This window comes from Sesamum indicum, linkage group LG8 (assembly GCF_026168435.1).
Source record: "Sesamum indicum cultivar Baizhima isolate 11 linkage group LG8, ASM2616843v1, whole genome shotgun sequence".
Classification (NCBI taxonomy): domain Eukaryota; kingdom Viridiplantae; phylum Streptophyta; class Magnoliopsida; order Lamiales; family Pedaliaceae; genus Sesamum; species Sesamum indicum.
Window position 1 is genome coordinate 21,341,837 of NC_142664.1, and position 60,948 is coordinate 21,402,784.

At 31.4% G+C, this 60,948-nt stretch overlaps 2 protein-coding genes across 5 annotated transcripts; both read right to left on the minus strand.

The window, feature by feature from the left end:
• Positions 1-42,138: 42,138 nt before the first annotated feature.
• On the minus strand, positions 42,139-43,049 carry LOC105168319 (RING/U-box superfamily protein). The gene has a single exon (XM_011088350.3). It carries the CDS (start codon positions 42,852-42,854, stop codon positions 42,369-42,371), a length of 486 nt encoding a protein of 161 aa, XP_011086652.1. The 5' UTR covers positions 42,855-43,049; the 3' UTR covers positions 42,139-42,368.
• Positions 43,050-46,683: 3,634 nt separating this feature from the next.
• On the minus strand, positions 46,684-51,868 carry LOC105168320 (uncharacterized). 4 transcript variants are annotated; one of them, XM_020695583.2, is made up of 16 exons: positions 51,823-51,868; positions 51,491-51,585; positions 50,493-50,632; positions 50,284-50,395; positions 50,050-50,172; positions 49,297-49,401; positions 48,856-48,939; positions 48,665-48,780; positions 48,474-48,575; positions 48,273-48,386; positions 48,136-48,192; positions 47,981-48,047; positions 47,820-47,873; positions 47,654-47,728; positions 47,524-47,559; positions 46,684-47,055 (listed from the first exon to the last, which is right to left on the minus strand). In XM_020695583.2, exons 3-16 carry the CDS (start codon positions 50,534-50,536, stop codon positions 46,942-46,944), a joined length of 1,203 nt encoding a protein of 400 aa, XP_020551242.1. In that variant the 5' UTR covers positions 50,537-50,632; positions 51,491-51,585; positions 51,823-51,868; the 3' UTR covers positions 46,684-46,941. The 4 variants fall into 4 exon arrangements, with proteins under 4 accessions (XP_020551242.1, XP_011086653.1, XP_011086656.1 ...); XM_011088351.3 differs by lacking the exon at positions 51,823-51,868 and having other exon boundaries at positions 51,491-51,787; XM_011088354.3 differs by lacking the exon at positions 51,823-51,868 and having other exon boundaries at positions 50,493-50,650; positions 51,491-51,787.
• Positions 51,869-60,948: the final 9,080 nt, after the last annotated feature.

A 60,948-nucleotide genomic window follows, 5' to 3' on the forward strand; every position in this document is an offset into this window, starting at 1 on the left:
TGTCATATTCTTCTACAAATTACGTGCTGTTTATCCATGTCAGTATGTCCGTATCTGTACATCTATTTTGACGTGTCTGTATCTGTGCATCGTAGAATCGACCCCAACCTACGTTCCATTTTGCAAGAATATAAGCAACAGTTAAAATTCTCTCTTTAGTCCACAAAGTAGATGCAAATAATTTTGGTGAGATCAAAATGGTTAGGGCGCAAAGCAGGACCAGCAAGACAGATTCTCCCACCCACAACGCAAGTTGGAGAATAATATCTGGCATTGGGACTTTTTGGCATCCAGACCGTCCACACACATGAGAATTGATTCTTCTCATGCCACTGCAATGCCTCTCAAACTGTATATATAAGCAGCAATCTTAAAACCTTAATCATATAGCAGCAGTCTTAAAAACTTCAATCAACTGCAATTAGCACCAAAAACAGCCTCAAGAAAGATGCAGATGTATCCCCGCGGTGGCTATGCTCAGCACTACTTTGCGGAAGTAGAGGAGGACTACTTCGCGGAAGACGACTACCACTACAACAATGAGTTTTCCCATCAAAGCATGCAGATGAAGCCCAATCATCATGTCACCCCGGGAACCATGGACTACTACAAGAACGACTATCGCTACAAAAGTGGCGCAGCCGTGCAGATGAAGAAGCCGGATCAGTGGACTCCTGGCCCACAAAATCATAACTACAATCAGATGCATGGCTACGGAGGGTATGATCAGAGGGCTGACAGTTTCAAGCATGCTGATCAATGGAAGCCCAGCCCAGCGAGGCATAACTACAATCAGATGCATGGTTATGGAGGCTATGATCACAACACAGACAGTTTCAAGTGCGGGCCTGAAGATTTTAATGTGCAGTATTCAGAAGAATGGTACGAGCAGGAACAGCATTACGATGCCTGGAACAGCCAGAACAGTTATGCAGGCCATGGTAATCACTACACGGTTGAAAAGGGCTGTGGGAATGGGGCTCATCAAGGGCCTCATATGCCCCTGGGCCAGCACCGTCCCGTTTGGACTGCCAAGGCCATCAAAGACTGAGGATCAGCCATCTTTCAGACGTCATTCATATTATATGCATATCAAATAGGTTAGGACAAGGTAAATAAACCTCTTCCAATAAATACTGAGATGAACTAGTTTGAACAATGTGGAAATGCTATAGCAGGAATGAGTTACTGAAAACTATTATACTGCTATGTATCTCTACTATCTTGGCAAGTTAATTCATGACTTCTATGACCGAAAGCTTTTCCTTGGCACAATGTTAAGACATTATAACCGCCTCAGTCAATCTGATAACCCGAAATTCCTCTGGTTACAAATGTCTTTTAGAATGATAATTGTTCTATTCAATTCTCACAAAATCGAGCTCTAAGATCAAACACCAAGTGCACATCATTGTAGTTCATCATTGCTCTGTTAGCAATAAAATAGAATTGGAAAGCAGCAAAAACAAAACTAACAATGCAACTTAACATAAAACTCCCAGACAGTCATATGAGATCCTATCGTCTTTGGGAAGACTGTAAAAGAGGTCGAGTCTGCAGGATCAGTTACAATCAGAGATGTTGTTAGGAGATGAGCTTGTAAGTTAAGATTAGGCAACTTCATCGATTCTCCATCTAACCTTGTTGCGTCTCACAGGCTATTTTCTGCACATGAGTTTCTCTTCCGAGTATTTCAGCAAATATAAAACGATACTCTTGATATGTATCAAGAACGGCCCCAAATATCGTTGCCAACTCTCCTAATTGAGATGATCCACTGTTACTAACTTGCTATTACAACTTTTCTTGTTCAAAGCTGTTGTAGTTGAAACATGAAATTGCTGTACCGTTCTAACCAAAGCATCATAGCATCTGTTAAAAGATTATCATCCTTGGTTCTATTAGCCCGGTTGGAACCTCAACTGATCACTAGCTCTCCTCATGATCAGCAGTATGCTACGTTTTGATCCGTTCCTTATATTACATCTCTCGATCAGCATTTTTCTCTTCTTATAATGCTCAATCAAGCTATTAACACGGTGAAATATACCTCCTCACATGCATTTATAGCATGTGAACATGTATAAGACAGTTCAATCAGAAAAAAATTGTTTTTATTTCTGATAAATTTGCAATAAGTTAATAGAGGTAAATACAGATTTTCATTCAACATCTTCTTGGTAATATGATCAAATTCTGGAAATTATATATCGACGAGCCAAACGCCTAATAAATAGCATGTTTTATCCTAAGACAAACGAAGTAAAAGAAGAGGCCAATCATGTCCCATCCCATGGATGCCAATTGATTCTCTTTCATCATATGTAACTAAGAAAAAAATTCTGATAAGTTTGAAATGATACTAATTATGGTTTTATACATGCAATTAAGAATAGCATTATTACAAAACAAATTTTAATAAATTCAAAATGATAGCTGCTTAAGACATTTACTTTCTTATATTCCAGCTGGTTTATTTTCGGTTCCTTGCATTCAGAAGAAAATAATCCAAATTAATCTATGTATATATTAATATACATTTCTTGACATAATTATTTTTCATAATTAATGACAGTTGATGACGGAACTAATTAACATGTTTTACCCCAATCTATAAGCCCTAGATTACCAAAAAAAACAGATGAGATATATTCGCGCTATAAAATTGATTAATATATTTAAGAACTCGTTCATCAATCTTTGAACAAAACTCAAGATCAAGAACTGATACATCAATCTTTTGAACAAAATTCAAGATCAAGAACCGATACATGAATCATTGAACAAAATTCAAGATTACATTACTCGTCAATGGGCAACTCATAGCGACACAAAGGACAAACATGATTTTCCCGCAGCCACCTCAATATGCAATTTTCATGGAACATATGACTGCAAGGCAGCCTCGTCGCGCGCCCCCCATTGAAAAACCCTTCCAAACATATGGAACATGACTCTTTCGCCAACATCGACGCACCATCGTCATCTTTTCCGCCATTCACAGCCACAATTTGTAGTTCCCCATTGATTATCTTTGCCGGACGCCTCGCCATTAACGATTCCGCTTCTTGGTGAACCTCGCTCATGTCACGCGGTCTTCTGATGGCTTTACTGTATTCAGACTCAAATGTGGGGTCAATCCGTTTCTGCTCATCAAACCAAGAAATCCACGACGCGAATTCCTCCACAGGCACCTTCACAATTTTCCGGATCTCCAAGCGCACCCATGCCATCATGTCCTTGTTCTTTGGTTTACTGTGCACCAGATGAAGGAAATCAGAGATTTTCTCAACGAGCTCATCTTCGTTGGTAAGTAGAAGCAACTGCCACTGACGGCTGTGGAGTTGGAGTTTCGTCCAATCCGTCCAAAAGCAGTTGAGCAATTCGAAGGGGATGAGATCTTCGTCCTGGATGAGATCCCACAATGACTCTTCCAGGGCTTCGTGATTTTTCATGTTGATTGGTCTGCGCTGAGTGATGAAAAAGCCTGGAAACGCCAACTTCAGGCCGACATCCTTCTCCGAGTAGAAATCGACGTGGACGTGAAGCTCGATCATTAACTTGACGTCTCCAATTCTTGGTCTGGCATAGGATTCATGCATGTCAACATTTATGAAGGATTCTTGGTGGGAATTCAAGGGTGGAAGCCATGCCGGTGGAGCCATAGTGCATGCACTACACTACACAGATGGAGAGGAATGAAGGACAAGAAGTTCGTACGTAGAATGATTTTTGGTGGAGGTATATATGTACAATGATTTCGTAAAAATCATTGGATGTATATATATATATATATAGTGAGAGTCCACTATACACATCAGAGTCCATCTTCTTGTCAGCTTTAACCTTCCTATATAACTGGCAGTAACCGTTTTCTTGAAAAACAGCAAGAAAAAATAAAATAATAATATCCTAGCTAGTTTTGGTGGGTTTCGGATCCAATAACAGACATATAAAGTATACCAAATTACATGTTCTTTTTCCTTGTAACAATCTGTCAGGAAATTCTTTTGTAGGTTGATCGCATCAGAGTATTAATTATATTAATATAATTCATCATAATTGTTTGTATAATATTACATACTTATGAAATCACTGAATAAAAAATATAATTTATAATTATAAGACCAAAAATATAATTTTGTTAATTATATTTCGTGAAAAGTAAACAAACGTTCATTGCCCAGGCTAAATATTCTTACAACTCTGGGCCCAACTCGGTTTTAGGGTCCATTTCTATCAATTGGTTAGCCATAGGACATTTCCCCTTTCTTTCCTTTTTTGTTCTTTTAAAAAAATAATATCAATCAATTATACCAAAATATGAAAAATTAATCAATTAAATTAATAATTTCACACTAAAACTTGTATAAAAAAATAGTAAATTAAAAATGATCATAAATTTAGACAAACATACATATAAATTACAACTTTGGGCCTAACTTGGATTCACTTTAGTACGACATTTTTTATTATTTTCTAGTTCATTTAATATATCCTGTATACCTCTTTTACATATTGTATTAGATATGATATCACAAATTATCAGATCCAATATTTTGTTTAGTTTCAAAATGCTTGACCCGTTATAAGAGCATAGGGCTCGAAATTGTTGAGGATTGTGTTGTCATATTGAACCTGCGATGTTGCTGGTATTAGAATTAGCACGGGTCATATATGGTGATATAAAATCTTGAAGGGTCAAACTGTCCTCGTCAACTTATTTATTGTTTTGAAAATACCCTTATATTTCAGCATATTTACCAAACATTCTTGTCAGGTGAATTATTTTAGGATAGAGTTTTTGACAAAACAAACACCCAAATCTCAAGGTCCCAATCTTTACAAAGGAGACAACAATCGCATCCTAACTTATCCTTTAATTATAACCACCACAAAAATAAATACATCATTAAATTATCACATAATAATCACCCAATATTTCATACAAAATAATTTTTTTAAATTATCATCTAATCAAATATTCCCATACTAATCATGAAATTATCTAACCCCATTTATCCCATCCAAAAAAGTAAAAAGGACCTTAAAATAAAAGTAATCCATTTATTATATACATGTTAAATATATAAAAATTATGAAATCTATTTTATTCAGGGTAAGTTACATCGGACCCCTCTTCGTTTGAAAAATTATTTATAGTCCTTAGTAATAAAGTTCGTCCAATAATTGACTAATTCCGTTAGTTTCTGTTGGAGTTTTATCTAGATCTTGTATTGAATGGTCCGAAATGTCCTTCGGACCCTGAATTATAATTTTATATCTTTTTAAAGTTTTTGTAATTTTTTTATAATAATATTTGTCCAACATTAGATTTATTATATATATATTTTTTGTAATAACTTCCACCAACATCAATTTTTTTTTATATTTGCTTTAAAAAAAAAAGTAATGTACTTGACGTTTCCATTTTAATTGTCTTCCAAAGATTATAAAATTATGTCAAATATTAAAAGATATTTATAATTTTTTAAATAAGAAGAAGTATTTGTAATTATATTAAACATCAAGAGAGCTCGATCCAATTTACTTTTTTATTTTTAAAAAGCATAATGTATATATATATATATTTATATATATTACATGAAACAAAATATAGAATGAAATTGGATGTAGGAAATTCAACCCATTAAAGGATGAATGTTTACGTTTTCTCTCCCTCAAGAGCATTACTTGTTGGGAAATTTGCATAAATAATTATAATTTCGTTTTTGAAATTGAAAATTGGATATGTTAAATCAATTTTGAAATCAAAATACAAATTATGCATGTTGAAATAAAACTATACGGAAAATAATTAGATATGCTATTTTTTATGACAAATTAAAGGATAATTTATAACAAGAGTTGTATTGTAACAACTCTCGGTCCAATGGATATTGAACTCTAACCGAATCGCAAAAAAACAGTTTGCCTTGAAAAAATTATACATTATGTTCAAAAATGTATCCGGTTCTACGTAATTTCTTTCAGGATAAGATGGTTACCGTTTGTTCAGTATTACATTTATATTGACAAACACATCGACCAATATCCAGTAGCCTTTTACCGAAACTAAAGCTCAAACCTTGGAATAGTAGAGAGAAATTGAGAGCAAAAGAGGAGAGGAGACTGCTCGGTTGAGAGGTGTGTTTGAGAATGAAGGAGTGACAGCCATATATAGGCACTCCAAAACTAATCATTTAACACAACCATTTAAGACGAACATAAATACCCAGGTGAAACGGCCGGAAACAACCAGTAACGTTGACAGCTTTAAAACAGCCGGTCAAACATTTCAAATGCTATTTTAAAAATGATTTGACTGGAAAACTATTAATTTTTTGTCATGTCTAGTTAAATTCAAATGTTATACAGTAAAAAAAAATATTCCTAAAACTAAGATATTCGCCCTAACGCTAATGCCCACACCCAAGTCAAGATGGGAAACGCTAATGCATGTGTGGGGCAATCCCCTGTTCACTCTAGTCTCCATAACATTTCAAATACAACTAGGACTTGAATTTAATATAAGAAATTTATTTTAGATATAAATTTTGAATGTGGGATGAACTTTGAGTGTAAAAACACTCACATCCACATCCAGCTTATGTACACATCAATGCCCTATATTTCCCATCATATTCCTATGTGGGATATGTACCTCTCTCAATTTCTTACCTCTTAATTTATGAATTTTAACATGTAATTTAATTTTAAATTACAACATTATTGTAGTTCCATTGAGGTCGAGGACCTAAGCAGATGGTGCTAGCTTTCTAGTTTGCTCTATAAATTTATCTATAAATATTATTTTGTAAATGTATTGACCCTTCAAATATTTTAGCTACATGTACAATATGTGGCTATTAGTCTATTTTAATAATAATCGTTGGTCTATTATAATTGTAGTTATATTGATTATGATATGTACAAGTTTAGCCACACCATAATGATCCAAAGAGCTTCATAGGATTTGTAATACTAAAGGAGGACTGATCTACAAATAGGAGCTAACATTCTAATATTTAAGTCAATAATGAATTTATTAGAAGAATAATTGAGAAATTAAAAATAACGTATGAATAATGGTGGAATAATCAAAGTGATTTGATGAAATATCAAGATAGAGTAACAGTAACCGTGTGGAGTAAAAAATTGAATTTTCACTTGCTGAAAAATCGAGAGAAAATGAAAGTAAGAGTGAGTAAACTTGGTTATGTTATGGTTGCATAGTGACCTCTATTTATAGTTGATGGAGAGTGAATCTCGAAAGTTATTGCAGTTTGTGATATGTCGTTAAAAAGTTGCTTAGGTTAGCTAAATAATATTAACAACAACAACAATAATAATAATAATAATAATAATAATAATAAGAAGAAATTCTGATTTAGACTTATCTTGAAGAACTTATGACTATTTTAATGAGTCATGCATGTTAAATCGAATTTTTTAGATTCCGTTTTACTTGCTGCAACCAGGTTAGCTGTAATCGATCTATGAAGAGTTTATTGGAAATATTTGTATATAATGTCTCATGATGTTAGAAGTAAGTATGACATGTTGTCTTTGCAATCTGTTGAGTTGTCATTTGCTAGATTGGGCTTCTTTTTGGGCCTGCTACATTAGTATAAATAGATGGGTTATGAGCTAAATACCTTATTCACGGGCCAATAGGGTCACGCCTGCGGGGCTAATTGGTGGGCTTAGTCAAAGGAATGGGCTAAGGCAGTTTACTAGGCTGAGCCATCTAGGAATGAGGTCTGGGGTGGATTTGGGCCATGAGCCATATTTTATAACGTTTCTCACCTTGGACCATGGATCCTAAAGAGAGACCAGGTTCGGATCTGGATCTGGCTTCATTATCGCCATTCACCAGGGCACCAAAAGATTCCTGCAAAATAGATAGAGATACTTGTATATATAAGTTAGAAAGTGCAAAGAATATTGCAGAAAATTACTTATACTAAGCTCAAGATTTTGAGGCAAGTTTTAAATTTCTCTATTGGTAAACACTTAGTTCCCACATTTGTAGGATTAGATTCAGAATCGATCTTTTCTAAATTAATATTTTTCTTTCTAACAATGTCTCTAATAAAATGATACCTTAAATCAATATGTTTAGTTCTATCATAAAGGACATGATTTTTGCAAAGTTGAATTCCAGATTGACTATAGAAAATACTGTTACCTTTTTTTTAGAAAATTAATTTATTTTAACACTCCTTCTAGCCAAATTGCTTCTTTAAAAGTTTTCGTGGTTGCAATATGTTCAGCTTCAGTTGTAGACAAAGCAACAATGTGCTGAAGTTGTAATTTTCAGCTTATGGACCACACCAATATAAATACATATGATGTAGTTAATTTTCTACTATCTCTATCATTTGCATAGTTGGAATCCACATATCCAATTAAATTTGCACCATCAGCACACTTAGAAAATTTTATGCCAATACTTATAGAATCTTTTAAATACCTATGTAATCATTTAAGAACATCCCAATGAGGTAGTCCAATATTAGATATATATCTACTAAGGCAACTAACAACATAAGCTATATCTATGCGGGTGCGTATAGATCCTATTGCACTAGCATAAGGAACTCCATCTGTTCTTTTTCAAATTTAGTTTTAGGACTTTGATCTTTACTTAACTAGAAATGTGCATCCAAAGGAAGAAAGGAGGGTTTTGGATCAAACATTGAGAATTTTTCCAACACAGATTTAACATAGGATTTTTTATTTAGAAAAATTGTTGAATTACTTCTAACTTTTTTTTTATCAATAGACATTTCTAATATTTTTTTAGCATCACCCAAATCTTTTATTCCAAATTTTCCGCTCAAGTTATTTTGCAATTCTTTATCAATTTTATACTAGGGCTAGCAATTAACATATCATCAACATATAACAAAAGAAACACAGGAATAGAATGGTCATATTTAAGATACAAGTAATGATCATAGGCACTTCTTTTAAAATTTAAAGAATTCATGAACATATCAAATTTTTGTTCTATTGCCTAGGTGATTGCTTTAATCCATACAAGGATTTCTCTAGCAAACAACATAATCAGATTTTTGTTTATCAATAAAACCACTAGGTTGTTGCATGTGAATCTGTTTTTCTAAGTCACCATGAAAGAAAGCAGTTTTAACATTCATTTGTTTCAATGCATAGTCATAATGAGCAATAAGAGCAAGCGTAATTATAACAGAAGTATAATTCACAACAGGAGAAAAAATTTCTGTACAACCAATTCCTCTTTTTGAGTAAAATCTTTCACAACTAATCTTGGTTTAAAACAATTTGAATCATTTTGTTTTATTTTGAAAACACAGTTGCAATTAACAACAGAACAGTTACTAGTTGTTGGAGCAAGAACCCAGGTTTTATTAGCATATAAAGATTTTATTTCTTCATTCATAGCTTCCAACCAACTTTTTGAATCAGCATATTTTAAAGCTTCTTCATTAGAACAAAGTTCACAATTTTCAGCATTTAGCACAAGAGAAATAAGATGAAAATCTTTAAATCTAAAGGGAAGCCTGAATTCTCTTCTATTCCTATCTCTAGCTAGCTGATAATGTTGTAAACTCCTTTTAAGTTCATCATTTTCTATATTCCCATCATTAGATTGTTGATTTTCTTTCCCAGTCTCTTCCCCTTGTTGGTTATTTTATGAAGGTTCCTCCACCTTTTTAAAGGTGCATACGATATCTACATCTTCAATTTTCCTAGGTGTATGAGTAAGACAAGGCATCTCAAATCATTGAAAGTAACATTCCTACTTATTACTACTTTAAAACCTGGTTGGCCTCTAAGCCAAAGCCTATGACCTTTAATACATTTAGGATAACCAATAAACAGACATTTTTGGGAACGGAGAACAAGTTTATCCCTATTTTGTAATACAAAACCAAAATAGCCAAAAATGCATAAGGAAGAAATACAATATGTTTTTTAGACCATACAGACTCAGGTATTTTTTATAATAAATGAACAGAGGGTGATCTATTTATCAAATATGCAATAGTTAAAACAGTTTCGCCCCAAAATAATTTTGACAAACCTGAACTTACAGGCATATATCTAACCTTATTTAAAAGGTTCTATTCATTCTTTCAGCTACTCCATTTTGTTGGGGGTTATAGAGAGTAGTTTTATGCCTTTTTATTCCAAACTCATTGCAAATAAGACATTATAAATTCTAAGCCATTATCAATTCTTAAGGCTTTTAATTTCTTACCAGTCTGATTTTTCATTAAGGTTTTCCAGTTTTTAAATTTTTCAAAAAATTCAGATTTTTGTTTCATCAAGAACACAAAAACTTTTCTAAAGTAATTATCAATTATAAATTAAAAAAAATACTATTTCCACCATGAATTGTAGTATTAGCAGGACCCTATAATCAACATGAACTAGACAAGTATACAAGACGATAATGAGGGATTTAGGTGAGGTGAAGCAGAAAAATGTACCTTGTGTTGTCCTCCTAGTATACAATTATTACAGAAATCTATTTTACTTACTTTATTAGTTAAGATACCTTCTTTATGTAATAATTTTAGGCCTCTTATATTGATGTGGCCTAATCTCTTATGCCATAAACTAGTTTTATCATCTTTCAAAGCAATTGCAACAAGAATATCATGTATTTCACAAAACAAACATATAAATTTCTTTTTCTTTCAATCTTGAAAGTCATAGATCCCTTCATTATTTTCATAATTCCTTTACCCCATCTACCCTCAAGCCTTTGTTTTTCCAGGACAACACAAGAAATTAAATTATGGCATAATTCAGGAACACGCCTTATATTTTTCATGATTAACTTATAACAATTTTCAAAAGTTAAGCATATGTCACCAAGACCTTTTATTTCACAAAGCTTTCTTTTAGCCATGGACACAGCTAAAATTTTCAGGTTCATAATTTGTCAACGTTTTTAAAAAGGATTCATATGAAAAGTACAGCCAGAATCAATTAATCATTCATTCATATTTAAAGAAGATTGAACAGAATTAACATCACATACCATATAGACTTCTCCAGAATTTTCTTCAGTGATTACATTTGCATCTTTGTTTTTATCTTCTTTTGACTTTTTACAGTCTTTTATATATAATGACCTTTACTACCACAATTATAACATCTTTTTATATAATGACCTTTACTATCACAATTATAACATCTTCTTTCTCTAGGTCTTTCATCCCTAGTTCTAGACTTTGACCTACTTCTACTTCTACTTCTATTCTACCTTTACTATGTCTTCTTTATTTATATTCAGAGTTTCTATTATTTGTTCTTCCCCTAACATGATTTACCTTATTTTAGACCTGACTAGATTTATTTGTTTTAAGATCCATTTCTTTATAATCACAGTATCTAAATTTAACATTATCTCTATTATACTTGATAGCAACTTTAACATCAATATAGACTTCAAGAAGAGCATTTAATAAAACAATAGAAGAATAATCATCAATATTTTTTTATCTCCAATTAGTTTAATATCTTGATTTAGTTTTGTAAAATCATCCAAATTTTCTTCAACGCTTTGGATAAAGCCATTTGATAACGGAAATTTTTATTAAGTAAACACAACTTATTAGGTAAAATAATCTTAGTATATAATTCTTTTGATTTATTCCATAAGTCTTTAGTTGTATCTTATTTTCCTACTTTTCTTAAAAAGGTTTAAAATTATAGAAAGCATATTCATCTTTTTAGTTTTTTTTTTCTTCAGAAATATTTTTAGAATATTTACCAACAATGACTTTGAGAACGTTTTGTTGAACTAAAATTCTTTTCATTTTTTGTTACCAAATTGAAAATTTGTTTTTCCATAAAAAGGTTGCAAGTTTTAACCAGCCATAACAAAATAATAGTAACAGAGTTAACAACAACAATAAATATTAACAAATACAGAAATAATAACAGAAGACAAATATTATTACATATAAGATGAAACTTAGCTTAACCTTAGCTAGATACCTGACAGCCCTCAAGGGCTCGACCAAGTGAGGGATAAGTAAGGTAAATGGTCTTGGTCGAAGAAAAAGTAAACACTAAGCAGTAAAAGAGATTGCACTAAGCAGATAAAGTATTTCAGACCCACAAAGCAGAAAAGATTTTTGCACACAACGATAATCACAAAGCCAAAATATCATATTTTAGAAAATAACCACACTAAGCTATTTTTCAGACAAAGCATAATCAGAATGACAGTTCGCAAAAGGATAATAAAATAAGAACGATCTTATCGACACAAAGAAAGAACCCAATGCTCTGATACCACTGTTGGATGAATCCACCAGTAGTGAGCCCAATAAAAAATATGAATCCTAGTTAACTATTACAGAAGATTGTGGGTTTAGAAAACCCTTATTTATACTAATATTACAATAGGCAGAAATTAACAATAAATAAAACAGTAAGAACAAAAAGAATTATTAGCTTAGGGGCCAAATCCGGTATAGGAGAGCCCAAACACCACCTAACGGCCGGCAACCTCTCACAGTTGAAAAGACCAAAAAAAAAAAAAAAATCAAGGTTCAGTCCACTAAGAACCACCCGAAACCACTTAGATTTTCACTAAAAAATTTGTCCACGAAAAATTTTTAATTGGAAGAAAGAAAGAGATAGAAGTTTTCTGGTTATTAACAACATCAGAAACCACGAAAGGTATATATAGGGGGAATACATTGATTTTAGAGAGAGAGAAAAATAGTGGAGAGAGAGAGAGAGAGAGAGAGAGAGAGAGAGAAGGAGAAGAAAAAGAAGAAGAAGTAAAAGAGACGAGGAGACGGGCAAATTAGGGCTAGGGATTTCCACCAGCTAAAGAAGGAGGTATATAAAAAAAGAGAAACTGGGTCGAGGAGTGGGCCTGGTGACTGAAGTGGGCTGAGCCAAATGAATAGGCCAAGACAATTACTAGACTGAGCCATCCAGGTGTGAGGTTTGAGAATTAGAACCCGGAGAGTCGAAGATCTAAAAAAAATATTCATTTTACTTAACATACACACATAATAATTCAAATTGAACATAATATGAAAATTTGTCTTTATCATGTTATTTGTTAAATTAGAAATCATTCAATTATGTAAATTAAAAATATTAAAATAATATTTTAATAATATTTCAAATTTTCACTTCAGCATCCGTGCCGTTGTGAAGAACAGCAGTTGAGAAAATTCCTAGGAAACAAACAGTAGCCATTCAATGTTTTTGACACTCTAATGATTATTATGTTGGGCTTTGCGTATAGCATTTTAGTTCAGAATGATGAATATACATATGCACTATATCATGCTTTGTTAACTTAGACCATTGACAAGTATAAATATTCTAGTCTACTGCGTATGTTCTTATCATATGCTTTAGTAACCATGGAATAATATGAAACTAGACTATGGAAATATTCATGTGGAACTTGTATGTTCTAAAAAGTGATAATTTATAGAAGTCGAGTATATTTGAAAAGTTGTTCTAGAAAAGAAAATGACTGATGAGTTTTTAGTCATAAAAAATTTGTTTCACTTGCAATAAGTTAATAATAAGTCGATCGAGAGTAAATATTTATTTTCATTCTGTTTTTTGGTTAATATAAAAAAGTTCAGTAAATTTTGATTAATGGACGGATCTTTTTGTTAAATTGAAGCAAATATCAGGGATACCAAATGCGATTTTTCAAGCCATAAAGAATCTATGCGTACGTGTAATTACATCAAATATCAAGAAAGGACAATATAATTATTCCTTATATATATTAGCAATAAAGAAAATATTGAACGACAAGAAATCAAGCGACAATCTTAACATATTATATAGTGATCACAAGAAATTTTGTTTTGTCATAAGAATTCCTTTTCATATTTTTGCACCAATAATTATTGTGTAAAAGTTGACATTGATAATACAACGTGGGGGATAAATATAATTTTGGTTATCAAAACAGAACCACTTATTCAGTTTTGTATCTAAATAATTTAAAATTGCAATTTTAGTTTTCAAATTATTATTTTTTTCTGGCATTTTAGTTTAACAAAATTGTTAAAGTTAACGAAAGTTTCATTTTTGAATGGAAAAAATATTCTTTTTTATCTCATTTTATGGTGTTTTTCAATCTTTGGTCCAATGTACCCATTTTTGAATGGAAAAAAATGGTCTAAAATGCACCTTGACAGTTCGAAACAGATCATCTACCTTTTGCTCTTAGCTCGTGCAATTTGCAACTGATTGTCATGCTTGTCAGAAAATTATCTAATTTGTCCTAATTTATACAAACACTTTTACTTTGTCCAAATTACAGAGTACACCTATTAAGAGGTTGTTAGTGTAATGTACCTTTCGAGTTGTTCATAAATTTTTGTCACTCTATAAGTGTGTACTTGTAATTACAAACTACAATCTTATGTAGTGTACCCGTAATTCTGCAGAAGACAATAGATCTTTGTATATTTAATCCTAACTTCAGGGGGGCATCAATGTAATTTTACCCAATTTACTAACTATAACAGCTCAAGTATCTCCACTCGCATTTAATTTCTGATTTTCGACTTAGTCTCAACACACATAATTATTTTATTGGGGATTGAACAGAAAACAAAATTGAGTACGTACTGACGGAATATTTGGGCTTTTATAATATTTAAATGAAGACAAGAATTTTCCAAGTAAATATTACAGTTGTAAAAGCAAAATTTTGAAAAACCAAGCATTAATCTCTTTTGACTTTATTCCTTTTATAAGAACTCTCAAAATACATAGTTTATCCCAGTTCTGAGCTTCTTTAGCATAAGACGACTATTATGATTGGGAAATCGTAAAGCATTTTGCAACAGTCTTAAACTCATAATTTAATGCCAAAAATAAAGTTCTAAAGCTTCCAACTAAACCTAATTAATTAATGCCTAATTGGGCTAATTTAGGTAGCTAGATTCTTGTTCCCGACAGCATTGCCTGTCGCCTAACAACGTTGGTATGTTTTCAAGCCGAAAGGTTTCATGTTTTTACTTCATATTTCAACCAATCACATTACCTTTCCATTTAATTCGCAAAACGCGTATTATTCTTTTAACTATTATTAATTAAAATAAATTGATTACACTTATTTTTATCGGATACCAATATCTAACAAAAATTATTATAATAATAATACTCTGATCAATAATATTGAATACACTAAATCTATCCACTACCTACTATTTAAGTAGAAACAAATTTTTTTGAACTGTTCTTATATGGAATAAATCGATTACAATTATTTTTGTTCTACACCAACATCTACTAAAAATCATTAGAATCAACATCTATCAACGATCGTTTGAATAATCATACTCTGATCAATAATATTAAATATACTTAATCTAACCAACACCTATTATTCATTAGTAGAAACAACATCCTACGCGCAACGTGTGGTTTGAAAGCATGACCTCTAAGATCATGAGACCTCAACTTCTCCAACTATACTAGACCTCATTGACAACGCATTAATGTGTGATTAACACATTTTTTTAGAGAACTAAAATACATAATTAAGTTAATTTGTACTATTTTATTGAGTGCAAGTGGCTTAAAATAACTATTTTTGTGTACATTTAGTCAATTACTTAAATTAACTCCATCTAAAAGGAAAAAATGATTTTTTGTCATTTTTTTTTCGCTCTCCTATATTTTGTTTTGCCTTTCCTCTCCATTTTTTATATAATTAATCAAAATTTTATTTTATAATGAAAAGGTTCTATCGCATTAAAATGCATAAACATGTTAAATTTTACATAATTAAATATATTTAAGCACACAAATCAAGCATGTCACGCCTATTAATTCTAATTGAAAAATTAAAATACATACCAAACACACACGTTGAGGTGATACGTATAATTATGAAGGTGAGATAGAAAGGCTTAAATACATTTTTTGTCTTGTAATTTTGGCACTTTGATATTTTTATTTTTATCTTTTTTGAATTATAAAAAAGTCCGGTAACTTTTTGACATTTCACAACTTTAGTCCTTTTGGTGTTGGATTTTGCAAAAGTCGTCGGAATAAATCATGTGCGCTTCACATGGTTTATTTAAATTGAAATTTTTATTCTGATTGGTTCACTTTAGCCGACAAGGACGAAAAATTTAAAGGAAAGAAATCACATGTCACATGATTTATTCCAGCAATTTTTGCAAAATTTGACACAAAAAAGCTCAAAATTGCGAAATATAAAAAATTACATGACTCTTTTGCAACCTCAAAAAAGATAAAAGATAAAAACGTTGAAATTACTAGATGCACATGGTACTTTTGCAAAATTCCTCCCCCTTAATTAGGATTAAAATCGTGAAATGATAAAAAGTGATAAGAGTATTTTCAATCTTAGAAAGATAAAAAATAAAAATATTAAATACCAAAATTAGGTAATCAAAAATATATTTAAGTCGAGATAGAAAATCGGTGGCATGCTAAAAGAACCTTCACATAATTAAATATAGGAAACAAGTCCCCCAAGTAATTAAAAAGGTTGATGGAAGTATGCAGCAATTTCCCGGTCGAGAATCATGCGACCTTTTACCAGGAAAATGTAACCAATGGCAAGAGGAATCTGATTCCGGTTTATCATTCCAAGTAGGCAACTCCGGCTCTTATAAATTGAGCTCCAAGATCAATCATTTCTTTGCAACAAATCCCAGATATCTCATCCCTTCAACTTTGCTACAAGCATTTACGATTCAAGACCCAGAAATGGAGAGGAAAAGAAACGTGAAAAACCACGGCAGTCATGGACAACGACGACATAGGCCACTGGACGCCTACGAGCTTTATGAACTCGAGCACATGCCACGTACACTTCAAATGAAGGTTCCAAATATCGATCGTTCTAAACCTCGTGAGGATGAGACCGGAAGAACAGTGCAGAACTCTTGGAGCCAAACAAAGGACGGCAATCATGGACATCACGGACAACGACATAGGCCACATGACGCCTACGAGCTTTATGAACTCGAGCACATGCCGCGTACACTACATCACGCAAAGGTTCCAAGTACTGATCGTGCTAGACCTGGTGATCAGAATGGACGGGAAAGCTATAAGGATAACATCGATTGTGAGGCAGAAGCGTTCATCAGGTTGGAACATGAGAAGTTCGAGCTAAGCAAATGGATGTCTATGAATGGCTGCTAGCTTCCTCAAATTATCAACTCTAGCTTAGAGCTGAAATAATGCATGCATGTCTTTGTTTTTTCAATCAAGCCACTGGCGGTATAGTAAATGTGTGTTATACAAAAAGTATTGTATGTTCATAAAACCAATGTCGAAATAAATGAATTTTACTGTGTGTACACCTTTGGTATAGGTAAAATTCATTTTGGTATCCAAGTTTTGTAAATAATGTCACTTTGATACGTACCTGTTATGGACTTTTTTGCAACATCAAAACTCCTTTCTCATTATAGAAGGAAGTATTTCGCTTCTAATATCAATTTTTAAACAAAAAAAATTAAAATTCTTATTTCTTACTAAATTCGTGGCTAATTACCAACAATTTACTCTTCTTTTTAATTATCAGAGAAGATTATATGATACATATATTTTTGAACAATTGCAAAGAACTTGAATATATGGAAGGAATACTGCACTGCCATTGTTTGTTTATTCCCAAGCACTTTGTGCTGCAATTTCAACAAGTACAAAAATAACTGATTACATTTAATTTCTATAGCCAGCTCCATTGATTGAGCTGGAACAACACCCACTCTTCATTCTAACTGCTGCTAGCAAATTTAACTTCCAGAAACTAACAAACGTAACTCACCCGCCTATAATTGCCTAACAAGTGGACAGGGCAGGCTTGGTTGTCATAGAGGAAGGGAATAGGTGTGGGAATTTGGACCTGGAATCCTTAGGCAAGTTGTGAGTTCAGGTAAGTTCACAGGTTGTGGACCTATGCTTTTGTATTCTGCCTTTGCCGTTGATTTGAAGACCGTGTTTTGCTTTTTAGTCTTTCAATAGATCAAGGCTGACCCAAGAAGATGGAATAGCTAGTCAAGGACCTTCTTGTGTCAACATGCGGCCTAGTCTGCATCACAATATGGAGTTGAGTGTAGATTGCCTCGTGCAGGAAAGAAGAACCCTCTATATATAAGGTGTTCCCTTTAAATATCAGACAAGATAAATGGCTGGATCCCAATGTTGGGGTGTTGCATAAACTGGCTTAATTGCTGAGATGCATGACATACATCTGGTTGGTTGAAGCGCAAGCAAATAAATATTATATAATTTTGATGTTGTCAACATGTGATCCATAATTAAACATTGTATATGGATATATTGATTTAAATAAATGAAATAAGATGATTAGTGGTTATTTAATATAAAATTCATTCCTAATATTAAAGACTATATCAAAATTATTATATATCATCACACTGGATTTAGTATAGCCAACAAAAAAAATTGCCATCCAATTGCATAAATGACATAATACAAGCTTATTTGATAGTTTGAGTATAGTAAATATATTGAATTTGTGTAAAAATTATGTGGTGAAAGAATTTATGTAAATCGGTTACCTCATACGTATGTCTTCTTAATTAGAATCTTGCAAGCAATTCCATATTTGTATTAGACATGACTAAAAGATGATTAGACTTTATAAGGTAGAAAGCTAGAAGTCACGAAGTAATTATTACACGAACCAAAAATAATATAGACAGTAATGGTACGAAAACTACACATGAACTAATGACCATTACTTGTAGGGAAAAAAATTTATAATTTTAGTCATGTAATTTATGGGGTTACAGTTTGGTCCTGCACAAATTAATTTTTGTAATTTAGTCTTGTAACTTTAAAATTTTAACAATTATATAATCCTTTTTCGGCCAAATTGCATGTGACTTGCACATGATCCAATTAAATTGTAATTTTAGTCCTGTAACTTATGCAGCGTTGGCATTTTTAGTCTTTTAACTTAGGGGAGATAGTATTTTGGTCCTATATGAATTGATTTACAGGACTAAAATTGCAATTTAACTGGAGTTATGTGCAAGTCACATACAATTTTTCGACCCAACGGACTAAAATTACCAAAATTATGAAGTTACAGGACTAATTTACGAAAAAAAATCAATAAGTACAGGACCAAAATTGTCATTTTCTTTAAGTTACAGGACTAAAATTATAATTTTTTTCCTTACTTATAAGAATATATGTTTTCAGATATGTTATTACATAGAAATAAGTAGAAAACTATGATTGATACAACATAGGCATTACAAATGAAGAAAACATTTTGTAAATATGTATGTAGGAATCCATCAAACTCTCTGTAGCTTATCTTTTAACTAATATATATATATATATATATATATATATCTTTTATGTTAAAAAAATTAAGTGACGATATATATATATATATATTAATTCTTATTGATATAGCGATCACAAGAAATTTTTGTTTGTCATAACAATACTTTTCATAATTTTATAGTGAACATACTATGTAAAAGTTGTCATTACTAATAATTCATAATAAAAGGGTTGTGTATATATATATATTTATATATATATATATATAACATTGTTGTTATATAAACAAAGTTGTCGCTTTATGTAATTACTGACTATCCAATGGTAACATCTATACTATCAATATTAGATATATATAAATTTTAGAACTAGGATGTTTTACTATTATGATGGGTTAAATCCAAATTAACTCCTAGTGAAAATATAAATGTGCAAAAAACCTCTTGGAGATATAAAAAGAATTCAAAAGACACCTTAATATTTTGAAAAAGAAGTATTTAAACCACCCCATTTGCTCTGTTGTGTTTGTAAATAAAATTAAAAAAATTAATATACAAACCAAAATGTGAAAACTAATTGATCGAAGAACACAATAAGACAAACAAGGGATTACATGTTTCTTTTTAAAAACTAAGATGTATTTTTTTCACATTTTTTATTGTAATTTAAAGGGGCTTCATATCTATTTCAATTTTTCCAAGAAATTCAGCCCTTATTATAAAATACATATTTTATCCCACTTTCTATAGTTAACCGATCGAGTTCTCTTTATCATATGATGGTCTTATGATTGAGAAATCGTAGAGCATTTTGCGACAGATTTAAACCTCAACTCGCAGAAGGCATGGAATTTTTTATATGTCACATTAACCTGTGATTCATACGTATCATTTTGAGAGTTAAGATATACAGTTAAATTAATTATGAAGCATGAAGAGTTTAGAATTAATGAGATAATTACACTTCACTCTCTTAAGATTTGGTGTAACTACACATAAATCATGTTGTTTTAAAAGTTACATTCAGTACCATGAGGTTTGCTTCCATTTAACAAATATAATTTTTTGTTAGTCAAAATTTAATGAATTTGCTGATCTAAATTATCCAAAAGGAAAAATTAATGGCAATGAAAATTTTGTCATATTTTTTTCTTCTCCTATATTTTGTTGTGCTTTGTCTTGATATTTTTCTCCATATATACATATAACTAATTGTCTTACTTCCTCCAGTTTCATCATTCAAACTTCTTTAACACAAACATAAACATTTTGATAATTAATCACATTGAGTGTGCCACATAAATAATTAAACCAAAAAACTAATTTTGATAATGAGAAGATTTTTTATCAAATTAAAAAAAAAACATAAACATTTTAAATTTTATACATATATATTATTTAAATGTAAATAATGAGTGTGCCATCATTGTTAGTTTTAATGTCTTCGGCTGAAATAATGTCTTTGTTAATATACGGTATTGATATTAAATGAAGACAAGATAAATAATATGCATGTCAAATTAAAAACAGATACATATTACATGATTTAAGAACACAACAAGACGTAAGATCGTGTTAAATGCTTCATTTTTAAAATATCAAAACGCCCTTTTTACCTTTTATTTTAAATAAAAAGAATTTCGTATCTATTTCAATTTCACAGGAAACAGTTTGGATTCAGCAGTTATTACAATAGTGGTGCTTAATTGTCCAATTAAAATTCACTAATAATTAAAACAATGTTTAACCAAGAATATTGTAGTTCTAAAAGCAAAAGTTTAAAAACCAAGAACCCTCTTTTACCTTTATTTCTTTTTGTTTTTTTTAATGTTTACGAGAATTTTTAACAAATGATGACTCATGATTGAGAAGCCGTAAAGCAGTTTGTAACAGACTTACACCTCATAATTTAATGCCAAATATACAGTTTTAAAGAGTTGTGGCTAATTACTTAACAAGATTCTTTTTCCCGACAGACAATTGGTGGTAACAAAATCGCATGTTTATTGTTCGAAACCAGGCAAAACAAAAGTGGCACGTTTTCTTTTTCTTTTTGGCACGTCTTCAAGCTCTGAGAACTTTTCACGTTTTTAATTCCTCAACCATATTTCAAGCTTACTGTCAAATCACATAAATTAATGCGTGGTGGTCTTAATATAATTAATCAAAAATCTATTTTAGTATGAAAAAATTCTATCACATAAAAATACATAAAATATTTAAATTTTACAAAACATAAATTTAAAAACACATGCATTGAGAATGCCATGCTTCTGCTTCTAATTAAAAAAATCTAAACGCATACTTTAAATATGTCGATGTGATACCATCGTATAATACTGAAGTAGGATAAAAAATAATTCGCATACAAAAATAAGCTTTTCATTAAACATAGAAACAAGTCCATAATAATTTCTCGTCCAAGAATCATGTGATCTTTTTTAGTTAGAAAATGTAACCAAAGGCAACATGAGGAATCTGATTCCGCTTTTTCACTCCCAATAGGCCAACTCCACTTTTATAAATCGAGCTCCAAGATCAATCATTTTCGTGCAACAAACCACAAATACTTCATTTGTACAACTTCGCTGCAAGCTTTACTATTCAAAAAAGAGACATGGAGTGGAAAAGAAACATGAAAAACCACGACAGTCATGGACGACAATGACATGGGGCACGGGATGCCTACGAGCTTTGTGAATTTGAGCACATGCCACTTACGCTTCGGACGAAGGTTCCAAGTATTGATCGTGCTCAATCTCGTGAGGATGAAATGTTGATCAGGCCTCATTATTATGGGATGGGAAGAACGGTGCACAACACTTGAAGCCCAACCAAGGACAGAAGCTATAAGGAAAACATCGATGTTGATGCTGAAACGTTCATCAGATTGAAACGTGAGAAGTTTGAGCAAAGCAAATGGATATCCATGAATGGCTACTAGCTTCCTCAAAATATCAAGTGATTAAGGGGCAAACAATGTTAATTTAGGGCTTAAATAATGTCATTGTTTTTTGAATCAATTCATTTGGCGGTATCCTCAACCTGTGTTATTCAAAATATTGTATGTTCATAAAATGTTGAAATTAATGTATTTTCACTATAAAAAATATAGGGAAAGAAAACATCTACAGCAATTTCCCACGAATTTTTCTACAGATCCTGACAAAATTTTCGATGGAAATTAAGCCGTAACTCAATACCCTTAACAAAATTGCTGGAAATTAAATAATCATCAAAAAATTCGTTAAACATATGACACATAATATTTTCCATAAAAGTTTGTCGTAAAATCCGTCAGAAAATCTTTTATGGCTTTTCCAATGAATTACTTGTTTTTTTGAGACAGTTGTGCCTTGATATACTAGACTGTCGGAAATGCGTTTGCAAAATCCGTTAGAAATTCTGACGAATTGTGGACGGTCTATTCGTGGTCATCGGTTCATAAAGTTTTGGGATTGATTTTCTCACAAATTTAGGCTGGCTGAAATTCTGTTGGAAAAAGTGAAATGGGCCCGACAACAGAAAAAATTATGAGAAACGAAATTCAAAATTCTGAAATATAAATTGGAATTTTAGATACCCTTTAAGGAGAAAATTTGGGATTTTAGATCAGAATCCAGGAAAATAATTGTGGTGTTAGTTGATCTATACTATTAAAAAAGAAAATTTTTTGTCCTACTAATTTTTGAATGTCCAAATTTACTTTCTTCCCTTTAAAAAGATTTGGTCAAATTAGTAATTTTAATATTTTTTAATAATCTCACAATTATATTTTTTTCTTAACTATCCACTGCTCCGCATTTCTCTCTCACCTTATTTTTCCACAATTTTTACAGTTTATATTTATGTTCTTTTCATGTATATTTCTTTTATGATCTCACAATAAAATTCTTTTTATAGACTCGCGGAAACAACATGCGGCGATAATTATTATTATTATAAAAAAAAAACTCTGTTTTTGTATCAACTTTTAAATATTCAAATTTGACCCTTTAACTAATTTCTTCCCTTCAATAAAATATGGTCATAATAGTAATCTCAACGTTTTTAATGAATTTACTAGAATACCTCTCAAACTTTCTTCAATCACTATCCCATAATTGATAACCAACTTATCAATAAGAATATTAATTATTTATAAATTTTAAATATTTTTGCACGCACATTAAGTGTGCTATGTACAACTAGTTTATTATAAAGATATTCTAGTAATTTTTTGTACTTGTAAGGAGACAAACATAATAGCTATACTAATAAAAAAAAGATCCATTGATATACTCACAAAGAGCAGTTACTTATCCACGACACCAATTCTTCAATTTATCAAATATATCCTTTATGTATTTTTCAACCACCCCTACTCAAATTTTTATTCTTATCTATATATCTATATCATCTATCTGTATTAATCTTCTATACTAATATAAAAAGGAAAAGGTATCATACTCACAAACGGCGATTAATGACACCACTGCATCAATTTTTTCTAAAGTAAAAAATGTCCTTCAACTTATTCAACTTTTCAAATTATATTTAACTAATAAATTAAAATTTATTTTTAACGTAAAATAGTCATTTATATATTTTGCTCTTATTTATGATATATTTTAGGGTCAATTGCATTTTTGGTCCCATAAGTGGATCTCTTTTCAATTTTGGTCCCATACTCTACTCAATTCGCACATTGAGTCCTATATGTGCCTTTTTTTTTTCCAATTTAAGGAAACAAGAGGGTTTTTCGTCAAGAGGCTAACGGCATTTGCTATTTCCATCATTGGCTGGTAGGCTGTTAAGTGTGGAGGGAAAATATAGCTATTTGGTGTGAAAAGCTATTACACCTTCTTCCTACTATTTAAGTTGGATTTCTTCATTTATCTCTTGCAAATTATAAAATATGGCTACTAATAGAGAAGTTTTTTATCACTGTGGAAGGATTGAGATTTTGAGAATCTCATGGACCGACGACAACCTAGGTAGGAGGTTTTTTGGATGTACGAAAAAAAAAGCGGGTGTGGTTTTTTTACTTAGGAAGACCTGTTGATGTGTGCAAGGGCAAATGTTATCATATCCGGATTGCTTCGAAAATTAAATCGAACGGAGGAAAATATTACACAGATGCAACGAACACAAATTGTTTTAGTTTATTTTTTGGTTGTATCTTGGCTTATGGTGTTGTTTAAGTATTATTTTGGTTGAATCTTCCTCAATTTTTTTTCGGAGTATGCTCGAATTTTTCACATATTCGGCAATATTAGGGTGCTAATTGTAGGATATGTAATTTGTATTTTGTATTCTAACATCCTATTTTCTAATCGGCATTATGTAATTTTGTACGCGATGTTATGTTTATAATATCTAAATTTCGTTCCTAAAAATTAGAAATGCAAACTGCAACAACTTGAAATGAAATTCAGAAATTTCATAAATTTAAGCTGGAGATGCCATGTTTTATTCATAAATGGAATTGCATTAAAGATGGAACAATGCCTTGTTTTGTTCAACAATACAACATAATCCATTATTCTGCTCCAACACATAACAAAGACAATGCCAAATGTACTGCTACAACTCGAGAACATAACAAAATAAAATAATGGAACCAAATGTATAGCTCCAGCTCCAAAACATAACAAAACATGTCCACTGACAGAAAAAACAGTTGTCGTTAGCATCTTGATAGAAAACCCTCTTGTGTCCTCAAATTGAAAAAAAAAAGGCACATACGTTCAATGTGCGAATTGGCCAGAATATGGGACCAAAATTAAAAAGAGGTCCACTTATGGGACAAAAAATATAATTTACTATCAATGATAAAAAATTATTTATTATATGAACGTAGTAACGTTGTACCATAATAGCAAGTATTTTAGCAAATAAATCTTGGATATAGGAATTAGGTAGAAATTTTGTCACAATAATTTTACAAAAATTAAATATTTTTTTAATTTACAAAAATTTTAAAAAATGATAATTAATTTTTATTTTTTTATTGGTTTTAATTAGGAGATATTCAAGAACTTGACGGAGGAGCTTGCCTTGTTACCGCCGCAAGCCGGGGATGCTATGACTCACCCTCCCATTGACAATCAGGACATAGAGGCATTAGATTAGAATTTTATGTTATTTTTATATTTTTTATTAAATAAAATTTGTAACAATGACATTTTTAATTTACTAATAGTAATTGATTTTTGTTAAGATTATTTTTGTTTATTTTTACATTTAACAAAAAAAATTATTTAATAAGGGAATATCAATAATATAATATAGAAATACTATTTTAAAAAATAAATAAAAATTTTCTGATAGATTTTCCGTTGGAAAATCTCCTGCGTATTTTCTCACTGTTTAACCTTCGGAAAATCCATTGGAACTTGTAAATTTTTGTCAAGCCATCAGAAATAGTGTCGAAAAGTCCTTCGCTATGAAGCTTTTTGTTTTTTCAGTGTTTATTATTTCATGATTTTATTATGAAGGAATTATGTGAGTGATGGAAAATATATACTAAAATGCGATTTCCAACTTCTTGTGATCGAAATGTGTTGGCAATATGTGCTGTACACTGTTATATGCGATGGAGCCAAGAGAATTCGACCACTAGCTAAAAAATTTTAGTGGAAATGATGAATATTTGCAGGTGATAGGTGAAATAATAGTTTTCTAAATGTAATTTAGGGTTGTTTTACTTTTAATTTTATTGGTTAGAAATTCTCACTTTTGATCTCATAATTATAAAAATAATAGTACTTTTGGTCCCATGAGACATTTCCTTTAAATATTTAATGGAAAAAACTATGTGACCGTTAAGTGTATGGGACCAAAAATTTTACTTTTTAAAAGTTATTACACCAAAAGTGAGAATCTAGTAATATATGAGGACCAAAAGTGTAAAGACTCTAATGACCACGAGCTATTTTCCTTTAAAATATTTAACGAAATGTGTTATGAGACCAAAAATGCTATTTTTTAAAAATTACGGGATCAAAAGTAAGAATTTCATAACTAATTAACAAGACAAAAAATGAAAAGGCTCTAAATTTCGAGATGAAAAGTGCCATTTTAAATATTGCACAAGAACCGCCAAATATAAGTCCCTCAAACGGATTTTCGACATTAATTTTCGACCAAATTATATAATTTTCTAAATCACTCTTCATAAAATTACGGTATTGATATAATGGTTCCTCATTTCTTTAACTTCTAAAACCACCCTATTGTCGTCCCCAACCATCCTATTATAAATATTTTCTCATTGTTTAAAAATTATAAATACTGTTTTTAAATAAAAATAATTGTGTAGTCATAGACTGTGATGTGGACGATTAATACTCTACGCTTAATAATATTTTTTTTAAGAAAATGTTCGAAAAAAGTATAACAAATAATTGAGGATGGGTAAAATAAATAATCGATCGATGGAGCATATTAGTCCATAAAAATATTTTAAAAAATTTTAAAAATATATATAAAATTATGATTTATAAATTAAATAATATTTTGATCAGTTCACTACAAAAATTGAATGAAAACCTATCCAATGCTAATAGAATGGACTTGTTATCAAATAAAAGTTAAATTCAGGAAGGGATGTAATTTCCCAAACAACAAAAATGTATACATAACTGTGCTAAATTTCACGGAGTTTAATGTAATTTACCCTTAAAAATTATATAAATGTAAAAGTCCTGAAGATCTTTTAATACTGCATTAATTAAACTTGATTAGTGGTTTCAATAAATTAAACTAAAAAAATCTGAAAAGACATAATTTTATAAGAGTTTTAAAAGTTTAAAACTTTGAAAGGAGAATTGTAGCCTGCAGCCCTAATTAACACTTCTTCGCTTCACTTTCCAAATTCAAAACTTCATAATATGAAAACTTGCTTTATAATGTTGAATATTATTTTTATTAACTAATCGAATTTCTGTAAGTAAAAAATCATTAATACTTCTCTTCTGCATCCATACAATGTGTCGAAATTTCTTAAGTCCGACACAATATTTTTGACACTAATGATTCTAACGAGTCGTATTTTACTTTAGATTAATTGATGAATATATGTATTCGTATGCTACTTTTACATCATGCTTGGTTAGACCAATTGACAAGTATAAACATTCTAGTCGTAGTATACGTCTAAACAATAATAAATATCAATTATAACATGTTAGCCTTATGTTTACGAGTGACGTCTTATGAATAAATTAGAGGTCATGTATTCGAATCCCATCAGATTTTAGATAACAAAAAGATCATTGATGATGCAAAAATTAGATCGACTAAACTTTTATTGATCTGAGTGCGATTTACACAAAAATTCAAAACAAGTCTCTATTTTTCTTCTTTCCATCCATTCTTTCGCTTTCTCCTGATAGAGCTTATATAGCGGGCTTGTCGTTCATCATTGCGTTGATGATGGGCTTGAATTATATTGTGTTGTCTATTTTTACTCGACTCTTTTTGTGGTTTCGTTCAATAAAGTCATTCCGTTGCTTGCAACCTAATTAAGCTTCTTTAGCATATGATGACTTTTCTGAGAAATCGTAAAGCATTTTGCACCAGACTTAAACTTCATAGTTTAATGCCAAAAACACAGTTTTAAAACTTGCAATGGGACCTAATTAATTAATTGGAGTTGTGCCTAATTCGTTATACATAGGTAGATTCTTGTTCCCGACACAATTGTCGGTCTCACATTACTTCTGCATTTAACTCGCAAAACGCGTGGAATTTTCTATAACACAATGACATCACAGAGTAATTGACATGTACCGTTTTGAGAATTAGAAAATATATAATAAATCAAAATTTTCACATATATGATCTTTACAATTGGGGCTCTCCAGCCAGATGTGACCAAAATTATCAAATTTTTAAAATTATGGGAATACATTACAAAAATAAAATTGTATAGGACTAAAATTGTCACATTCTTAAATTATAGGATGAAATTGCAATTTTTCTATAAAAAAAACTTATATTTTTTGCTCAAATTCCACTATGCCTCATAAAGAAAATAAATCAATAATTTCTATAATTGAAAAATTAGAGCCTTACAAATATATTTTTCTAGCCCTGCAAATCAACATACCTTGAACATGGGATTTGGCAAGGGGTATGCTGAACAAGTAGACTATAAAAATATTAGTCTTTATTAATTAGAAACTCATTTTTTTTTTTACGCATCTTGAAGAAAATAAATGAATAAAACTCGTATTTTAAAAAGTTAGAGCCATAAAAATATAATTTTCAAGCATCATCCATCAACAAGCTCCTAGTATGGGGTGTGCTGAGAGCGGTGCTGAACAAATAGATTAAAAAAAATTATATATTTTTGTTGAGAACTCAACTACTTTCACTCTTTCTAGAGAAAATAAATTAAAAACATATTTTCAGAAGTTGCAAATCAATATGCCCACAAGAAGGGATCTGATGAGGGTAGCATTGAACAGTAGACTATAAAAATATTGTTATTTACTAAAACTTTTACCTATTTTATTACTCCTCTTGGAGAAAATAAATGAATAAAGTCCATAGTTTAAAAAAAAAAAATAGAGCAATAAAATATAATTTTCAAAAATCGTAGATCAACATCCCCCAGCATAGGGTGTATGGAGGGCAATGCTGAACAAATGGTCTAAAAATCCAAGAAAATTGAAATTCTCATCATATAACTTAGGGAGTGGCCGATTTGATCTTGCACAAATAAATTTTTGCAATTTATTCCCGTGATTTAAAAAATTGACAATTTTAGTTTTTTTTTGTTGAAAAAATACAAGTGCTGAACATATGACTTTTAAATTGAGACTTTCTCCCTAGACGTTATAAATTTTTTTTAAAATTTTAAAATTATAAGACTAAATTACAAAATTTAATTTGTTCAAGTCCAAAATTATCACCATCTCTAAATTATTATAAGACAAAAATTGCAATTTTTCCCTTATAATTAATTATCTCCCTTCCTTTTCTTTAGTTTCATCATTCAAACTTCTTTAACCATGAATTTTCTATAATTAATCAAAAGAGAATTTTAACAATGAAAAGATTCCAGCACAAAAAATTCATAAACATTTTAAATTTTAAAATAAAATTAATTAAATACTCAGATCGAGTATTCCGCCGCTGTTAGTTCTAATTAAAGATTTAAGATCCATATCGTACACATATTGCGTGATACACATAATACGAAGGTGATATAGAAAATCGTTGGCATACAAAAAGAACCTTCACATAATTAAATATAGAAAACAAGTGTCCCAAGTAATTGAAAAGGTTGATGGAAAGTCTGCAGTAATTTGCCGGCCGAGAATCATGCGACCTTTTACTTGGAAAATGTAACCAATGGCAACAAGAATCTGATTCCGCTTTATCATTCCAATAGGCAACTCCAGCTCTTATAAATCGAGCTCCAAGATCAATCATTTTTGTGCAACAAACCCCAGACAGCAAATTTACGACTGAAGACAGAGATATGGAGAGGAAAAGAAACCCGAAAAACGAAGACAGACTTGGACAACGACGACATAGGCCACTGGATACCTACGAGCTTTATGAACTCGAGCACATGCCATATACGCTTAAGACGAAGGTTCCAAGTATTGATCGTGCTAAAACTCGTGAGGATGCAACGTCCCGACCTCATTATGAGCCTGGAAGAAAGGTGCAGGACTCTTGGAGCCAAACGAAGGACGGCAATCATGGACAACAACGACATAGGCCACGGGACGCCTACCAGCTTTATGAACTCGAGCACATGCCACGTACACTACCTCAGGTAAATGTTCCAAGTAATGATCGTGCTAAACCTCGTGATCAATATGAAGCGTTCAGGCCTCAAACGGTGCAGAAGTCCTGGAGCCAAAGGAAGGACGGAAGTGGGGAAAGCCACAAGGAAAACATCAATTACGCTGCAGAAGCGTTCATCAAGTTGGAACATGAGAAGTTTGAGCTAAGCAATTGGATGTCTATGAATGGCTGCTAGCTTTCTCAAATTATTCAAGGGGCAAACTGATTACAATGCTTAGAGCTGAAATACTATCTTTGTTTTTTCAATCAAATCAGTTGGCGATATCGTCAATGTGTGTAATTCAAAGTGTTGTACATATGTTCGAACAATTTATGTTGAAATAAATGTATTTTGTGGTGTGTATAAATTTTAGTTTTTAGCAATGCATTATGTAAGTTGATAACAATATTATAGTCACCTCCTCTAAAGTTTGACATATATATCGTCAATAATATTTTATTGTGTGTATATTTCTACTAAAGCATTATGCAAGTTCATGATCATATTATACATAAATCACGCTAGCAATGGATGGTATATTAAAATGCGATATATATCTAAGTTTTTAAAGATCAAAATTTTGTTAATAATATATTTTTGTAGTATTATATGTGATAGAGTAGAATCAACCACAAGCTAGGAATAATGAATATATATGATGAATATTTGCAAGTAATAAATATTACAGAAGAACAGCAAATGAGTAATTTTTGGACCTCGCTTATACCGTCCCATATCTTTGATGTTATCAATTAAGTATTACCTAATTAAATGTTATTTCTTCTCTCTTGAAAGTTGTGTGCAATATTAATTAGTTAGAGACAGATATTACTTAATTATATAAATCAATATCATGTATATATATATATATGTAATCTCTGGTTCAACTAGTAAATAATTATTATGGCAAACTTATATTTTGCTTAATTAATTATCAATTTCTCTGGTTATCTATAATATAAAGTTACTCCTCCTAATGTAAAAATCATTATAACTCATCACATTGAATTTACTAATATAGCCAACAAAAATTGTTGTCATGGCCAACTGAAAATATGTCATAATACAAGTTTGGGTAAATTATATTTTTGGTCCCATGAGTGGACCTGTTTTCAATTTTGTCCCACACTCGGACTAATTCGCACATTTAGTCCTATATGTGTTTTTTTTTTTTTCAACTTGAGAATCATTAAGGGATTTTCGTCCAATTGATAACGACAGCTGCTCTCTCCATTAATCAATACAATCAAAATAGGGTAAATTGCATTTTTGGTCCTATAAGTGGATCTGTTTCTAATTTTGGTTCGACACATAAATGTAATTTTAGTTAAGTAATTTTTTAGAGTAGCAATTTGAGTTTTGTGCGAATGGTTTTTACAGTATAGTCCTATAACTTTAAAAATTTTGATAATTTTAATTATTTTAACTAAAAAATTATATATAACTTGTACTTAACCTAATTAAACTACGATTTTATTATAACTTAAGAATTGATATATTTAATCCTGTAATTTTTGGACTCAGGCCGTTATTACAACAGTGGAGCTTAGTTGTCCAATTAAAATTCACTATAATTATAAAAAAATAAAAATTCTCAAGAGAAAAGCATGGTGGAGGCTGCTTTCAACTTTCCAATGTTTTCTACAAAATATTAGAGTGCTAAAAGCAAAGGATGCAAAAAATCAAAGAATCCTCTTTTAAGTTTTTTATTTATTTTAATGTTTGCAAGAACTCCCAACATACATATTTAATCTCACTTTCTATAATTAACCGAGTTAAGCCTCTACAGCACTTATCATTGGAATATTGTAGAGCATTTTGCAGCATACTTAAACCTCATAATTTAATGCCAAAGGTACAGTTTTAAAGCGTGAAACTAAAGTCCTAATCAGACACGTGCCTAATTACCAAATATAGGTATATATATATTTAGTTGCTTATCTAGATTCTTGTTTCCGACAAAATTTCACGTTTTTAATTACTCCATCAAATTTCAAGCTTGTTGTCCAATCACATCACTTCTGCATTTAATAAACTAAAGATGGTAAAAATCTTTTATCACACATGATATGATTACAACGTGCGACCAACAAACATCCTTTTGAGAATTAGCCACCAATCACATGCTCTGGTGAAATATGGCAATTCATTCTAATTTTTGTGGTCCAATTGATCTCAACTTTATTGAATCTAATTTGAGTTATAAATGCATTTATCCTTAAAAAGACAAAGGAAATCTTTAACCATGGTTTTTATATAATTAATCAGAAAACTATTTTAATAATGAAAAAATCATATCACATAAAAATACATAAATATTTTAAATTTTATGTAGTATAAATTTAAGCACTTACATGAAGTGTGCCATTATTCTGCTAGTTCTAATTAAAAAACTGGACGGAATACCATTGTGTAATACAGAAGTAGGGTCGAATATGGTCGGATTGGATTTTCTGTTGCAATTTATATGCATATTTATGTTGCATTTCATATACATTATACATGAAACAAAATAGAAGATGTAACAGGAATTACAACAACTAAAGTCTGCAGTAATTTCCCGGCCGAGAATCATGTGACCTTTTTTATTTGGAGAATGTAACCAAAGGCAAGAGGAATCTGATTCCACTTTTTTACTCCCAATAGGCAACTCCAGCTCTTATAAATCAAGCTCCAATATCAACCATTTTCGTGCAACAAATCCCAGATATCTCATTTCAACAACTTCACTACAAGCTTTACCATTCAGGAAAGAGAGATGGAGTGGAAAAGAAACGTGAAAAAACACGACAATCATGGACAACAACGACATAGGCCACTGGATGCCTACGAGCTTTATGAACTCGAGCACATGCCACGTACACTTCAGACGAAGGTTCCAATTATTGATCGTGCTAAATCTCGTAAGGCTGAAATGTTGAGGCCTCATTATTATGAGATGGGAAGAACGGTGCAGAATGCTTGGAGCCAAACGAAGGACGGCGGTGGGGGAAGCTATGAGGAAAACATCGACTGCAAGGCTGAAGTGTTCATCAGGTTGCAACGTGAGAAGTTTGAGCAAAGCAGATGGATATCTATGAATGGCTTCTAGCTTCCTCAAATTATCAAGTGGTTCAACGGCAAGCTAATATATAAATGCTTCGAGCTTAAATAATGTCCTTGTTTTTTCAACCAATCCATTAGCAATATCGCAAATGTATAAGTGTTGTATGTTCATACTGTTGAGAATGCTACATCCTTGAGGTCATCTTCTCCGGTGTCTGTTGCTGCTACTTGCATTGCTGATACAGAATCCAGCAAAGAAGAGGATGAAGTTGTTGGTTACTCTCTGTTTGATGGTGGGTAGAAACGTGTTCTTTGTTACACGTTTTTTTTTATTTAGTGTTGTATTTGCTGTGTTGGCGTACACATTATTTATTCTGTGGTTGATTGGTCCACGTCATAGCTGAATTGGTTAGGTTGTTACAGACGGTTTCACGTTAGTTGAGGTCTTTGTATTTAACGCAAGTTCGAAGCTCATTTGTAGCAACTTTCAGTCTGATATTTTTCACAGCAATGAAACAGAGTTCTCTCCCTGTTTTATTCTTCATACTCTGCCAATCATTGATGTTTTGTGAGGTTTTTAACACATATAACCATGTTAAAGTAAATGGGAAAATAATATAAGGTAAATTACGTACAACTACCTGCTCTCAAAGTTGACATATAAATTGCATATATTTCTATTAATGTATTTTGCATGTTCATGATTATATTATACATAAATCACGTTAATTAGCAATGGATGTATGATATTAAAATGCAATTTCCAAATTTTAGATCAAAATCATGTTAATAATATATTGAGCATCATACTTGTTGTAATTCTTCTGTATGGTAATATTATATATATGTGATAGAGAGTAACGAGAATCAAAGAAATGTTTAGTGAATATGATGAATATTTGTAAGTAGAAAATGGGTAATGGGTAATGATGAATATGACTGTAGATTTGGGCAGATGCGGAAAAAGTGTACTGATGTGGGTATCCAAATGACGGCAGTGTGTGGTTGCGTGGCAATCAATGTACTTCAGTGCACTGTTATTGTTAATTATATACGTGTTATTGAGTGAGTTGTATTGTCAATCAATGTACTGTTGCTGTGATGATGTTTGCATTCTGAACAGAAAAATTAGTCAGCCAGAAGATTAATCTATTTTGTCATAATTTATTAACTATAAGAATTCAAATATTTAATTAGCACTTAGTTTTGTTTTCGTTCTAGTCTCAAGACATTTCATTTTCTAGTGTGAGTTAGGAAAAAAAAAAAAATTAAATAGGTGCTGCTAATTCAAAATTTGGGGTTTTATGTATAGTTAGTAAATAAAGAGAAAATAAAATTAAGCAGGCCAAAAATAAAAACTAACTCTGAATTGCATGATTTAAGAACACAAGGCGAGAAGGTTACACGCTTCTTTTCCAAAATATTAAGATGCATTTTCTTACCCGAAAAATACAAGCAATTCTTATGATTATTACAAATGAGCAAATTAATTTATATAAAAAAAAAATAATAATTTATATTCCTCTATTTTTTAAAATGCAGCAATTTACTCCCCCTTCTTCCCCCGTGTTTTCTAATACGAAGGGAGGTAAATTGCTTGATCGTAGAAAATACAAGGAGATAGAATGATATTATTTTTTTTATAAGGATGTAATTTGCTCATTTACAATATCACAAGGTAAATTGCATCAAACCCTTTTTTTACCATGGATTTTAATTTCAAAGGGTTTTGTATATACTTCAATTTTCATACCGGCAGTTTGGATTGAGCCGTTATTATAACAGTGGTGCTTAATCGTCGAATGTTTTCTTTACTAAATATTAGAGTTCTAAAAGCAAAAGTTGGAAAACCAACAATAATTCTCTGTTGCCTTTTTCTTTTCTTTTTTTAATGTTTTGCAAAAACTCCCAAAATAAATATTTTTATCCCACTTTCTATGATGAACCCATTGAGAGAAATCGTAAAGCATTTTGCAACACACTTAAACCTCATAATTTAATGCCAAATATGCAGTTTTAAAGCTTGCAATTAAACCTAATTAATTAATTAATTGGAGTTGTGCCTAATTTGGCCTACACTTAGCTAGATTCTTGTTCCCGACACAATTGGCAGTCGCCTAATTACAACGTTGGCAAGTTTTCACGCCGAAAAGTTTCACGTTCCTCCATATTCCCAACTTACTCTCCAATCACATCAATTTCGGGTTTAATCCCCTAAGATTTTTTATCATATATTGGTATCACATTAATGCATGATTGATACATTTCTCTTTTAAGAATTATAATTTTTGTCCGACTCTGAATACTACAATCCCTTCATTGTATTTCTTTATTTGAGTTATGAATCACATTAATGCATGTATTCACCGTGGCTCTTAGCCAAAGCAAAAATATTCATGATCATGGCTAAGTATTTTATCTATGTTTGTAAAAAGAAGGGTTAATAAACATTACATGATTATGATCAATGACTATTTACTATATGTTTTTTTTCTTAATCGTGATAATGGTCATAGTTAAATATTGAAAAATTTTTGTTTGGACCAAATTTAGCAAAATCAAACAAGTTATAAAGTAAGTGTATCACACTTGCTATGTAATTGGTCATTTTTCTGACTTGTACACTAATCACCCAATGAATATATTATATTTGTCATATAATTAGTCGAAATTTAATAGAATCGGGTCTGAACTAGATGAATTCCCTTAAATATTATATTTCTGGTAGTGATGGACGTTGGCCAAAACCTGCAGTTAATTGCCGGCCAAGAATCATATTGTGACCTTCTATACTTGGAAAATGCAACCAATGGCAAGAGGAATCTGATTCCACTTTATCATTCCAAATAGGCAACTCCAACTCTTATAAATTGAGCTCAAAGTGCAGCCATTTCTGTGCAACAAACACCATATAACTCATTTCAACAACTTGTCTTCAAATACTACGATTAAAGACAAAGGAATGGAGAGGAAAAGAAACGTGAAAAACCACGACAGTCATTGTCAACGACGACCTAGGGCACGGGACGCCTACGAGCTTTATGAGCTCGAGCACATGCCACGTATACTTCAAACGAAGGTTCCAAGTATTGGTCGTGCTAAACCTTACGAAGATGAAACATTCAAGCCTCGTTATTATGAGACAGGAAGAACGGTGCAGAACTCTTGGAGCCAAATGAAGGAAGGCAATCATGGACATCAACGACATAGGCAACGGGACGCCTATGAGCTTTATGAACTCGAGCATATGCCCCGTACACTACTTCACATAAAGGTTCCAAATATGAATCGTGCTAAACCTCGTGAGGTTGAAGCGTTGAGGCCTCATAATAATGAGATCATGGGAAGAATGGTGCAGAACTCCTGGAGCCAAACGAAGGACGATAATGTGGGAAGCTATACGGGAAACATTGATGTCGATGCTGAAGCATTCATCAGGTTGAGACATGAGAAGTTCGAGCTAATATGGATGTCTACGAATGGCCAATAACTTCCTCAAATTGGCAAGTGGTTCAAGGGGCAACTTAACCAAATGCTTTGAGCTTAAATAATGTCCTGGTTTTTTCAACCAATCCATTAGCAATACAGTAAATGTATAAGTGTTGTATGTTCATACAAACATGACACAATAAATATTTTTTGTTGCGAGCATATTTCTATTAAGTTAAATTACATAGACATCCCCTGATGTTCGGTCCAATTATACAAACACGCTCTATTTATTTACAAAATTATTAATACATCCCTAACATTGTAGTTGTAACTACAAGTGCACACCCTATTTAATAGAAAAATTTACATAAATAACCCAAGTTACATTCTCATAACATCCCCTTAAAGACAATACATGTAATTTTATAAAGGGAAGGAAGTACTTATATAGGGTGTTTGACGTAATTATACCCTTTATATTAATACGTTATGCAAGTTTACAATTATATCACACATAAATAATGGATAATATTAATAGGCGATTTCTAAATTTTTACGATGAACCAAACTTTATTTAATTCCCCTTTAAATTTAAAGTTCGTATTAGACCTTGAGTTACGGGCGGAGAAGACCCGACCGGTTTCTCTCTCTGTCTCTCTCTTTTTCATTTCTTTTTATGGGTAGGTGGTGCTTGACATTTTTACTCAACACAAAAGATCTAAAACAATTATAAATTATAGCAAAATACATCAAATATGCTAGATACATATTCTACAAAACAAATAGGGTATATTACAGTCACCTCTCCTAAGGTTTGACATAATAAAAAGTATCTATTTGTAGTTTGAAAAATTATAAATACCCCCTAATTTTAATATCCATCTAACAACAAGCCCATTCTGTTAGCCTCCCTTAGGTTTCCGTCCAATTTTTTTGTAAACTTGGCCGAAAGGTCCTTTTGGACTATAAATTATAATTTTATATATTTTAAAAATTAAATTATTTTATATGAATATGCTCTATAGGTTATTTACTTTTCTACCCTTAGATTTTTTTTATATTTTTTAAATATTTTTTAAAAAAATAATAAGAATAAAGTAGTAATTTTTCACATTACCGTCTAGGGACTACATAATTATTTTTCATTTGAGGTTATACTTGTAATTTTTCAAATAATTAAATAATATTTGTAATTATACAAACTTGAAGAGACATTGCTGTAATTTATAAAAAAAAAATCACTTGCATAATCTAAATCACCAAAATGAAGTCAATAGATCGATGTACTACGCATACTTGAGAATATTCAAAATAAATCATTACCTAACAAGAAAGTTGTGTTTCAAATTAGCAATGATTTATTATAATTATATATATATATATATATGCAATAAGTTTCTTAATATTTTTTAATTTGCTGTTAATTTTTTGTAAAATATTTTATTTTTATTTGTCATTTACCAACTGAATTACGGAATATTCAAAAATCATGCGGTTGATTATGTTGGTAGTCAATTTTCTTCAATTTAGTTCTACGCTACATATAAATAAATTAAGGAAAAATAATAAATAAAATATTGGGTTGGCATCTTATGAGTTTATCAATAATTAATAATAAATTCATGATTATTGAGACCCTAATCACAAACAACTCTAATCACTCAAAATTTTTTAAAGTGAAATTATTAAGTCAACATGTGAAAGAAAATTGAATAAAATAAAAAAAATTAAGCTTTAATTTTATCATTTCAACCAAATATTATTATTTATCAACATATTGAAAAACATATCTAGCATTATTTATATATTTATATAATAAATTATTCAATTATTTATTGACTAAAAAATATACATGATTAATTATTACACAATAGATAATTTTACGATATCTTAAAATTTTTAAAAACTTATTCACTTGACTTTATATAGATTAATTTTTAATATATACTCCAATTTAATTGAGAGAGAAAAAAAGTAAAAGTATTTTATCAGATTCAAATTGGGTACATATATCTAACCTATGTCCATTGGTATATATTAATGAGTAGAGGCTTAACCTCAATTCAATCTATATCTTTTCAATGGATTTGGATCCGAATTTGGGTCTAATCCTAAAAATACAGAATATCTTTATAGCAAGCAATAGACTATTACAACATTCTGGACATAGTACAACAATATTTTTAAATCAGTCAACGACTTTAAGTAGAACAAAAAAACAACATACGCATACTACTATAAAAGTGGACTAATTACATGTGTAGAATTGAAACCCACATCCTTTTAGTTGTACCTCAACGTCATTATCCAGATAAGGAATACACTGCTTAAGTTTACTAAAATTGTAAATATTCTTAAATGTCCCACATCATATATATGTATATATGTGTTGCAAGAAGATCCATATATATATATATATATATATATATATATGATTAGACTTTAAATGTTGGAAAGTTAAATGTTAGAACTAACTACCATTAATTAAGAATATACGTGTTTTGGGAGAACGACACTTGTTCTTTCTTGTATACATATGCGTATAAGAATAATCATGAGCATACTATTTCTATACGTACGTGGATAGTCATAAATGGACGTCCACCAAATAATGACATATACAGTGCTAAGACAATTATATGTCTGAGGTAGAAAGAAAGCTATACCTGAACAACTAGACATTATTATGTGTATTCATAATCACCACATATATATAATGATTTCAATAGTGACTATTATTCAATTTTTTTGGCATGAAATTACACGTAATTTGTATGTACCATCAAATCGGATGACTGAAAAGACATATAATTTATACATTTAATACGCGCGCACACACACACATATATATATATACAGAAAAATAAAGAGAAATAAAATAAGTATCTTCTCCATCTCTGCCAAATAGATTTTTCGAGTGCTGATTGTTTAGAGGCGTGCATGTGAGTTTCGTAGGATTTTGCAATATATGTAATTATTAAAAAAAAATGCAAGTAATTCATTATGATATTATAAATGAACAAATTACTTTTTTATAAACAAAAATAGCCATTTATTCTCTTTTTTTTTAAAAAATATAATAATTTATCTAACCTGTATTTTTTAAAATGAAGTAATTTACCTTCCCTGATAGGGGATAAATTATTTTATTTTAATTAACATAGGAGGGTAAATTGTTATTTTTTTTTATAGGGAGTAGTCTGCTCGCTGCAATATGACAGGAGGGTAATTTGCTTTATACTCATAATTATCGACATATATATATGTATTTAAGTTACGGACGATTTCTTGGAAATTAAAGTATAGTAGTCAAGTTATTCTATTTTATTTATTAAATATCATATGGATAAAATTGTACTTCTAATCCCAAAGGATAGAGGGTTCAACACTTTTAATTATCTATTTTACTAAATTTTTAAAATAATTCTAAAATTAAATAAACTCAACACATTTAGTTTTTTATTTTACGGGATTTTAAAGTTGGAATCAAAATTAAGAAAACTCAACACATTTAGTCCTATACTTTATGGGATTTTTAGAAATAAATGTGTCAAATTTCTTCAATTTTAGAATCATTTTAAAACTTCCATAAAATGCAGAACTAAATATTTCGAATTTTCATAATTTTGGAATCATTTTAAAAATCTTATAAAGTACAGAACTAAAATTATCGAACCTCCTATCTTATGGGACTACAGGTGTAATTTCACCTATTGTATGTAATTACATCTTCATTAGGAAAGCTGCAAATTTTAGTCCTATAACTATACGGGAGACATAATTTTAGTTCTATTAGAATTGATCAAATTCGACAATTAAATGCTGCAATTTAAAATAACTGACACATTAAGAATAAAATTCTCCAAAATTACAAACAAATCTCACTGAATTTGTTTGGCTCACGTGAGATGCCCATACTAAATTTCGGGCAAAATTGCAATTTTTGACGGATTTTACCTTTAATTTTTTTATAAAACTATCGAGGTTAATCGAAAGTTTTCATAGCGCTAAAATAATTACCAACATTCTATATAAATTACGAGATGAAAAATACAATTTGTCTGTCTTCCGTTCGCATGCGCATAGGCTAAGGAAATGAATAGCAACATACCGGTCTTCAAAGTTAGGGGAAAGATTCTAATTCAGAAAAAAAGAAAAAAAAAACTTAGGGGAAAGATGAAAGAAACAGAAAACTACCTTAAAAGTAGTTGACTCCATTAATTAGTTAAATATTTGGCATATGATGTCCTGAATCTGGCTTCTTGGTTAGGTTCAAGTCCACCTCAACTTGAATAGCATCCAGACCTAAATTAGATTTGGGTTCTAGGTCAAATATGACTTGGACTGAAAATATCTTTATCAGGGGTGTTGGATTGAATTTTATAAGTTTTTTAAAATATTTTATAAGATATATATTTAAAAATTTATATATTATAAAGTATTGTATGGTAAGTTTTTCAAAAAATACATTTATAAAATTTTAAAATAAGATGTAATTATGGGCTTGTTACAAGCTCTTATTAGGTAGGAAATAGAGATAATTACACTTTCCCTTCCTATTTACGTTCATTGCCCTTAATGTTTGTTTTTGTCCAATAAATAAATCACTTAATTAGTCAGAATTCACGGAATTTGTTGATAGTTGCAAAAAAATAGGTCTTATAAAATAAGCAAATTTCATGGATTTTAACTAATGATGAGATTTATCTTTTGGATGAAAACAAATATTAGGAGAACTAGGTATAATTTTTTAAATCACGGGAACCTATGTATAGTTATATCGAATTTTAAGAGAGGACAGTGTAATTATCCCTAAAAAATAAGTAGTATTCCCGACTTATTTCTAAATCTTGATGAACCACTTCAATTCCAATCATAATACAAAATTACTATTACTAAATCTTATAAACACTGAAATATTGTGTTAAGCGCAATATTTATAAGTTTCAAAAATATTTTATGAGACGTATGAGTTTATTAAGTATTTTAAATAAATCCAATCAAACAACCTCTTAAATTTGCCATGTCAGCTTATGTACATCAGGGAGCCCAACTTCTAGAGCTTTCTGCTGGAAAGATTGAGTTTTCATAAACAAATAAACACTAATATTCAAGAGTTGCAATTAAATATCTATTGGTTCTTAAAACACCAATCTATAAACCTAAATGAAAATTTATGTACAATAACATATACAGTGATCTTTTATATATGGTACATATAAAGATCAATGGATTTGAAAGTTATAATAATAAATTCTTTAAATTTATTTGGATCATTCTAGAACATTTAAAATCACCCAACTCTATGTTTGACTATATTTTGTTTAATAACGATGGATTTCAATTTTTTTTCCGAATTCTTTCCTCAAAACAAGAAAATGCTTTTTACCTAAATCCTACATTAATTACCTCAACATTAAACACAAAAATTCGTAAAATGACCGTCAACGGCGATCGATGCAACAACAAAATTGGCTTTGGATTAGAAGTGCTCATGCTAAAAAACAGAGTTTGAGGCCTTGATAATATGCTTATGCAAATTCAAATCACACACACATATATACAGAGGCAAAATCTTACTTCAAATCTTACATTCTTGAGCCCTAATTAAGTTCAATCTACAAAGTCAAGCACACAAAACCATGACTATAAAACCTAGACTAATGTGCCAAAAATATGAAGGAATGATGAGCCAAGCAGACCCTCCAAAATATACTAAAACAAAAGAGGGCCAACCAATGGTACATCACTCATTCCTCCATCCACACAATCCCATTATCACCAATCAATCACATAATGGACCTACAAAGAGGACAAGTAATGTGCTGATTGTCAAACCACTTGTCCAGACAACCTTTGTGGAAGAAATGCTTGCACGAAAGCTCACTCACTTCCTCCTCAGCTTCAAACCTACACAAGCAAACACAGCACTCCACCGCCGGAGGCCACTCACTGTTACCGCCACCACTCCCGCTACTACCAGCCTCCGAGCAGCCACTGCGCTCCCTCGGACTACACCTGCAGTATCGGCTTCTACATAGCGAACCGTAGCGCGTGATAGACACCCTTCTAGGCCTAGAGCCGCCATCGGCATCACCATCACCATCGATGCCGTACTCATCCTCAAATTCTTGATCGCCGCCTCCGCTGGCGGCGCCGACAACTTGAAGAACTGATCTCAGCTTGTTCTTGACTAGAGCCACTGACATGACTGTGTTCATTACCAGCAGAGGTATCACCCCTTCAGCTGGGCTAGGGAAATTCGATAGCCCCATAATTCTTTTTTTTTTTCTTTTTTTCTAAAAAAACAAGAATTGAAAAATTCAGAACCCCTAATTCTAATTCAACCTGAAAATTGCAAGAATCAACGGTGTGGATTCGATGATTACTTGATAGAGTTGCTATTTCTTCTGTATGTAAAGCGTTGGCAGCTGAGACCAAATGTTTGAAGAAGAGTGTGAGGAAGGCAATGAAGCAAAGGGGCGGTCATAAATAAAGGTTTTAGGTCTAGGGCCAATAGGTGGGGGTGGGGGAGAGATAGAGACACGTGGCAACACGTGTAAGGGTGTTGGGTGGGTGTTGATGATTGGATTGAAAAAGGTTGGTGAATTTCAAAGGAAATGGGAAGGAGGGTAAGTTAGGGTAGGGCACGCGTCCACCCATGATTCCGTGTTGGCCAATGGGGTGGGGATTGGTGGCAGTGAGAGTGGGGGTGGTGGAAGGTTCTTGATTTCTGGAGCCGCGTAAACCAATGATTGACTACTAATTGATTCCAAGTTACCGCGTTAGGCTTGGCTTCACTTTTAGTAAAGTTAGAAACTTAGGAGTGGAGCCATTTATCACTACTCGGAAAGAAACTAGGGGGTCCATTTCTTTCTAAGAAATTAGCTACTATGCATTTCGTCATACATTTTAATTATTAATAATTAAAAGAATAAATGACTAAGTGACATACCTGTGTTCTCAAAAAATCGTACAATATCTTAGTTTATAGGTTTTTGTAGAGCAAGATTTGATAAGTAATTGGGGTGAATCAAGTGTCATTATATAGTTGCACGTATTAGATATTACAGAAAAATAAATTTAAAATTTAGATTTATTTAGACAACGATATAATCATTTGACCAAATCTTGCCGAGTCTACCTGCATAACTATGGATGCAGTTACTTGCTGATTAAATAGCTAATTCAAGTTGGGTTTCTTGGAGTTAATCGGAGATTTTGTATTATGATGTGTTTCAAGGTATTTACCACCTGTATGATGTGGCCTCTCTACAGTAAGATGACTCAATTTGCTGGATGGCTCACATTCTTTGACCTTGACAAATTAAAAAGAAAACAATTTATGAGCATTATACCTTACTTTCAACCCAACAGGGCTTGGCCTGTTGGGCATCCACCCACCGAGAAAAATATTTGAAAAAGCATTAAAAAAATAAATTAGTAAATGAACATTACCTATACGGTATATATAAATAAAAGAAGTTTGTTATTTCACCTATAATTAGGCTGTCATAACGTGTTAATAGATGTCAATTATAATCCACCACCCTTTAAATGAATTAGTTAATTCCAGAAGGATTATTTGATTAGTATTTGCTTATTTTCAAATTATAAAAATTATGAGTCCCACTACTAGCTTTTAGGTACATACATGGACAATTTCATGTCTCATTAAAGAATTAATTCACTTGTTGAAACTAAAAGGAATTTAATTAATTGGATTAATCAGTCGGCTTTATTTATTAATAGAGATGAATTGATTCATTTAGTGGAGATCGACTAAGTTGGACGTAATCACGAAATTAGTGAGGAGAAACTATAAATAGTTTAATTGAACTTAAATTAACTTTATCAAATAAATTAAGGGTTGAATGAAATTAATTAATTAAGTTAGGCCCAATTGGAGGCAAACTTGGAGAGGAAATTCAATTAAACTTTGAAGTCATAATTACTAGTTTCCAAATGCAAGAGTAATTAAGCCTTGCCCATGTAAAGGTGCATAGTAGGTTGAGTGGATCGACACGGACCAATTTGAAAAAAATCTAGTCTAATCAATTTATTATTTTTTATGGTCGATTTTAGGACTGTCGTGGGCCTTTATATGAGTCCTAATTAAGTTTATTTTTAAATTTAGGCTTAGGCCATGGACTGACCCTATTGAGATCCTGCCAAACCCCAATGTGTCTAATTTAGTTTTTTTTTTTTTTTTTGGTGAAATTAAGGTATTTCTTTTATCAATCATTTAAATTTATGGTTAAAAAAATGAATAACAGATAAAATCACACAAAATATTATAACTAAAAAATAATAGTTAAAACTGTATAATGAATTTAAACAACAATTTAACTAGCAAGCTTACAATAATAAAATTAGATAATAGTACATTCAAAAAGAACTTCAACTTTAAGAAAAATAAACAAAGACTATTAATGAATTAAAATATTAAAGGTTTAGAATTAGAACAATAAAAGTTAAAAAAAATAAAATTTTAAAAGTACAAAAAAAAAACTACTAGAATAGTCAGCTAAAAAGAATAAAATGAAAATTAAATGTCATGCATTATATTAAAAAAACAAATGATCCAGCAGGCCGACCTCAGGCGCAGCTCGGGACCAAGTGGTCCTGGGCTACTGAGTTGGGCTGGTTCCAAGTGTCAATACCTAGTACTGGTCCCTAGCAAGCCTAGATCAAATCAGCCACTTTTTTATTGGATTTATCCAATCCTATTGGGCCCATTACACATCTCGAACAACACCTAACTCAATTGGTGAAACTAAAATTCCAAAACTAAGAGGCAATGGGTCCATTTGTTTGTATATTATAATAGTAGTTATTGATTAATGAGTAAATTATATTTTGTTATTCGAACTGTGATTGTTTTTATACTTGCCATCAAAAAAATTTTTGGATCAACTTCCATCTCAACTTTGCGAAATTTGCACTTGTCATATATGACCATTTTTTTTATTGATTTTTCTGTTAGAAAAAAAAAATATTGTGCATATGTGAAAAATATCACATTACACAACCCTTAATATCACATGTGCATAATGTATGATTTTTTTTGACAAAAAAACTTGGTTAGAAAATAATTATAAATGGCAAAGTGTAAATTTTATAAAGTTGAAATGGTAAATTGACAAAAAAAAATACGGGGGTTAAAATGCCAAAGTATAAAAACGGTTATAGTTCGAATAGCAAAATACAATTAACTCTTAATTAATTATAGATATTTGACACTGATAATTGATTTATATTAATTATTGATAAATATAAATTCATATATATTGTATTCTATTTCCTACAAAAAGTAAAAACAAAATTAGAATAGACCCCAATTAGGATTTTTTATTTTTATTTTTTCAAATAGATTACATCACAAGAGTTTGAAATTAATGGATAAGGATAGAGATTCTTGATTGAGGAGGTCATGAAAGAGCCTCTCATGGCCCATTTTTTAGCTTCAAAAATCGGCCACCTGCTTCAAAATCGGCCACCTTCAAAAATCGGCCACCTGCTCATGGCCCATTTTTTAGTTCCTTGACGTTTTGTCTTGCTAGATGTTGCGTTCTTTCTCTAATTAGTATGAGTGCAACAATATCGTATATATCTAGATACATCTACATTCTAAATATTAATATTTTACTTTCTTGCGTTTAGTATTTTTTTACATGATATATTATCTGGTCTAATTTTATATGGACTTTATAATTTTATTTTGAAAATACTCCTTGACGAAGCCTTTGGACCTTATAATGCACACAGACTTCTCATTTACAACCGATGTAGGATGTGTGGAACGATCATCAACCTTCTAGACAGACACATAGCCTCGTCCCTCAGACGGTGTCAAATGATGCATTGTACGATGTAGTAGTGATAATTTATACAAGATATTGTCCGTCCTAACTTCATATAAAGCTTACGATTTTATAGTAAAAGAACATTTCACTAAAAAAAAATAAAATTAAAACTTATAAATCACTCAACTCAAATGATTATTTTGATTGTAAGTTGACACAAATCATCCATCCACACTTGTCATGATCCCTCACCACCCATTACAGATATAATATAGATTGTTGAAAGAAAATGGAAGTCTTAGCCCTCATAGCGAAAATGGCAGCAAAGAGCACTGAAATCCAGTTTGATTCCTCAGAGAGGAAAAAACTGGTAATATTTGGACAACATAAACCGGTAGAACATATATGATCCCTCAAAGTTGATATGCACTTATAATATAACGTTCATGTAAGAAAATTGCTAATCTACAAATATAATTATTGACTTATTAGCAGTTCTATCCTAATTGAGCAAACAATTGTGGTGTTTATGTGCTATTTATCTCATGCTATCTTACTAGCGACCCGTGAAATTGGAAGGGTCGACGCCGATGGACTTGTAATACGACTTCTCAGCGTTTTCCAGTCGAGCTTTGAACATGTTCCACTCTCTTCGACACCTCAGTCTCACCTAAACATACCGTAGAGAAGCGTATTTAAAATGTATTATAGAAATTGTGGATAGCGTATTTAAAATATATTATAGAAATTATGGATAAAATAGATGGCAAGATAAAATCAAAATGAGATGTAAGTATATACATATATCCATTTTATTTTTTTAATAAGTTGGCAAATGTAAGATGATCTGTAGGTTCTTGCTTGTTTAGGGATAATTACACTGATATTCCCTAACTATGGTAAAATTACAGAAACTATCCTTGTTATTTGAAGAATTATGCTGACACCTCGTGTAAGCGATGCTTGTCCGTGTAATGAAAACATCACTGACGAGGTGCCATGCAATGAAAGCATTGCCGACAGAGGGTTGTCGGCGAAATTATTGAAATAGTAGGATAGTTTCTATTATTTCACTATAGTTCGAGGAGTGAAATGTAATTACCCCTTCCATTTATCTACTGTCTATTAGACTACATACCCCTTGCCATGGAGCCTTTCCTTCTTCCACTTGCCCCTATTATCAGAAAACAAGAAATAAAGAATGAAGTAGTCGATTTTAGTCATATACCGTAGGATAACACGTCAACTGCGTCACATTTATACTGTACCTGGTTTCCCAGTGAAGGGACGGTTTGATGGACAATCCACTGAGCATCTACAACTCCGATTTTTTCATGAGGGGGCTACGACCAACGCATGGGAATCAGTAGATATTATAGAATTGTTTTGGCAGTTGAAATTGTAAAAGCATTTCAAGAGAGAATGCATGCTAACCTCGACACATCTTCGGAGCGCGAAGTCCAGACCCCATCCATGAACCAAGTCATTCTGCATATTTTTCGTATCAAGACAAATAAGTTGAGAGAATGAGGCGAAAATAAAGTAACCTTAGGTTTTTTACACTAAAGAAAGAACGAGAAGAAAATGACAACCACCTGAATCAAATGCCACACACAGCGCCATGCATCTCTAGAAAAGACAGGAGCCATGATTTCGACAAATCTGTGTAAGAAGGCAGAGAAAGAAAGAAAATTTGTACCCGAATTACAGAAACGAATAATTTGAAGCCGTGGAGAAAATAAGTTCATACGCAGCACAGGGAGGCAAGTGGGGGTTGGAGCACCAGCCAGGCTTCTCCTCCGTTTCCCTGTGTTCAGAATAAAGCATAAGAATGAAGCCTAGCGCAGAATTAGTACTCGATGGTTATGCATTGATGCAGCTCCTTACTTGTGAACTTCACGATCGTCTCTTTTCTTCGTCATCTGCCAAGTCGTTGACTTGGTGGGTTCCAGACCAGGCTGTGAAATTTCTAAGCCGTGCTTCCTCACAAGCTTAATATATCTGGATTTTGCAATGTGGGAGAAAAAAATAGTGTGAGCAAGCTGTTCAAAGAATCCTCTGTAAAGATATTAACTGATTGGACTTTACTCTTCTGCGTCAAAATGCTCGACCCCCAGGTCTTCGTCCCAAATAAATATGTAGTCGTATGGGGCAACAATGTCTGGATGCAGAAACCTTTTAGCATACCACCTTTTACAAGATTCACATATGTCAATGCCACAGACGATTTAGAGAAATAGAAAATAAGTTAATCAAAACCGTCAGAATCGTAGTCTTGCCATTTTGTTTGTTTCCTTGCACTAATGTGAATAGCTCGTTTCGACCACTCAAAATCATCCCATTCGGTCGTTCTTCCATCATAGTGGAACAAGAGGATGGTAAAGTTCTGCGAAAACTGCAGAAACAATGTATTTAGTGAGAGATAGAAAGAGATTGGGGACTAAGGGGAAGAATTGGCCGGCATACTTGCCTTTTTCACTGCAGCATCAATGTTATTCCTTTGATCATACCCAACGGTAAAAGTCACCAGATACTTTGGTTTGTTAGCCAAGTCCTAAGCAGTGACAAGTTAATCAGAAATCAAGCTCACAATGAAAATGTCATGTACTCATACAAGTGAATTTCATTTTGTTTTGATACAATATAACAGCAATTCCTGAAAGCTCCAAAACAACCTTATTATTACTGTCACTATTTTAAGCACCATTTGAATTTTTGCAAGACAATGTAATAAAGTTTTATCAATCTTTTAAAACTAGATTTTATATGAAAAAAAGGTTTACAAGCTGCATAAGCAATAGAGCTCGTCCACGTACGTAATTGCATTATTTGCTGAACTCCAAAACCATCGTCACATAGATTTAAAGAGCCATTTGTACGAATACAAAACCACCTCGTGCTGAATACTTACCTCACTAGGTAATCCCCATAGTCTTCGTAGATATAAATCTGATTCAGATGCGACAATGTTCGGAGGCAACCTTTCTGCACCTTTCGGATTTGACGGGACCCAAATCTAATCAGAGTCGGTTGAAGGATAGATTAAAACATGATATCAGAAGAGTATCACATGATACATTTTACAAAGTTTTGTTCACCATTTTAGAAAATATCTCGTGCACAAGCATAAAAACAGATGAAAGAAGCTCAAACTGAACTTGTCCTGAAGACAGAACTAGCTTGTTTTCCTTATATTCTCGATACTAGTTTCTGTGTTGTTTTGTTTTTTTATTACAAGTATGTTCAGGAAAACATTATCGGATTCATATAGCGGTAAAGTCGCTTTTACGTGCAGATGGATGCCAAGGGGTTGACCTAAGAATAAAAGAATTCTTTCGACCGCTCAACAGCCAGAGGAGTAGAGCATTTTAACTTATTTTAACACATGTTGCATTCTCTACTCTGATATGTTCACACCACTTCAGAATAAAAACTTGACACTCAACCAGAATTGGAGGCAAAGGTATTTGAATGGTCACATAAGCAAACTAGTCTGTATCCCTCATGAGTATCATCAAGATCAGAATGTTCCCTCCATCCTCTATGAACACACATGCCAAGAAATATCGTCTGCTGCACGGACTATGTCGAATATGTGATGAAATATAATTTGGATTCTACATGCAATATTGCTTGTTTTCTGTATTACCAAGAAATCACAAACCTTTGTTACATCCTTCACAACTTGATTTTTGGTAGAGATGTTCCGAATGTCATCTGTAGAGATAGCTGCACTTTTGTTGCCAATTACTGCAAAATCATGAAGTATTGCAGATGTGATATTTAGCTGCCAAATAAAGAAAGGTGGAATTAGTTGAGACGAATTTGGACACAGTGACCAGGGCATGCAACAAACACAACACATCCATGTTGTAGGTGAGGATAATAGTTGCAGTACCTTTGTTAATGGGAATGTCGGGAATGACACTCCTATGAAGAAACCGAACATTATTCCAACACAGATGGTTATAAAAACCCGCATAGTTTCATTTGGTTTTCTGGCCAGAGTGCTGATAAAATGAAAATCAGAAGTTAGGAAAGTTCTTGTCACAAATGCAGTAGTGAAAGCATTGTTGACTTGCATTTATGCAAACAAAACTTACATACCTTCGCCCACCATTCAACTTTCTGTACACCATATCTGAATCCATATTTCACGTTCTAATGACCTCTCCGTATTGCCCAAACAAACCTCAACTTCCACTCTGCAGAAGGAATTGCAGATATGTCCAACAGGAAAGCAGGGCCTGAATCATTAAGAATACCTATCAAGAAATTACAAAAACAATCTAGTAGAATTATTAACGAAAACAGAATTAGGCAGAGCAAGATACATCAAAATACAAGCTAGTTTGCAGATTACCAAGACAGATGTAAATATTCCCAAGACTAAATTTTCTCTAACACAAAGCTCTCAAGCTACACCACCTTCAGAAACCAATGAGTTTCCACTATGAAACCCGAATAAAATCACAAATTCACATCCACAATAAATATAATATATCCAAAAGATCAGCAGATACTCTAAATCTACTTCCTGATTCTAACCGCGCAAATCCCTCACCCTTGAACCGAGAAAATGATAACCAAAACGCACATTTGTCTACTTCCCCAGAATTAGCTCCACAAAACCATTTATAAGCAAGAAAACGCTCACATGCCACCCGTTGACAATCCAAGCAGACACTATATTAAAAGATCAGAAGCACTGTTTTTCAGGGGTGCCCATGGAAACAAGCCACCGGGTGAAAAAAGTTACCAATTCTGACCCACTACCCTCCATTTAAGCAAGTATACAACAGCTCACCCAGCCATAGGTGATCTCAGGAATTTCAAGTCAAACACATACAAACAAACACAACATGTACAACTGGGCTTCCTTAAATCCAAAGATGCAACACTTCAATGACTTCAATAAAATAATAATAAACATCCACACAAACCTAGCCCAGAGAACTCACAGACAACGTTTTTCCACCTACTTGCTTGTTATTCATAAAGAAATCAACTCTGGGTTTATGCACGCATTAACACATTAGAATAGCATCAAAACAAGAATTAAAAACAATAAAATCCATGCACAGTTGCACGCAGAAAACAAGTACCCGAAATTCAGAAGGCAAAACCCAGAACCAATCTTGAGAAGATCACCAGTAAAAAGCGGAGAATCACGAGAAAAAATTTATCCTGGCAAGTGAAACTTAACAGGGAAAAAGGTCAAGAAACGTGGAGGCTGAACTATTAATCCTTCAGTAAATGCATGAAATGCGCAGTAAAAGAGGTGAAACTGAAGCACAGAGCGGACCTCTCCAGTAATTAAAATCGTGAATTATGAACAGAAAGATTGTGACCAATGAGGGCCAAAAAACAGGGAGAAAGAGAAAAGACAAGAGGGGATAAAGTAACGCAAGAATCAGATTTTCCCTTTGTTTTATACCTTCTCTTTTAAAATCTTTCTCCATCACTGTTATTACCACCACCCAATTCTTTGCCAAAGAGCACTTACCTTTTTCCAGTTTTCCAAGAATTCCTGAAATTTGTCATTAATTATCAGTTTGAAAATGGACGAGATTATGTTGTCAACAGGGCTGCCAAAACAAGAACAGCCCATCTCCATTATTAATTATAACAGTCAAAAAATTTCCATTTTTCCCATTAATATTCAAGTATTTGCTATGTTAATTAGGATCGTAATTAGCTATTAGACGTTAATGGAGAGGTTAAGAGACATATAAATATGTGGGTTTTCAGTCAGCAGAGAATTTATTGCATTCAAACTCAATGAAGTGACATTTTGAAAGGTGATGAAATAGTGGTGTTTGATGTGTCTAACTGTAATTAGGCTAATTAATTATGTGGAATACTGGGATTGATCCACTTACGTATGTGTTTCATTTTCTTGTCTACTTTGGTAGACTCTTGCACGCCGGCTTATTTGATGTTATCAAGTTAATAACTAATAACTTTATATGGTTACGTCTATATCTATTTTTATTATTATTATCTTAATTCAATTTTAGATGTATATATACATCTACTCTTATAATAATTTATTATTGTCACGAACATAGGTATTTTTATTTAAATTTATTCGATAATTTAAATTATTAATATATTAAATTATTTTTTAAATCTCAATGTAACGATACTATTAGAAAAAGAAAAGGTAATGACTTAATACCAAATTTTAATATAGCAAATAAAAGAAATCCAATTTTTCCCATTATATGCAGTGGACTTTTTATCATCATCATTATCATTATTATAATATAATGGATTATGTTGACACTTAAAATATGTTCAAAATGAAAAGAATTTGGTCCTTGTAATTGAAATTTAATACTATTATGTACCTGCATAAATGATATTATATGAACTAAAATAATTTAATTACATTGATCTAATAAGAAATTCCACATTGTTGATCTATTACTACAATTGCTTAATGTTTATTAGTGATTCCAAATATATTATATAGTGGGCTACATTTAAATGGAATATATTTAAATTTGACGGAAAGATTTTTAACAATGATTTCGGATGATTCATAGTTCAAAATAGGAGTCTAAATATTTAAAATTCTTTATAATGGAAAATTATTCAAATAAATTTAAATAAATTCAAACGATAATATATAAGCTTGTACATAATTAATTTTACATTAATAACATATACTTTGTAATATCCAAAATTTGAAAAATCTAAATCTGATTGTCAACAAGTTGACCGTTGACCAAAGAATATTTTAGGGGCATTGGTTGACCCGAATTCGTAGACTGTAAATTGGCGAAAAAATTAATTCAATCAAAACAACGTTGGAATTGTACAAGTGTAGCTAACGAGTTCTTGATTTGATAAGATTGAGACCTTCTGATTAAAAGGTTGTAATTTTGCCACAATTTGTGAATTTTAAATGTTCGATAATTTGTGTAATACCAATGTAATGTATTGAATAATATAATAAATTATATATCAATAAAAATAGAAAAAGAATTGTGTCGGTACCAAGAATCATGTAATTAGAGCCACATGACAGGGATTGGCTAGGTTGATATTGAAATCCCAGCAGGCCAAACCTAGGACACAAGTTTTTGTTGTCACACGCAAGACAATTTTGTTTGTTTTCGTATTTTCGTTATTTTGAAAAACAAATAAAACATAATTTGAATATTTATCTATATTGTCATAGTTTTATGTGTTTCAATTTATTTTGTTTATAGGGTAAATTATCATTGAGGTTTGCTATTGTTATAAATATCCTATTTTTATTTGAAAAATTATAAATATTTCTTAAAATTAATGGTCATATAATAAATATTCATTTGTAACAATCATTATAGAGAATATTTATAGACGGTCGTTAATTTCAAAGAGTATTTGTTAATAAAAAAGTATTTAAGCCTTTATTTTATATCAAATGAAGACACAAAACTCACTAGAAGAGATATTCTTTTCTATTATTGATTAATTACTATATATGGCAAAAAGTAAAAACCTATAGCGTGCAATGGCTATTAACTGTTGTTTCGATAGCTGTGGTAAAAAAATTAACTATAATTGAAAAACATTGCAATTATTTTGACTATGGATAAAATAATGAGAAATATATCATGGGCAAAATTTAAATCTTTGTCGTGATTTTGTTAATTTTATCATAATATATAAATAGTATCAATTTGCCAATTCTAAAAAAAATATAAAATGTATCAATTTATCATAATTTTTAAACTGTAGTGACTTACAATGTAATAAATAAATAATTTTTTATAATTACTAAACATATTTAAAAATATAGACACATAAATCTTTATCTTTCTCTCTCTCAAAAAGAAAAATAACTTAAAAATAGTTGAGTAATATATAGAGTTTGTGTTGACAACTCACTGAATTTCTAAACCATTGTTTAATTGTTTATCTGTGAAGTATATTTAAGTTGAAGTAAAGTGTATAAGTAGGGTAGAGTGGTCAAGTCTAAAATAGTTTTTTTCAAACAAAAGTTAACTTATTTTGACTAGGAATGCAGTATTAGGGTAAATTACAACAACTTTCTCTAAAATTTTGATATAATTATAAAAATTTATTAATATCATCTGATTTTAACGATCATCTAATAATTGATCCGATATGTTAATTTTTGTTAGTCTTCATCCATTTTTTGTGGTGAGTTGCTTATGAGGACAAAAACCTATAATTTTATTTATTTTTTTAAAAAATTTATATATTAGGTGGATATTTTGTTTAATAATTTAAAAAATAAATTCATCTACCCTGTTCGATTTTTTTACAAATTTTTATTTTATTTTTTTAGAAAATACAGTAAGGGAAAAGTTGACAATTTCATACCTTCAAATATCTACATAATTTCATCAAACATCAAGGTATAATTTTTTGAATAGCTAATAGGTGCTCGTAATTATGCCAAATTTTAGAAAAGGTATTTATAATTTAAACTAAAATACTTATAATCTTATAATTTTTTTAAAAATATAATTAAAATTATCGTATAATTCTATAGACAAACATCTTGTGCAAGATTTTTGCAAGATCCAGAATATAATAAAAGACCCCTCTAATTACTTTATAACATAAGGATAAATTGCATAAAACCTTCTGCATTTTAAAAATTTAGCTAAATATTCTCTTATATTAAAATTATAGGCAAACAAATCCTTTATAATTTCGAAAATGATATACGCTCTCCCCTTTTGTTAATTGTCGTTAATGCCATTATTTTAGATTTTTTTAAATTATTTCTAAAATATATTTTTCATTTATATATATACACACACAATATAAATATATATATCATACACATGAAACATATACTATACATAACCTAATCGGTGGCTGTTGTCGCCGCATCTAGAGGCGGCGGTTAGAATGAGGGACCTCTCCATCGCCCTGCATTTAGGGGATTTCTAATCTAGGACTGACACTACAAGAAAATAGCTTAATAGTTACCAGTAAATTCGATGCTAAAGTTAGTTTCAAGTTAATTAGCAAGTAAAATTTTCGATATTAATTTACACTATTTAATATATATTGAAAACAATTCATTGCTTAATTCATTAACAAGTAAACTTTCATTACTAAATATTTTCAAGTAAATGTATTAAATGATGTGATTTAACATCGAGAATTTTACTTGCTGATTACTATAATGCTAATTTTTTTCATTGCTATCAAGTTATTTTCTTGTAATATACGCGATGATGGTGGACCAAGCAAGTCGTCGCCCATTTTTCTCTGGGCGACTTGATCATCGTTGCCCCCGATCTAGGCGATGAAGGTCACCAAAGCATTGTCGTCATGCCAGCACGACGGCCGACTGTGGTGGCTAGTGGCAATGAGGGAGGAGAGAAATATATATATATATATATAAGATGAATTTTTTTCAAAAAATATTTAAAAATTAAGCAAAATAATTTAATTTTATTGAAACATACTTGAATTTGAAAATTATTCCTCTCTTATATGTGAAAGAAAAAGGGTGAAAATGGATATTTGTATACATAAAATAAGTAAAAAGAATGGCAAAAAATGATCGCATAACAACATGCTTGAAGCATTCTCTACTAATTCTTAATGGAAAAGGATTTTTTTGCTATATTTCAAATAAATATAAATTTTTTTATCTATAAAATTAAGGAATAATTACACTCCCATCCCTTGAGATTTGGTGTAATTACTCCTAGACTCCTTGTAGTTTGAAAAATTACATTTAGCACCCGTAAGGTTTGCTTCCATCTAACAAATAAATCCTTCATTTAGTAAAAAATCACCAAATTTACTGATATGCAAAACTATTGAATATAAATTGATATTTACCCTTAATTGACTTACAACTAACTGATTATAGGTTAAACAATTTTTTTCGGACGAAACTACCCTTATAACAGTGAAGATGTACCTTCGCACATTCATTAATGTGTGAAAATATATTAGGGTAATAAAATAATTTATTTAATTTACAATAAGTCAGTAATAAGTTATTCGGGGTTAAATATAAATCATTTTTCTAATTCTTTTTGTTAATATCAGCAAATTCAATGAAATTTGACTAACGTTGGACTTATTTGTTAGACGGAAGCAAACTTCAAGGGTGCTAGATGTAATTTTTCAAACTACAGGAAGTCTATATGTTATTATGTCTAACCTCAGGGGAGGAAAGTGAAATTATCTCTAAAATTAATACAAGAGAATTTGATGCTTTTCCACTAAAATACAAGGGGTGTTATGCAATTTACCCTTAACATAATAAATATAGCTAGTATGATATTTGTTAGGGTAAATTACAACAACCTCCTTTGAAGTTTAACATAATTACAAATACCTTCTCATTATTTAAAAAACTTTACCAAGATTTTAAGAATTATCTTAAAATTAGTCCAAAATCGTTAAGTTTTTATCCTTTTCTGTAGTGAACTCACCAAAATGCTCTTATAGATTAAAGATTATAATTTTATTTATTTTTTTACAAATTAAGTGGATAATTTTTTTTATAATTTTTAAATTTCATCCGCCCCGTTTATTTTTTTGTAAGTTTTTAATTTTTTTTTAAAAAAAATACAATAAAGGCAAAGTTGACAATTTTATACCTCCATCCCAAAAAAACATAATTTTATGAAATATTAAAAATACTTGTAATTTATCAAACAATAAAAGGATATTCATATTTATAACAAACTTCAAATGATATCGTTATAATTTACCGTTTTTGTTATAACAGTGGTCTTCACAAAAATTGAAGAATGTCTTCTAAATTTTTTATATATTTTTCTAGCTATATATACGCATGTCAAAATAATACCCCCAAACAGAAAAAGTCGATCGACAACAACAAAGATCAAGATCTCAAAAACTTGTTCATCAATCTTGAACAAGATTGAAGATCAAGAATCATCAAACGGGCAGTTGATGACGACACAGTGGACAAACATGGTTTCCTCTCAGCCACCTCAGTATGCAATTCTCGTGAAATATATGTCTACAAGGCAACCTCTTCGCGTGTACACCATCGGAAAACTCTTCCAAACAAATGCAGCAAGGCTCTTTCGCCGACGTGGACGAACCCTCGCCGCATCCACGACCACCGTCGTCGCTATTCACAACCACGGTATCCAACTCCCCGATGACGATCTTGGCGGGCCGCCTCGCCATTAATGCTTCCGCTTCTTGAAAAATTTCATTCCTATATCGTGGTCTTTTGATGGCTCTGTTGTAGTCACGCCCGAAGTTGGGATCAACCCGGTTTTGTTCATCATACCAATAAACCCACGACCTGAATTCCTCATCCGGTACCACCACAAATTTTCGAATCTCCATAGTCGCCGCCACCAGCTTGAGGTCGTCGTTCTCCGGCTTTTCGTCCACCAAACAAGCGAAATCAAAGATTCTGCGGACGAGCTCATCTTCACTGGAAAGTTGAAGCCCCATCGGGCGACCGTGGAGGTGGTGTTCTGTCCAATAACAGCCGTGCAACGGGAAAGGGATGAGATCTTCGTCGATGATACGTTCCCGCAACGACGCCTCCAAGGCTTCTGCAGTTTTCATGTTTATCGCTTTTGTTACCACGATGTCAAGGCCTGGAAATACCGTCTCCATGTCTTCGTCGTTCTCCGAGTAGAAATCAACACAGACATGAAGTCGGATGAAGAATCTACGCTCGAATTCAACATCATTGAAATTGAAGGTTGCAAAATTATTCGAGGTTTTGTATTCGCGAATATTTGCATACAAGGAGAAATTTTCATGAGAATTTAAGGGTGGAAGCCATATTGGTGAAGCCATGCATGCACGCAGTAGACTACTGGGGAATGTAGAGAAGGAGAGAAAATGCGTGGAATATTTTTTGATGGAAGTACGTAGGTAGAATGATTTGATTTGTGGTATATATAGCCGGATAACTTCATCTCATCCTTGTTCAAGTGGGATTAGTTCAGAATTAGGAGATAAAAGTTGAGAAGACAAGGGACACTCACCAATGTTAGAGTGTCCCTTGTCTTCTCAACTTTTATCTCCTAATTCTGAACTCATGATCACTTTCAATAATAATAATAATAAAAATTTACTTGACAGCCCCATATTTTGGTGTTCTTTGTTCTGCGTGCTTTGTTGTTTTTACCATTGACAATTAATATAAGGCCACCAATGAAAACGCTGCATCATGATGCCAATGATGACTTTCTGTGGTTATAAGAGGTTCAACATCATACACAGGGGAAAATTATTTATTTAGTTTTTAAATTTGTCCACAATATATTAATTTTAGCCTTTTAAATTTATTTATTTTAATTTTAGTTCGATAACTTTTAGAACTGATTAATTTTATGCATTTGGCCCAATTTCGGACAATGTTATCCCTACACAACTTTTCCAGAGCAATTTCATATATATCCACATTTTGCATCTCGTAGCTAATACTCTTTTAGAATGGTATAAAAGTCTAGATTTATTAAAGAAATATTTGTTATATTACACTTAGAGCATTAGGATGGACTATTAATTTTTATCAACAAAAGAGCAAAAGAGACATAAATTAGGCTAAAGGGCCAAATCTATACAAAATTGATAGATAAAGGACCAAATCTAATATTGCCAAAAATAAAAGACCAAAATGAATTTAAACCAAAGTTATAGGACAAAAATTTTCTTTTTTCCTTTGTATAGGTTTGAATAAATTTTTTTTTCGTACCAAGGTGTCCCAAATGCTCCTCAAATCATGATTTGAACCTCTCTTATACCTTTATTGAGTATTAGATTTTTCTGTAAAAAAATCCTTACATGTAATAACAGGTAAGGTTTCCTTAGTTTCCTAGGAAAAACTCTCAACTTTGTTGTACAAATTTCTGATCTTGAATTAATATAAGTTGCAAAAGATTCTATTTTATATTGATCATAGAACATACCAACAAATATCTATATAGAAAAGGGATTCGTCATTCAATCCTTATGGTAACACCATCAAGACTTAATTCTATACCGTTGCCTTTTCTTCAGCATGATTTATGATTTTCGAGAAAACTTAACCCCAAAATCATACTTTCATATTTCTCGTCCTGCAACATATGCAACTAGAATTTTATGGCTTGCTATTTTTAACATGCCTTCATATATACTAATAACAGGTTGCTGCAAATGTTATAAGTCATCACAAGGAAAAAAGTTTTCTTTCTTAGTAATGCAAATATAACTTGTATTTTTTCCATCCTTTTGGACATCTAAGCTTTACATTATCTACCCTAATCTCTTGAGGAGTTAAAGCTTTTAATAATTCATTCTCATTCCCATTGTAGCGTGTGATCTTATCCTCCGAAAAGGACATCATGCTACTAAACTCAATTCTAAAGCTAAGTGTTCGGTCTAAAATTGGATGATCTTTTATAACGATATAACATCATCTATTCTAAGTATCCTAATTGAATCTGGTGCCATTACTTTACCAAATTCCTTGAAAATTCTAGAAATCTCATGCAATCTTTCCTAAAGAACAAATCAAAATGATGTGTATTGGAAAGAACAGAAGCTATTCTATAAGTAACAAAATATGGCTATTACCTTATTTCATAAGATATTTTATTTCAAAATCCTGATGAAGGGTTAAGACTCTGTTGAAATCTTGGTCTGCTAGGTTGTATGCAATCCTAGGATAAATACCAAATACTAATTTTTCTGCATAAAGATTTTCTATCATTGTTCTAAGACAATCATTTTTTAAGTTATTGATTCTTCTACCCATTATTAATAAGTGTATTTATGAATGATCAATTCATTCTTTAAAAGTTGCTTTTATTACTTCTTCAATAGTTCCTATGTGGATTCATTTCATAGTAACAGCTACTTCTTCTCTAACCTTACTTTATTCTTCAAAAAAAAATTTTAGTAATAAGTTGCACTTCCATCTCATACAATAAGTTCCATTAGAATAACAAACTCATCTAAACTCATTATGTGATGTTTTCTCTAGTTTAATCCTATCTGGTTGAGGACTCTCCAATTTCTCCAATGCTAAATCCATCGTATGGGCTAAGGTTGGAATCTTGATGCATGATTCTTTTTATTGTTTTATTCAACTCCGTCATCCTTGAAAACAATCCTCCTAGGATTTCAGAGTTTTGAAGCGTATCTCCCTCGTTGTAGTTATTTTGACTCGATTGAAAATTCATCGGAATCAATTTCTATTTCGTCCTCATAGATGCTTTCATCTAAAATAAGGTCCTCAAATTGATAAATGGGTACCAAATGGACATAGTATACTACGTTTAGGATGTCATTCATGCTTCAAGTTTTCTTAATTCACCACGTTTCTGCAGACAGCTTAAAGACGTATGACCATTTCCTTCACAGGCTCAGTAGCTGCAGTCCTTAAAACGTTCATTTCGCTAGAGTATGAGCTTTTCTGAAAGTTCTTCTCGTAGGGGTTCGAATTGTGGATCTTGCACTTGTTTATTTAGATCATTGGGAAGAAGTTCTTGTTCATCTTTCTGTCTAAATTTGTATTATCTGGCCTTTGATTTAGACCACCATCATTTTTACCTGAAAGAGGTTTTTCTTGAGCTCATAG

Coding starts and splice junctions, on each gene's coding strand:
- LOC105168319 (XM_011088350.3), bottom strand. CDS start 42,854: ATGGGGCTATCGAATTTCCCTAGCCCAGCTGAAGGGGTGATACCTCTG.
- LOC105168320 (XM_020695583.2), bottom strand. CDS start 50,536: ATGGATTCAGATATGGTGTACAGAAAGTTGAATGGTGGGCGAAG. Junction 48,193..48,272: donor GACGATCGTGAAGTTCACAA/GTAAGGAGCTGC, acceptor TTCTGAACACAG/GGAAACGGAGGAGAAGCCTG. Junction 47,874..47,980: donor GTGTGTGGCATTTGATTCAG/GTGGTTGTCATT, acceptor AAAAATATGCAG/AATGACTTGGTTCATGGATG.